Consider the following 61,000-nt stretch of genomic DNA (forward strand, 5'->3'; position numbering starts at 1 on the left):
GTGGAGAAGCAATGGTGGAAGCACAGGTGAACAATCAATGGCTTCTTGATATGAATTTGTTACACTGCACAAGGAGCAAATCGATTACCAGTGAAGCATTTGGTAGATATGTAAAGCCACAATGTCGAAGTTTTGATCAATGTTTGGAAAAACATTGAGACAGTAAGGGCTCTGTCAGGCCTTTTTGCTGTCCCATACACCTGTTTTAATGTCTAAGAGGTCCATCCCAATATCCCATACACGGAACGGGACGGCCAGGGTAATCGTCAAGTCCCATGCAAACGCTGATTTTGACCTAGCACATGTACCCTGAAGTTCAAAACCTGTCACAGATGATAGGGAGTTGCTTCAAGGTGAATATAGGATGCAGAAGACGATGATTCAAGAGAATTCAAGATCACCACATAGCAAGTCATTGACCTGAATCACTCAATAAATGTCCATTTGAAATAGGAATTTTGTCCTTCACTTGATAAGTAGTATAGGTTCACGTTCCAACTATGAACCAGATAATGAAAGCAGACCAAGAGGTAAGCCTTTCTAGTACAGAATGTGGGTGATTGTTAGGACAGGTAGGAATGCGGAATCAGTCAGCCACAAGCTCACCTTGGTCTGCTAGCAGCTACCCTGCATCTGTTGAATGATACATCTACTTCTACCATAGCCTGCTTATGCAACTACGGTTAAGAACAAATACTCCCTTCAGTCCAATCAGAATAATGAACCATAACAGATGCCGATTGACACCACAGGCAACCAAATATGTTTCCATTCCAATCGAGGAACCTCTACAGAAATTATGACAATCCCCATCCAAAAATATGTAGGCCTGCCTTAACCATAAGCGAGTGTTGAACTCTATATTTGTATGGAAGGAAATTATGAAGAATGTGCCATAGTGAATGTCCTATTAGAACTAAATGGTCCAAAGTTTTAATCGTAGGATGATATACAGGTAGAGTTTGGCATCTGAATCTGATCCACTTCCTTCAATTTCTATTAGTCTGTAGTTCCTGTAGTTGTTGGTCAAACAATGAGGAAACTGATCTATATAAGCTATGGTGTTCTAAATCGGATGACATTGACTAGGTTAATGGTGAATTTGGTAACTCAGCTTGTCCCCTGGATGAGATATCTGCTTGGACCTGTCAGGATTTAAAATGGTCAAAACCAAAATTCTAGCCTCATTTTTGGCAAGAGTGTAGGATTAGGATTTTCCAGGCACAATGCATACTCTAGAATACCATTATCCAACCAACAAAGCTAGTCAAGTGTTGTCATGAAATCAAGAATCACTTCAAGGCAGGTAGCTGGGTAAGACTTCAGTGCATGTCTTGGGGCTTCTTCAGCTCTCATGCCTTTTTGGTTTTAATGGATAATTTCGTCTTGATTTCCCTTGAGCAGTAGAAATAGCTCTATTTGCCAGATATGCCTTCCCAATTTCAGTGATTCTCAGGTTATGAAGGATCTAGTTTTTCAGCTTAATTTATTCTTTTCTATTGACTGGTTCCTCTCTAATTGTCTAACTGTAACATGAAAGTTCAGCGGAGGAAATCCTATAGGCGATCATAACATGGAATTTCCAACAGAAGAGAATGGAAAGAATAAAATACATTGTTGTTTGGGGGGGGGGTATATACCTACTCATGTAAGTTGCCAGAACAAAGAAAACCAAATATGTCAGCACCCAAACACATCATACCCAACTGAAATGCTGAAACAAACATGGAGATAGATAACTAGTTCAAAGAATCTATGATGAAACTTTTTGAATCAGCCGAAATGAAATACTTAATACAGAAAAGAACCTCATTTGCTGAACTTACATGCTCTTAAATACAGAAATCAAGATTAAGAGTAACAATCTCTATTTTTCTGATAACAGAACCAGGGTGGGGAGGGGGAAGGGAAGAGAAAAAAAGTAACCCAATTCCTGAGATTTCCACTATATCAGCATACAACAAGAATTTATAACTTTCCCCCTGTTGGATGTTGTTGTCTTGTAGAATAGAAATCTATAAAATTTGATTCGAGCTGAAATGAGAAACAAATAAAATGGGAGTTCACGGGACTTGCCTCTCAGCGGCTTCTGCCACAATGGGTAGCCTCGGAAGCTGACCCAACAAGCAAGAAGTCGACCCATAAATCAAACACACCAGTAGATACAAGAACACAGTACTGTCCAAGCTCATCAGCAAATCCAACCCAAAACCCTCTCTTGGATTAAAGCTCCTTTCCAAAAGATCGGGGAAGATCAACAGCACATCAAGCACTATAGCTTGCATGGTATTAAACCTAACATATCTACTAAAGCTGGGGTTTCTCACCACCACAAAGTAAAGTGTCAAAAACACCAAAAACCCATTAAAGGGGAAGCTCTTGAAGACTCGAATTGCAGGAAACAAAGGTTGTATGAGGACCTGAATGGGAGAAAACTGGGTAATCACATACTTCCCGTATTGGATTCCATCAAAGAACGGGTAGAAGTAGCAGACTGCAGAGATTATGCGATCCTGGCCATCAGCGGAGTTGTCGCCATTGGATTGGGCCGAGATAGGCCTCCTGTATCCATTAGAGGATCTGGGTTTCTTCTTAGTGTTGAAGAGAGTGAGCATGCAAGAGTGTTTGAGAGAAGATGTAGCAGACGGCAGGTGGGTTTTGGGAGAGAAGGTGTGACGGCCAACTGAGAAGGATAGAAGAGTGGCGATGGCCATTTTTCGCACACCACAGTCCCTGGAATGAAATTGTAACTCTATAGATGAGGTCGGTTTGGTATATTGGTTGGTTGATAAATGGGGTGTCAAAACTTAGCCGGCTGAGCCGATCGAAAAAACCTGAATCAAATCAAACCGATCCTTATCGACTGGTTTTGGACTAGGTTACAATGGGACCGGCTGAAAACTGGATCGCATAAAACCAACTGATATTCAGCCCAAAAACCAAATTGAATGAAACCAATAAAAAAAATCATGGAGTATGAGGTTATTATCCATTGATTGCCATATTAGTGAGAAGATTCATTGGTTGTTAGGGGAATTGTTATAAATCAATTAGTACGAGGTTATGAATGGAGAAATTGATTTGTAACAATGTTTTCATTGGTCTCTTTGTTCACTATAGAAAATTAGTAAGACAATTAAATGAATGATTTGTTAGTAGCATTCATTTTATTTTTGTGGTGCATCAGGTTGACAGTCGATACTCATTATAATTAGTTATATCCAGTTAATCTTTTTCCATGGATCCTTACGCTCATCCTTACTTCGAATCTCCATATAACCGATCTTATTAAGTTGGGATAATGCTTTAGATATTGCTGTTCGTTTTTTTTTTTTGTGACCATGAATTATAAAGTGTGAAAATTAATGATGAACCCAAAGTTCTATCATAAGGTCACATCTGGAGAAGGAATTTTTTTATTTTTGGATTTATATTTTGAATACAATTATAGGACCACTTATGTACTGAAAACATTCACCTTTTATTTTGGATTTTTTTGGGTTAAAGTAAACCTCAGGTTTTCATTTAATTTTCATGGGTTAGGGATCTCTACTTTGTAGGGAGTAGATAATTATCTACTTGGGACAAAAATTTCCTACCAGGTGGTAGGGCAGATGCAGCTAAAATTTAGTTGACAAGTAGAGCTTGAGATCTGCTACTCACTTGTCCAATTTTAGTCCAAATGATTACACAAAAAATACAAGAATGCATGAATATAAATGAGAATAGAGTATACAATTGAATTTGATATGTAACCAATCTAAAACCTTATTTACAAATCAAACGGTTAAAGTTGCTATATATCACCACCCCACATGGCACAAGTAGGTATGCAAAGAAAACAATTTTAGATTAAAAGACATTTGCAAAGTTCTTAAAATTTTATTTTACCATTGGTTAATTTACCCACACACCTAGGTTGTAGTAGAAAGACCATTTTCTTGGGTCTTATGAAGAGAGTGTATGCAAAGCTTATTGACTCGGGCGACAATTTTCTTTCCATTCTAGGGAAATTTTTTTTTGTTAGAACATTCTAGGGAGATTAAGAAATTTTTATCAAGGCAATCATATTTGTTTTCCCTCATATGTCATGTCAATGTTTGCCATTCTTCTTATATTCTTAATCAACTTTTTCACAGGTTTTCATGTAACTAATATGCAACAAAATGGTATTTTTGGATTAAATGGGAAAGTCTTTGCCGTACCAAAAGGGCTGAAGGGTTAAGTTGAGTTTTGGAAATTTTAAACTTACTCCATTCTTCTTATGTTTTTAATTCAATTGTTTAGTTTGCCCCAAATTCTTGATCCATTTTGAATGACGACTAATTTTGACATATTTTGGTGACGATTTGAATGAGATTTTTTTGAGATCTATGATGATAGCAAATAAGTTGGATCGATTATGGAAATGCCGGAAATAGCCCTGTGGTACGGTACGACTTGATCGATTGTAACCCAATAGATTGACCCAACTTGGAGTAGCATGTAATGTACTATCGTCTGTTGAGCAAGTATTGTAAGATTTGAGGGTTTTTTCGAGTTAGGTTTTTTGGCGAGTTTTCTTATCACAGTTTGGGTGTATTTAAGCGATCTTCATTATAATCTCTCTTCTGCAGTAATGAATCATCTTCTTCTTCATCTGAGGACATAGCACATTACATCGATGTATAAACCTCGTTAAATCTATTTCATTTTGTGTGGATCTGTGTTTATTTTTCTTCATAACTATTTATTGATGTTTATTATAACACCAGTTAAGTATTAAATCAAGAGTCCCATCCGGGTTCCTAAGTAGAGAGAACCCAGCTTATAGCTAGCCTGGTACACCCTCATCAAAATAAAATAAAATAAAATAAAATAATTAAAAAACAAACTTGAAGCGAAACCAAAATTTTCAAGCAGTAGTACCTATATTTATCATGTTTCTACCCCAAATAATTAACAGACTAGGCCCACTAGAAATGTAGTAGACGTACTTGTTTTTTACGGCACTTCTTTAATGTCCCTCTCGGTGAACAGTGTTCAACCATTTCCATTATCATGAAAGCTCTATAAAACCACTGCTATCCTATTGCAACCTCTGCAACACAAGTCTATTTTTCCATGTGTTAAAATCATAAGAAAATGCCACCCTTCACCTTCTTCTTTGTTCTCTCCTTCTTCTTATGTACCACCTCCTCCTCCTTCTCCACCTTCACTTACTCTGCAAACTTTGAAGCCCCAAGTGCAAGTGCAAGTGCAAGTGCAAGTGCAAGTGCAAGTCCTGAATCAAACGAATGGTATGAGCTTATATAGTTATGGAAGAAATTTTTTGTAAAATGATTTTTCCAACATCAATGGCATTCTAGCAACGGATCAGGTTCCTCTCCAACGCCCCTCTGACGACCATCCAAGGGCTTGGTCATATATCCCAACACATGGGGATATGTGTCCAAGCCTTCAGAGCCCTTGGATGAGTCGTTGGAGGATCGTTGGTGTTGGAGAGGATCCCAATCCTCCAACAACTTATCTACAGTTTGAAGGAGTTGGACACACATTCTCATGTGTTGTCAGGTGTTAGCATGCGTGTCTAAGCTTTCCCAATCATTGGATGGTGGTTGAAGGGAAGTTGAACGCAAAAGTAGTTGAGAAGAGTCCGATAAAATAAAAAAATTGCCGTTAGGTTGCTGGAACCTTTCTTATTCAGTATTTTGTCAAAATACTTTTAGAGATTCTATTTATTTGACTCCAAACCTGGGTAGCTGAAAAGTTCCTGCAACTTGGGTAGCAGCAAAATTTCATCTACCTATAGCTAGCTTTGAGTATGAGGCCACTAAGTTGGCATTGTGAGTCTTCTCCTCTTTACTTTTCCTTCTCTTAATTTCATACTCTCATAAGCTTCTTCTGTTATTGTTCTAAAACCCAGGAGCTCACCAAGAGGACAACCAAAGAACGCAGACCCATCATGTAGGACTGGCAACCCCATTGACGACTGTTGGAGGTGTGACACTGACTGGCACAACTACACCAACCGGAAAATACTAGCAGATTGTGCTGTAGGGTTTGGCCGAGACGCCACCGGCGGCCGGGACGGCGAGTTCTACGTTGTTACTGACCCAAAAAATGACGACCCGGTCAACCCAATTCCCGGTACGTTACGATATGCAGTCATCCAGGAAGAACCCTTATGGATCATCTTCAAAGGTGACATGGTCATAAAACTGAAGGATGAGCTTCTTGTTAACTCATTCAAGACCATAGATGGAAGAGGAGCTAATGTGGAAATATCAAATGGGCCTTGCATTACACTATCTTATGTGACTAACATTATCATCCATGGCATCCACATCCATCATTGTAAGCAAGGAGGGAATGCCAAGATTAGAGACTCACCCACTCACTATGGTTGGAGAAACATTTCTGATGGAGATGGGATTTCCATCTTCAGCTCTGCCCATGTCTGGATTGATCACTGTACTCTCTCTAACTGCCATGATGGACTCATTGATGTCACCTATGGATCCACATCCATCACCATCTCCAACAATCGCATGTCTTACCATGATGAAGTTATGCTTATGGGTCATAGTGATGACTTTCTTCCTGATAAGGATATGCAGGTTACCATTGCCTTCAATTACTTTGGAGAAGGCCTAGTTCAAAGAATTCCAAGGTATAAATATAGTGAATTGACAAAGTACACCCAGATGGGCACTGCATTATTCCATAGGTTCATTGTGTGCCTTGACCCAGATATGCATTATTAAATGAGAACCCCTGGTTTAAGAGATGGACCCAGTTTATTTCAAAAGTGTTGAACCAAGAATATCTTCACCATTTGGGTTTTAAGAATCGGGTTTGAATAAATCGATCCCAATTCTCCCCGACCTGGTTCAGGTCAATCCTACTTGAAAAACCCTAATGCCTGGAATATGTTGATTTCGAGGTCTAGATCCCAATTCTGGGTTTTTTTTAACCCTATTCATTATAAGAAGTTGAACCCTTTTATTGAACCAGGAAAGGTATCTATGACCATGAACAATAGAGTGTAGGATTTGATGAACCCAAAGTCTAATCATAGGATCATATCACTGACTACACTTGAAGAAAAACTCAAGAGACATTAAGAGATTCTCTCTTCTCGGTGGGTGAAGGAAATTGGATCAGTATAATTAATCCTCCTATATGTACATTGTCTTAGACTCGGGAAATAAGAAATAGGAACCCTAGCTCCTCTTTTGATACCCATTAAGGCAGGAATTGATCTCAAGGCCTCATTACAACCAGTTTAAAAGCTCACTAATTGTGGTAGCTAGCAGGCACCTTTCTCATAATTTTTATTCTTTGAGCTAAAAACACCAAGGCAGTTCTTTATTAATTAATGAATATCCTGGTGTGGTTGCAGGTGTAGACATGGATATTTTCATATTGTGAATAATTTATATAGTGGTTGGGAGATGTATGCAATCGGTGGAAGTGCCAATCCAACGATCAACAGTCAAGGGAATGTCTTCATTGCACCTCATAGCAATTCCCTCAAGGAAGTCAGTCTCTCTCTCTCTCTCTGTGAAACTAAACTTTCATTATAAAAAAAAATCCCATATCGGTATCGGTCTAATATCGATAACAGATACGGGCAATCCGATACATTGGTGAACTAGTGAATGGATGCGTATTGTGTGCAACATCATATAGATGTGACCATGGAATTAAAATGGACTATGGGGTTGGAGGATGCCATACAGATTCCCATCCAACGATTAACACTGGACATTTTTGCTTCTTACTTGACAGGTAACTAAAAGAATAGACTCATTAGAGGATGAGTGGAAGAAATGGAACTGGAGATCAGTTGGGGATCTAATGCTGAATGGAGCATTCTTTACTTCTTCTGGCAACAACAATTCACAGAACTATGTAAAGGCTTCAAGCATGTTTGCAAGGCCAGCTTCACTTCTAACCACTGATCTTAATGCAACTGCAGGGGCTCTCAGTTGCCAAATAGGATATATTTGCTAAGTTCCCATCAGCAGAGATGTCTTTCCAGTTTCCCCTCTTGAGTGTATCTACAGGAGCTCTCAATGCCCAGATAGGCTGTATCTGCAGTTCCTTCAACAGTTGCTTTCTTTCTTATATATTGCAGCAAAACAATAGTCTCCACCAATTTGATTTCACATAAGTATTCATTTTACTTCCTAATTGTACATTTCTATCACCCTCGCCTGCTTCTGCTTGCAAGGAAAATAAAGGGAAAGGAAGTGAAATGGATAAATTTCATAATTATTACCTCACATCATATTGCAACCAACTCAAAAAAAATCCCAAATCTGGTTTAAATTTTATTTTACTTTGCAACAAATCTGTTTAGTTCTAAATAAAGATTACATCTGAAGTATAATTATCAAATATAATATGAATTTTAGACAACTTACAGAGTCATGATAACAAAACTTTTTTTTCTTTTCCATACTAATTTCACTTCATTTCCCTTCATTTTCCTCGCAACCAAATACAGCCATCACAAGAAAAGCTCTGCATATCAAGGATCATAGATGTTCCTCGCCAAAATCTATCTACATTCAACCCACACATCTGATGCTAAGTTCAATATGCAACATAAAAATTCGAGGATACATCTCTCAGTATGTAAGACAGACGAACTACTGAAATTACCAACCATCTTCATTTAAAAATAATGGAGGAAAAAGCAGCAAAAATTTAATTAGTTCTTGAAATCTACCAGCCAAAGAACCCTCATACAAATACCTGGGGCCTAGGCGGTCTGGCCACATGAATCCCATTCCATTGAATCTTGGACCATGTCTTCCTTCAACTTGCTCCTTGGCTCCTCCCCAGACTCCACAGTGGCAGGAGCCTCATGCACTGGGGACGCCTTCTTCTTCCTTCCAACTCATAACCACTCGCTTCTTTTCTGATCACGTCAAGTCTCTTGGCCTTCCCAATGTCTTGTTACCACTTACTCTTTCCTAGTTTAATAGTCCTATGACTGCATCAAATTTTGCACGACACTGCAAATTTTTTATTATTGAAAAAATAGGGTATAAATATTAAATTGATTTTTACTGTACTTTACATTGCTGTATTCATTCTTCTCACAAAAGGGACAAAGTTGTTCCAATTCTCGACCCTGAAAATTTTATCATTCATTCGGAAATAAGTGAATGACCGTACAGCCTCTGCCTGTGGATGGTAACAGTTTGCAATTATTTGCAAGAGTCCAGCCTGCAAGAAGAATGCGATTGGAATAAGTGGGAAAAAAAACGACAGAAAACAAAATTTTAAGTTTCCATAGGTTTTATATGGTTCAGGTTGAAAGCAATGGATAGTGAAAGCTCTTTCAATAAAGAGTTCGCATTAAATTACCATTATCAACCATAAAAATGGAGGTTCTATTACTACTAAAATATCAGGGTTCTAGATTTATTAAGCCATTATAAAGCTTCAACTGTTGTGTTTATATCCATATTTCAATGCTCTAGACTTCCAATCAATTAATCCACATGAGCAGGTAAAAAGAAAAATTATGCCTTACCTGCTTTCAGGAGAAAAGGAAACTGAAAATAGTGGATGGAAACGAAACAATGGTACCTTATCAAATCTTTCATTAGCATTTCTCCCAGTGAGTTGTATTACCCTTTCCTTTGATAATGAACGAATCTGTAGGAAAATTCCATTGTGAAGGTTGAAGAAATACAAGAAATAGAAGAAGCACATGATTGTTATAATTTGAGAAAAAAATCCAAAAAAAAAAGAAAGAAATCTATATATGGGAGTTTGTATGCAAAAACATTGCTTGCGAAATAGATTGCTACTATTTCATTTATCACAGGAAGTTAAAATTTTGAAGAATACAATGTGGTGTAATTGCAATGAGGTATCGCTAAAGGTGTCAAGATGATGATGGTGCAAAGTAGAGAAGCAGCACAGGATTCTCTTCCCACAATCCCCCCCCCCCAAAAAAAAAAAAAACCAAAAATAAGAAAGAAAGAAAAAGAATGTCCTCAAAGATGCTTCTTGTTTTTGTTAAACTATCACCTCTTTGAAAATTCTTCCATATATATTTAAGGAAAAAAGTCCTTAGCAGCCCACCAATAGAGGATTCCCTTGACGGCAGACCATATTATGCCACATGAAAGTGATGTAGCAATTCTGTTGGATACCTAGGTAATGGACTGGTTTTCGCCACGTCACAAATTTCATACCCAAATTCACCTTCCATGTATGTCCATGCAACCTTTATTTTTCAGCAATCCCCATATGATGTATTGGAATGTACACTCATAGTGATCACAGATAATTGAATGCTTTATTTTGCCACATGGAAAACTCAGATTGGGCTGAAACTTAACAGGTGGGCAGGGGACCTCGGGTTCTACCTGTCCACAAAATTTGGGTCAACCCTAGCTGCCACATCACAGATATTTGGGCTACCTAGAAAATCCTTCTAAGTTATTAAATTATAATTCTGGTCTATAGGGGTGTCGTACGTATTGAACCTAGTCTTTTGTGGTGATAGATGTATTGGACCTTCAGATAGATAGGGGGAGTGTCCCTATCGTGAGCAAAGCTTAGTTAGTGATTAGTTTGGTTAGTAGTTGCTGTAAGTAGGTAGTTTCCTATTCTATTTGTGTTTCCTAATTCATGATTGTAACTTTGGTTATTATAAATGTGTCTAGCGAGAGGATTACACTCCGAGTCTCTCTCTGGCTCAGTTATCTATCTTCTCTCCTCTTCTCTCTCACTTTCTCTGTGTTCTCTCCTTCTTTGTTCCGATTGACAGTAACGTGCTGGGTTCTCTGAAGTTACATAGGTGAACCTCCGGAAAGAGCCACTTAAGACCAATTTCACACCAAGAAGATAGTGACTAAAGAGCTCCTCAAAGCAACAAGGTCAACTGAAACCATAACAGGGGAGTAGGTACATGAATCATCAAAAGATTATAAATTGATTACAATCAAAATATAAAATTTCAGTAAGAATGAAAATCTTACCTGCTGGAGTAGACCTTCAGGGCTGCATAGATAGGTAGGTGGAATCTCACTGTCAATCATTTCTAAGCACCTACAAGAAAAAATCCAACAAAAAATCAGCATCTTTACAAAAAAAAGGGTTTGGAGATTTATTGGCATCTAAAAAATCATATGAATTATTGGTATCCCAGGGATAGCATGGGAAGAAACGCAATGATAAATTCAACCAATCAGATGATTTTACACAAAAATAAGGTCAGGAGGGTGGATGGGCAACAATCTCAAACCTAAATGGAACTTGGTACATGATTTACACACACAACAGATCCTGGTTATGTCAATGTTTTTAGAACCAGACCAGGGTGCCAATCCAACGAGTATGGTAAATGGTGTACCATTAGCTGGAAAGCAAAAACTGAAATTTCATTTCCTGTTCAGCATGCCCTGGTAACCTGGCCAGCTGGTTCAGCTGTCTAATACAGCTATAGAAATAATTCATAAGATTCAGTTGGATAACCATCTGATCCATCTGGTGTTATAACTGGAAATTGTAACCTTTTCCTCTGAAGACAACCACCCTTTTGAAGCTAAGGGGAGGGATGGCATGGCCAATCCAGAAAATCTAATTGGGCCCCCAGGATTGGCCAAATGTCCAATGTCATTGTCAAATCAGCTTCATAGTCCCTTGTGTATTTCATATTTCAAGGCACAGCATAACATCACTTTCCCAAGCCCCTTCACAAATAAGGATATTAAAATCACAGGCTTATACCTAGAGAACTGAAAGTCTAAAACTTACCACATAGCACATTGGAAGAGGGCGAGGTAATATTAGAGGCCTTTCAGAGCACCTCCCAAGCTGCATAACTATAATTTTCAGCATACAAAATCACTGAGTTACAACTTATAAGGAAGACGTAAGAATCCGATCTATTACATGGTCACATATATGAGTATCACAGTCTACCTAAACTTTATATGGCCCCACTATGTGTTAGGCTCCCCCCACCCTCTTTGCAATTCCAGCTGTCAAGAGTTCATACTTTATAAGCCAAAAATGGACAGAAAAATAAGACCAGTTTAGCACATTGCATTGTGCTTTTGGCTGAAATTTACCACCTCAGTGGAAATGCCAAGTAGAGCCCTACTTGGCTACCAACTAAGCTGCCACACGGATTTTCTGCCATCATCTTGATTTCTTTGCAAAGTGACTCACCTAGAAAACACATCCCCCATTAATTATTGCTATATTACTATGTCACATACAGCACACAAGAACAAAATAAAAAGAAAAAAGCAATTTTAGTTCCCTTTATGATCTTGGCAGGGCCACTGCCATTCCTACGTCACAATTACCTCTATATCCTTACTATCAACCGTATGCCTCCTAAACCACAATTATTACTAGCTTGGGGTTGGACAATTCAGAATCAATTAAACAAGATCCAACCTTGGTGTTGAAACCCAGATCCTCCTAATGGACCTAAATGTAAGAACTAATCCTCACAGTACAAGTCGGCTACACACACATACCCACAAAGTATTGGCTTTAGGGTTATAGAATTTATGCCACATATAGAGAGATTGGGATGAAATATTGAATGGATCCAATCTTGAACATTGGCAGATTGCCCAGGCTTAAAAGGTAAAAATCAGCTGGGCTCAGATGATCCTAACCATAAGAATGCATTTTTTGTTGGAGCATACTAAACCTTTTTTAATTTTCCCAGTGTTGTCAAATGTGAAGCTTGTGCAAGCCTCGACACTGGGCAAGGCAAGGCACTGTCTTGGCACCTTATGTGCATAGGTTGGCAACTTCAATCAAACGCTTATATTGTTGCTCACTTAGCTTCAAGCAATAGGTGTCCCAAGTGGGTGCCTGATTGAAGAATGAATATACAAAGTTACATTTCCTTTTTTGTTCACATCTATAGTCCTTTTTAATAGAATATGACCAAAGATGAAGAACATCAATCAGGAGCTCATGTCATTGATTGCTTGGGTTTAGCTAATAAGTGTCCCAAGTAAGGGCCTGATTGAAGATGGTCACAATATAATGTTAAATTTCTTTCTATTCATATTATTGTTGCTATCCTTAGTTACAAAGGTGAGAATTAGCTCATTTATAGCATTTTACGTCCATCATATGGTTATATAAATACTTAAGAAAAATTACATTGTCTCAAACTCTCAATGGTTTTTTAACTGGACAGCATCAGAACATTCAGGGGAAATGATCTGTGGTCTATAATCCGAATGATCCTATAATTCAATAAAAAAAATATTGTAAACGTAGCACTGTTTTGTACTTTTAAGACTTGAAAACAAAACAAGGACCCACTGTTTCTTGTATGAATAAATTTCATAGCATCCAAGTCAAAGAAGCAATCTGGCATGTGATTTCAGGTCTTCTATGTTCCAAAAAAGATCCAGGCATCGAGTCCCCTCAACTTCTAAAGAGAAAAGTTTCTCTGGAATGCGTAATCCAGAGGGTATCTCTGGACTGAAAATATCTACCACATGGCAGGTCGGATTGTGCTGCAATTTTTGAACAGGTAGACCCAATATCCCCTTGCTCACATGTCAAGTTTCATCCCATAAGAAGTTCAAGTGGCAAAATAAAGCATCAAAAAATCCAGGACAACGAAATGGCGCATAAAGACATGGATGGCTGAAACAATGCAGGGGAACATGCCAATTAATTTTTTTTTTTTGGGGGGGGGGGGGTGTGGAGTATATGATTGATTTTAACTCTGAAAGATGATACATGGCCAATGCATGGCATTCTTTAGATATCCAATGATTGGATTAGTGACATCATGTTTCCATGTGGCACAACTAGGTATGCAGTCCTGAGATACATTCTCGACCATACAGTCAGAGGAACCTTTGCCATAAGGAAATAAATAACAAAAGGGGGGCACAACTAGGCAATGCAGTCCTGGGATACATTCTTGACCACACAGTTGAGAGGAACTTTTGCCATAATGAAACAAATAATATACATGTCAATTATACAACAGTTATTCGATGGTCCAAGCAATCCTAAGGGCCTGACCATCAAAACCAGACAATCTGCTGACAATTTAATGAATATTAGGACTCCAGTTAGACTATAAGAACCATTATCCCGGAAAGGGCAATAGTCCTACTGTGGTTCAACCATCCGACCGACAGTCCTTCAGAAAATTGGTCTCAATAACCCAACCAAGCTGATCATTTCATAGGTAGGAAACATTCAGTGGTCAGACCTGATGCTCTTTCTACGTCATACAAGAAATACATCAAAACAGTCTACTTGTCCCAGATCATTCCAGAAACACAAGTTATTTGTATATCAATAGATACTCGTCAGGTCATGCAGATCAAAAACATATAAAGATAATTGGATCACAGTAAAAAAGTTTAAAGTCCCTTCAGACAAATAAATCAATCGCGGACACTATATCAGAATGGGTCATCAGTTCGACCCAATCCATCAAGTCTCAAAACACGAGGAAAAAGAAGTCTAGTTAATTCTGGAACTTACGAGATATGCAAAGCAGCTCCATGACGAGAAACCACAGAAACCAATGGATCATAGCCATCCCTTAGAGCTGTGTTGTAGTAACCAGCTGTTAGTTCTGCCGGGTGCGAATCTGTCTGGTACCACCAATAGATTCCTCCAATTTTGGCCACTAATAAAACTGGATTTGCCCCAGTTTCTTCATATGTCTTCAACAATTGTGCAGCCTTTTCTAGAATGGCATCTGCATGACAAATCAGCTTCCCACTGTACCATTCCTATAAGAAAGATAATAACACTATTACAAAGTTTTATATACCTTTTTTCCTTTTAATCACAAGACACAAGTTCATAAAAAATGATCCTATCAGCATTGTTTAAAGTATCGATGATTATCATATCGTATTGGCTGATACATATCAGTATCGATCGGTATCAATACCATACATGCACTAGTAAAAAAAATTTTTATATCGATTTGTACCAATACAGTACGAAATAGATCAATACATGTTGATATGTACAGATACCCAAACATTGAAAAATCCAACTAACGGTATGTATTGTACCATATCGAGCCGTATCAGCTGATACGGTAGATACAGTTTTGATACAACTCAATACGTCTCTTTATAGGAGCAGAATGTATTTTATGGAACCAGAATCGTGAACAAAAGCTCTGAGGCAAGGTTTTGTGCATTTTTCTCTTCAAAATTACCCCCAGTAAAGTTCCTTGAAAATTTTGGGCATGTAACAATAGACTATTGCTACATGTAAGAAATTTCATCATTTACAACAATTTCAACTGAATGCACTTGTCGATCAATACGGTGTTGTTCTCCATTTTAGTGTTTATGCATGATACATCTTCTATATTGTTAATCTATACTTCTTTATTGTGCAAAAGTCTGCTTCAATGCAAATCTTGTCCAATTCTATGTGTATGTTTAGCATATCTTGCGTATCTCTGATATGATACGATACACTCTAATACTTCTCTTAGGTGGGCTTCAATGACGTTCTCCCATAATTTCATAGTATGACTATTAGTTTTATACCTCTATAGTTATTGCAACTCTGAGTATCACCTTTATTTTTGTAGATTGAAACTACAATGCTTCTCCTCCATTCATCTGGCATTTTCCTTGTGCACATAATCTTGTTAAACAGCTTGGTTAGCCAAGATAACCCACATGGTTTTAAGCTCTTCCACACTTCAATTGGGACCTCATCTGGCCCTGGCATCTTAGCTACATTCATCTTTCTTAAGGCTTCTTTAACCTTGCCACTTCTACCATTCGTACATATTTATAGCGCGTGACGACTTGATGGATAATGCAATCTTCTGGGCCATTCCAACTCGAACTTTCCATTTATATGTCACAATCCCATCCCTTCATAATGTCTTCATCCTTTACGAGCACTCTACCATCATCACTTTTAATACATCTAACATTATCGAAATCTCAACTCTTCCTTTCTCTCATTTTAGCTATCTATTTTTCCCCTTCCCTTGTGTTCAAATTGTTATACAAATCATCATATATCTTCACTCTTGCTTTCCCCACAATCTTCCTAGCTTCGTTTATGGTAGCATTACACTTCTTTTTATCTTCTACCTCTTTATTCCTTTGCCAAGTCTTAAAACTATCTTTCTTAATCTTAATGGCTGCCTAGACTTCCTCATCCCACCACAAAGTCTCTCTAGGGGGCAGCCAAATACCCCTTGACATCCCTAGAACTTCTTTAGCAACCTTTTAATACAATTCGTGTTGGCGCCTCCCTCAAAATCCCACTTCCCTTGCTTGACCACTTTATCAGTAAATGAATCCAAGGAATATCTTTTTAATCTCCACCACCTTATCTTAGGGCAAACAAGTTTTCCTAACTTATGCTTCGATATACTAAGGCACATATCCAAGACCAGCAATCTATGTTGAAAGGGTAAGCTCTCCCCAAGTATAAGTGTATTACCTTACAATCCTTACACAACAATCAGTCGGACCTCTTTTTTGGGTAAATAAATAATTCATTACCAAAGAGAAGAAAATACATACAGACCCCTGAAAGGGAGGGAGAAGAAAAAAACCCCAGCCCTCAAGAGGAGGCCAGAGTCCTAATAACAGAGCTGGGAAGTTCCCAAGAGTCTACAATGTGGCAATTTCTAGGGGGTGGGAGACAAGTGGTAGCAACTTTAGAGATCTTAGTTTTTACATCAAAAAATATGGAGCTCCAAATCTTTTCAAGAGGCCGAGAGTTGGAGGTCCATCTCCTATGATTATGCTCCATCCAGATTTGGTTGATTGAAGCACAAAAAGCAAGCTTGGCTACCAGGTCACATATACTCTTCCCTTAGAAGGTCATGTCCATCCAAACCCACTCCCTAGGGATAGGAAGGATTCTTCTTCTCACCGGCCAACATTTGGAGAAGGCAAAGTTCCAAATGGAGGAGAAATGGCAGGAAAAAAAGAGATGGTCAATGTCTTCAGGCTCAGAACCGCAAAGATAGCATGCTGGGGAAACAGAGATCCTTCTTTGAATGAGGAAAGCTTGCGTAGGGAGGCATTCCATGAAGACTCTTAGTCTAGGGATATAATACTTCAACCAAATAAGCCTGTGCCAGGGGCCGGATTCCCATGCAATCTGATATGGTCCCAGACAGCCTTGACATTGAAGAGCCCATTTGAGGAGTCAAGAGTGGAGCCAAAGGATTGTATCATTACTTGATTGACCTCCAAAAGGGAGAGCAGGTAAACTATTCTAAATCTCGGCAAACTTGAGAGAGGAAGGAGCTAGGGGGTCCAGACTCCAGAGGATAACCCTAGCTTGCCTAAGAAGCCCAGAACTGCAGATGCTTCGAGCACTGAGCATCTAGTTAGTACATCTATGATACCATGTTTGCTACCATTTCACCTAAAATCTCAAACTGATAGGTAAGGACAACATCAATGTATACATCAACATTTTTACCTATGCTTCGCAAAAACCTATGTTGCTCTTTTATTTGTGGTTCGCAGCAACCTATGATGCACTTTTATCTGTCTTCTTTTTGAATATTACTACTACGCTACACTTTTATGTCTTCTTTGTGAAGATTACTACTTTCCTTCCTTGAGAAAGGCTTATGATGTTGTTATTGCTGCTATTATATTTTGGGTTGCGGTCAATATTCTTTGCTGCTTATTTTCGTTGTTGTTTGGATTTATTCAACATGAAGATTTTTCTCTGCTGATGCTGCTGATGATTGGTTTGTTTTGTATTGATATTGCTACCGGACTGAAGCTCTCTCAGTGGACACTATCATCTACGACTGCTATGTATGTTCAAGACAGGTTCTGGTTCTGCTATTAATATCTATTCTTCTTGTTCCAAGCTGGAGCCTTTGTTATATATACTCCAGCTTGAGTGGGAGTGTTAAATATTTTACCGTGAGTGGGAGTCTTTAGTTAGTACTTAGCAGTCATTGTTTATATCAAGTTATTTTAGTCATTGTTATTTACTTGGTTAGTCTTTCGTTGTAATTGTAATTTGACTATAAGTAGGACTCTTTAATACATTACTTAGTCCTTTTTTTTCTTTTTTTCTTTATATATATATATATATATATTTAGGCCCCAAAGAGGGTTGAACTCATGACCTCTTAATTGTGAGGTGTTGGTCTTTGCCAACTGAGCAACTCCATTGAGGTGCAAAATATAAGATATTGGACCTAGAACACTAGGGCACTTGAACAGAAGACCAAGGTTATTATAAGTGACACCTTAACCACTAGGTTATTAAGCCCATAAATGCAAGCAAGGACGCTTGAACCCTAAACTGCCCACTCATTGAAGTCACAACCACTAAGTCAACTGTTGTAATTTTAATTTGACTACTATTTTATCTGACTTGTTAAGTGTGTTACTTAGTTTATATATATATATATATATATATTGTTAAAAATGTTGCTTATTATATACTTTTATGACAAACATATATCGTTAGTACTTTTTGGTACTGTCACAAAATCAAAGTTAATATCTTCTGGACCAAAGAAGGAAACAATAAGAAGAAAGGAAGAAAAAGGATAAGAGAAGAGAACCGAGAGAGAGAATTCGAGGGAGTTAATATCTTCAGGACCAGAGAAGGAAACAAGAACGGATGAAAAAGCAGAAGACAAGAAAACCGAGATTGAATGAACTCGGGGGAAATTCTAGTGCCAAAGTTCTTTCAATCTCAGTTTTCTTCTCTTCTCCTTTTTCTTCCCTTTTTTTCTTGTTTCCTTCTCTTTTCCTTCTCACACTAATGCTAACCAAATATATAATAAGTAGCATGCCCACTTAAACTATCACTAGACAAACCAGACTCTACCCAGTCAACTCTAGCCGGTGAAGGCCTTAGATGTTGATCTGTAAATATTTTACCAGATGATACAAGGAAATTTCTGGAGTGGCCGAGTGCGTAGTCAATGCTCTGATGCTTCAGTACCAAAAGGGGAGAAGTATATTTTGCACCATATCTCTGTGGTTTTGATTAAGGAGCTGATATTGAAAAGACAAAAGAGAAAAGTTTAACAAATACATACAAGAAAAAAGCGACCATAATCGGAAAGAAAGCTTTCTCCTCCCTCTTCAAAGAACGGTATTCCAGACGGAAAACTGTTGTAACGGCCAGCATTCTGCGGGCCCTTATCTCCCCACTGAGGTCTTCCCGCCTCACATGCAGCCCTCTTCAAGTCCTCCATCCTGACAAAGAAAACTTGTTTTGGCAAAAATGAAAATTCAAAAATGACCTTTTTTTTTTTTTGGTTGAAGCAAAAATGACCATGTAGATACTGCTGAAAGATCACTAGGACTTACATGTACTTATCGTAACACTGGAACTCACCAATTCCAGGAAATCTCCATCTACCATCATCAAAAGGATGGGCCGGGTACCTACAGGCTACATTGTCAGAGAATTTTGTGAAGGCTTCAAATTTGATAAAAAAATTAGACAAGAAAAACAATCACCTCAGTTCCCCAGAAGGGCCAAGTCCAACGCTTACTTCTTCAATTACGTTTCCCATAAGTGATTGAAATGTTTTTACAAAACTAAGCATAAAATCTTCATAGCACTGGAGCGCAGTTCGACCACAAAATAAAGGTAGATGGTCCACTCCTAATGTAAGATAATCATCATTCGAAGACCCCGTTTGGTCTCGATAATAGATATCCCTATTCAGATAGCCAATCTGAAAAAAGAAATGCAACATATTAGTTCTTGTGGCTTCACTTCAGTTCATATTATTGAAGATTTCAAAAAAAAAAACTGTTTTTTTCCCTCTTTGATAAAGGCACCAGGCACATGTCAAAAGCATAGGTGAAATCTAAGCTACTACTTAAGAATACCATAAGCTCAGGTTACAAATCGCGCAGTGGCATGTGGTGCATATCAAGGGGTTGAGTCCCATCATTCTATAAGACCCCCCCTACAAAAGCCACACCGAAAATTTTGATCTCTTGGTTTATTCTATCCAATCTAGCATTTTTTGTAATGGAGAAAGTCTTAGAGTTTATGCAATAGGGGTACTTTTGGAACTGTTTTACATTATGTTATCCTAAGATGTATTTTCCTTTTTTTCTTTTTACCTCCATAGGTATGACTGTAATTTCCCCTAATTAGTCTGAACATAATATAGGTGGGAAGAGCTCATTGCTCTCCCACGATTTGCGCTCTTCTCTCTCTCTTTCTTCTCTCAACTTCCCTCCCTCTTCTTCCTTCCTCTCTTCTCTCTTTCTCCCTCATCTAACTTCCAACTGAAAGATGCTGAAACTTTCGCTAAAAAAGAAAGACGGGATTGATGCAGAATCCAAGTATAATCGTAGGAAGAAGAAGACCAGGTCAGCCAATGGTTCAAGTATGGCCTAGTTTTCCAGCGTTTTTTCTGGACCTGCGGTTTTCAGTTACTGGTTCTCCTTGGAACAAGAACCGTGGGGTTTTTGGAGTCTTATTTTCATTGTTTCAGTATTATTCAAATTCCAATTGTTATTACTCAGGCTGGATTAGGTTACTATAAATCCAAACCTGTTTCCGGTCTATTTCCTTTATTTTCTCAATGTCTTAGTTTAGGACACCCAATCACAGCCATATAATGGGAGGTTTTACAGTCTATTTTGAATTGTTTTCTTCTCCTGATCAGGAACGGCTTAGCCTTTCCGCTATTGAGTCTGAGAGGGTTTTACCCAACTCCATAAATAAAGTGTAAGGGCTACATCCTAACCCCACGATTTAATGAATGAAGAAGCTTTTTCTGCTGGTTTTGTGGATTTCAGACCAAGTACTGCTTGGACTCAGTAGTGAAGGCCTGGTGGATTCCAGGTTAGGCTCTGTCAGGATTCCAAGCCTGCAATCAAGTTGATTCATGATCAGTATCTCTTTCTATTTTCCCCCCTATCTTCTCATCAATTTCCATGTTAGTTTCTGAATTTCTCCTACCCTTCAGCTACTAGTTTTCTTACAACAACTCAGCCTTATCCCAACTAATTAGTCGGCTACATGGATCCTTGCACTCCAATCAGATCTATTCAACATCATACCAGATACAAGACCTAAGCTATGCATGTCTTTCATCACCACTTCTACTAAGGTCATTTTAGGTCTACCCCTAGCTTTTTTAGTTTCTTCAATTTGAATCAAACAAATCACTCCTCCGTACTAGAGCATCCAAAGGCCTCCATTAAACATGCCCTTGCCACCTCAAACGACTTTCTCGTAGCTTATTATGTATTGAAGCTACTCCCAAATCAGCTCTAATATAATCATTCCGTACTTTATCCTTCCTAGTTTTACCACTTATCCATTTCAACATCTTCATCTCTGCTACACTAAGTTTAACTACATGATGCTTCTTAATTTCCTAACATTCTGCACCACACATCATCATAGCTGATCGTATGATTGCCCTAGAAAATTTTTCTTTAAGTTTTAAAGGAATACGTCAATCACACAACACTCCGGATGCAATTCTCCACTCCATCCATCATATTTTAATTCTTTGTGAAACATCATCTTCTATATCACCTTCTTTATTTATGATTGAGATCAGTTACTTAAAACAATCACTTTGTGGAACCTCCCTCTCATCAATTTTCACCACCTCATTATCCATCCTCGTGTAACTAAGTTTACATCATATACTCTATATTCGTTCTACTTATCTTAAAACATTTTGATTCCAAGGTTGATCTCCATAACTCCAACTTGGTGTTAATCCCTGCTTTTGTCTCATCCACCAAAACAATGTCATCAAAAAAATGCACACACCAAGGAACTTCATCTTGAAAAGAAAAAAAAATCCATACCTGGTGCACGAGGCTCCCACATGTGCAAAGTCTAGGGGACGAGAACTACGCAGCCTTACCCCAAAAATGTTGAGAGGTTGTTTCGACCGCTTGACCACCAAGTCGCAACATTTGTACTTTTACCGTTGGACCAAGCGCGCCTCATCTTGAATGTCTGTTTAATTCATCCATGATAAGTGCAAAAAAATAGGGGCTTAAAGTTGATCCTTGATATAACCCAATTGTAGATGGGAATTCACTACCTTGACCCTTCACAGTTATTACACTAGTCATCACATCATCATACATATCTTAATTATATCCACATATCTACTCGAAACACTTCTCTTCTGTAATACTTAGTAGATTAAGGCACCGTTTGATAACATTTTTGCTGTTTCTGTGTCTAGAAACAGCAGAAACGGCTTTTCACATTTTTAGGAACAAAAACGGATTTTTTTATATTTGATAAACCTATTTCTCGAAACGTTTTTTTGTAGAAATAATGCCACTACAAAATCCAATAGTATCATCGGATGCCCAAAAGGGAGTGAGGGTTTGGTTGCCTCTTTTTAGGTTTAAATAGTTGAAAGATTTATCGGGCACAACAGCCTTTTTTTCTCTCAAATTCGTTTCTAAAAACGGCAAAATAAGTCCAACTTGTTTCGTCAAAGTCGTTTCTAGAATTGTAAATAAGCATAAATTTTGATTTATGTTTCTAGAAATGGGTGAAACGGAACAACTTTATCAAATGCTTTTTAGGTTGTTTCTCCGTTCCTGGGATAAGAAAACGCAAAAACGACAGAAACAGAATGTTGTCAAACGGTGCCTAAATTTCTATGGACTTTGTCATAAGCTATTTCTAGGTCAATAAAGACCATATGGAGATCCTTCTTACAATCTCTAAATCTTTCTATGAGTCTCCTGAGTAAATAGCCTCTGTCGTGGATCTTCCTGGTATAAATCCAAATTGGTTCCCGTAATAATAGTTTCTTTCCCTAGGTGGGTTTCAATAAGCTTCTCCCATAATTTTATAGTATGACTCATTAGTTTTACGCCTCTATAGTTATTGCAGCTCTGAATATCACCTTCTATTTTTGTAAATCGAAACCACAATGCTTCTCCTCCATTCATCTACATTTTCCTTGGGCTCATAATCTTATTAAACAGCTTGCTTAGCCAAGATAAACCACAGATTCCTAAGCTCCTCCACACTTTTATTAGGACCTCATCTGGGTCTTGTGGCTTACCTAGTTTCATCTTCCTTAAAGCTTTTTTTACCTTAGACATGCCAATTTTTTGCACATATCAACGACATGTGTGTCTTGATGAGTAACGCAGTCTTCTAAGGCACTATTACTCAAAGTGTCTTCATTTAGTAGGCTGTAGAAACAAACTTCCTATCTCTCCTTAATGTTATCATACCTTATTGGTACTTTACCATCTTCACTTTTAATACATCTAACATGGTAGAGATCTCTACTCTTCCTTTCCCTCATTTTAACTACCTTATTAATTCCCTTTTCTTTGTGCTCAGATTGTTATAAAGATCTTCATATTTCTTCGCCCTTGCTTTTCCCACAATCTTCTTAGCTTCATTTCTAGCAAATTTAGACCTTTGTAGATCCTTTAAATCTTTAGTCATTTGTCATGTCTTAAAATTAGCTTTCTTAGTCTTAATGGTTGCTCGAACCTCATCATTCCACCACCAAGTCTACCTGAAGGAATGACGTATTCCTTCTGATTCACCTAGGACATCATTAGCAACCTTTTTAAAACAAGTCGCATCTCATTCTACATTGTATCAGTGTCTCCCTCAAAGTCCCATTTTATTTGTTTTGACCACTTTATCAGTGAATGATTTCAAAGTATCTCCTTTAAAGCTCCACCAACTGTGACAAATAAGCTCACCTTTTCTTACACTTTTGAATAGGGAGGCACATATCCATGACCACTAATATATGTTGTGTGGTTAGGCACTCCCTTAGTATAACCTTACAATCCTAACATAACAATCTATCAAAACTTCTAGTTAGGAAGAAATTTATTTGACTACTATGATGCCCACTTTTAAAGGTAACAAAATGCTCCTCTCTCTTTTCAAAGTAAGTATTTACAATATATAGCTCATAAAAAAAAAAAATCTAAAACCGAGATCCCCTCCTCATTACTCTCTCCAATACCATATCCTCCATATACACCTTCATAGCCTCTATGATCTTTCCCAACATGTCCATTCAGATCAACCCCTATTATAATATTTTCTCCTTAACTAAAACCTTGCACTAATCCATCCACGTGTTCCCAAAATTGTAACCTACTTTCATCCAATCCTACTTAAGGTTCATAAGCACTAATTATATTGACAATCTCTTTCTCCAACACAAGCTTGATAGCCATAATCGTATCTCCAAATTTTTTAACATCCACCACATCATTTTTTTTAAATCTTTATCCACTATTATGCCCACTCCACTTCTATTACTTCTATCCCTTGTATACCAAAGTTTAAACACGTCCAACTCCTTAGCTATTTTACCCTTCCATTTAGTCTCTTGAATACATGCTAATCTTTCTTCTCCTCATAACATCTATCAATTCAACTCTTACCCGTTAAAGATCCATTGTTCCAAGATGTTAATCTAATCCTACACTTTTGGACTAGCTACTTTACCCGAACTCGTTCACGGTGCGAGAACCCTTGCCCACTTGTCACTGCATCCAGGCAACGACCCAGAGCTTCACTTCGCTTACAAGGAATGCCCTAGCTAACCCTTGCTCACTTTTCACTAGACCCGGGTCATAGTATAGCACATCGCTTATTCTGGTGTGGAATGCCCTAGCATAACGTTTACAATATGAGGTTGTAGAATCCGTGTTAAAGGGTTTGGATAGGGTTTTCTTTCATGCGCCGGCTGCCAACCTGACGCACCAACCCTCCTCCTTTATCCGGGCTTGGGACTGGCATATAACACTGGCCAACCTGTGGCTACTAGTTTTCTTACTTCCTTTAATTCTGTTATGCTTTGCTGATACACTATTCTGCTAGAGAGACATCTGCCCTTCTCAACTTTTATCTACTATTCTTATTTCTTGTTTCTAGTTATAAGTTCAGTTCTTGTTTTCAAAAACCATTAAACTTTAATCAAAATTTCAGAACTCCTACATTGTCTACTCAAATTCTGGATTTTCTGTTTCTGATTTCTGCTTCTATTTAATGATCAATCCTTGATATCAATAGATTCATTGATTTCTGATTTAGAACCCTAAAGACAGCCATCAATTTTGCAGTTCTGGATTTCTACTCAAGAATCCTAGTTCCAGTAGGTTTCCTCAATAACTTGGAATCTGACCATCAGAGCTCTTTCAAACTTTTCAGGTCTGCCTACCTCTCAAAACTGAATACTCAACCAGAATTTCAGGCCTCTCGGAACTGTCTCGACGAATCTATTAAGTTTTTATTAAATATGGTCATTGTCTTCACCTGCAATTCTGGGTATTAGGTGGTTAGAATCACATTAAGTATGGTAAGAAAGATTTAACTGGATAGGATTTTATCCTAGGAGATCTCCTAAGCAGATCAGTCCTGTAATGAATTTCAGCCCATTCATATCCCTAACATCCTAGAATACTGTCTTGAAGTCACAGGGTTCAAGTAAGTGGAATTGGTCTCTACGGATTCTGATTCCGTTTAAGCTGGAATTGGCCTGAACCCTAGAAATCAAGCACAAATCAGCCAATTCCAATCCTAATCAACTGAATAGATAATCCTATTCCGATTCCTCAAGCCATGTGTGTAATGCTTCCAAAATGAATAAACTTAAATATGCTTACCTCCATAATCCACAGTGGAAGACTGACACCCCCTTTTCCCTTAGAAGATGAATGCACATTAGAATGAAAACACAATGCAACCTGTAACTTCAGCCCAGACTGAGATACAAGATTGAAGAGCTCTTCATATAGAGACCAATTATAAGAAAAAGGAGAATGTCGCTCCACAATGCCCCACCAAACCTCTACTGCGATTCCATGAACACCTGCCAACTTGAGCGCTTTTAGAGACATAGTTAACGCCTTGATTCTGAAACAACAAAGAAGGAACATATTCAAGGTCTTGGTCACCAGTAAAGAAAATAACAGGCCGAAAAGAAAAAAGGAAATAGAGAATGCCATTTATATAACCAAATGTGATCCAATACTTGTAAATGGTGCCATCCCAAATGTTCTGAATGGATTTTACAGAAACAGAGAGAGATTCTAACAATGGTTCAAATTTTCAGCAGAAATTCAAATTTTTACCTATATTTTGTTATTTTCACTCGTACGATGTGAATTGCCTGGGAATTGTAAAAATCCAAACCACCAGCAAAGTTTGGGAAAATTCACTGATTTGATACAATGAATGAGAATTTGGTGGCCGGCTTAAACCCATCCCAAAACCATTTTTTAGAGTAACTTGTAGTTCCATTTGTGCTATAGCAAAAACAACTCCCTTCAATCAAATTTATCAAAGATATGTGATGTTTAAACCTTCTTTTTTTTTGGATGAATAAATAAATTCATTACCAAGCAGGAGGAGGATATACAAAGGGGAGCAAGAGGGAAGACAAAACCAAAAGGGGACAAACCCAAAGGGGGGGGGGGACAAGCCATTAACAACTAACCAACCAGAGGAACATCATGGGGGAGATTGGGGAGACAAAATGGTAGAGGGGAGGCCCCAGGATACAAAATAAGCCTGTTCCTTGGGGAGTTTCTAATAGTGCAGGGGTGAAGAGAAGCTAGAGTTTTGAGCAAATGTCAAAATAAATGGTAAAAAAAAACCACTATCTTTTTTTTTTTTTAAATTCAATTTAAACTCTAAATAACTAGAAGTTAGATTAACTTGCATTATTGCATAAAACATAACGTGAAAAGTAGTAGCAGACAATGCAATTTGAGAAATTTGGTAGCTAATTATCAGTGTAAATAATTAAGCTTATGAAATTAGTTAATTTCATAGGTAGGTTAAAGCAGTATTAACTAAATATCATTATATTTTGAAGTGGATTATGTTATGGATACAGCCATAAAAAGATCCTCAAACAACGTCTAACAAGTACCCACTGATGGGTATAATGACCCAGCTTTAGAAGAATGAAGGGCAGCATTATGTGTAACAATATAGGCTGATATGCAATATTGTAACTTGTAAGTGGTAAACAAGTGTAGTTTTGTACTGCCATGTTTAGAACTGAAACAATGAGTTGAGCTGGCTAGGAACTACATGTGTGTTGAGGACCATGATGTAGGAATTTTATCATTTTTATGTATTTGTTTCCCATAACCTATGGAATGAGAGCAAAATACTTAAGTTTGATGTTAATGAATCACATATTCAAGAAAGTACTTTATATCTTGAACTCTTTTTTTTTTTTTTTTTTTTTTTTTTTTTTTTTTACCATTGATGTCAAATTTGAAACTTGGACCAAGTAAATTTAATATTTAGCAACAACAATTAAGCATGAATCAATCCAAGGCAAAATAACATACTTTCTAATCCTTGGAACCCCAGAAGTATCAACACAAAATGCATCAACAGGCATCATGACAAAGATAGGAACCCTTTTATGTTTCGTTGACTCCAAAATTGTGGATCTGGATTTCTCTCTGTAAGCCATTCTGCATATTATAGAAAAACAAACATATAGTTAAGGTCCCGACAATGATAATAACTTGAGAAAATTGCAAACCTTGGAAAGAAACAGCATGTGCACCTCAAAGAAGATCCACAATTCCACCCAAATTCATAGGTGTAAAATTTTCATATAATTAATATTTCCAAAACACAACATTAACTGATTATTTTATGGCAGCAATGAAAATCTCAATGAATGAATTTCTATAAATATGATAACATAGATTTTGGATGGGGAAGGGAGTTTATATAAGTAAGTCCGCCAGTGTTTATGCTGCCAGTCCCAAGCTCAGACAAAGAAGGAGGGTTGGTGAGTCAGGTTGGCAGTCGGTATTGCAAATACTTTAGTCAAAACCCTTTTGCATGGACTCTAGAGGTATATATTTTCGACATTATGCTAGGGTGTTCCATGGAAGCGACGCACTGCAATATGACCTGGGTTAGCAAATGTGTCCCCTGTAAGTGACACACCGCTTCAGCGCCCAATTGCAATGGAAAGTATTGTTCTCGCATCACGGACGAGTGCAAGTAAAGAAGCTTGTCCAAAAGAGTAAGATTAGATTAGCATCGTGGAAAATAGAAAGTTTGATGGGAAAGAATTTGGAGTTGATAGATGCAATGAGGAGAAGAAGAAGAAGACGAAGAAGAATTAACATAACTTGTATACAGGAGAATAGATGGAAGGGTAAAAAGGCTAAAGAATTAGACAACTATGACCCTTTGGTATACTGGGGACAATAGTAATAAAAGTGAGGTGGAAGTAGTAGTAGTAATAGATAAAGATTTAAAACTGATGTTGTAGATGTTAAAAGATTTGGTGATTGGACAATATCCATCAAATTTGTGTCAGGAAAAGAGGAAATTAATATAATTAGTGCATAAGCACCTCCAAATCAGATTAGATGAAAATACTAAGCAATTTTGAGAACACATATATAGAGTAGTTTAAGCAACTAATCAAGAAGAAAAGGCTATTAAAGAGGGAGATCTAAATGGAGATATTGGAAGAGATATAGAGGTCGTGAAGAATTCATGGAGGATATGGTTTTGGAGATGGTTTTGGAGATGGGAACGAGGAGAGTTCAGTTTTAGATTTTGTTGTAGCTTATGATTTATCAATAGTAAACACATGCTTTTGAAAAGAAAGAAAAATGTTTAATAAACTTCAAGACTGGGCAAAATAGTAGCCAAATAGATTTCTTTCTGACTAAATATGTTATTATGTAAATATTGTAAGGCTGAATTATAGGAACCATGAGTTTATTTGACCTAGGATAAGATGGTGGACTTAAAAGAAAATTTAAAAACATTTACAAATAATTTAATAACACAAAGAAGGTGGAACCATGATGAAGACACTAATATGAAGTGGAAGGAGATGTCAGCTTATATTAAACTAAAGATATTTTACGTGAATCTAAAGTAAAGAAACATTCAATTAGGGTAACTTAGTGGTGGGATGAGGAAGTTCAAGCAGCCATTAAAGCTATGAAATCTAATCTTAAAACTTGGCAAATAGCTAAAAACGAGGAGGATTTAAAAAAAGTAATAAATTGCTCGAAATGAAGCTAAGAAGATAGTATGGAAAGAACGAACCAAGAAAAATGAGAACCTTTATAAAAATTTGGGCATAAAGGAGGGAGAAATATCTATAAACTAGAAAAAATGAGGGGAAAAAAGAGTAGATATTTCAATCATATTAGATGCATTAAAAGTGAAGATGGTAATGTATTAATATGTGATGAGGAGATTAAAGAGAGATGGAAAAACTATTTCTACAACTTACTAAATGAAAACAATACAAGTAATAGTGTTTTAAAAGGTTGAAATAATTAATAACCATTAAGAAACCACAAAATCTTAGATATATACGGAGAATAAGACATCTGAAGTAAAGAAATCTTTAAAGCAAATGAAAATAGGTAAAGCGGTTGGTCTAAATGGTATCCCAGTATAGATGCGTAAGAGCTTAGGATTATGTGGAATAACTCGGCTAACTAAATTGTTCAATAAGATTATGAGGCACAAGAAATGTCAAATGAATGGAGGGAAAGCATTGTGATTTCAATTTATACAAAGGTGATATTCAAAGTTCTAATAACTATCATAGTTGTCAAAGTGCCAAGGCTAACCAAGGCGTTGGAGGGCTAGCTAAGTGCTTAGGCAACAAGTCAAGGCGCCTAAGGTGACAAAATGTTACTTCTTATTTTCCCTCTTTTCTAACATTATTTAGTATGCTACATATACCTTGTATCATTAAAAATCAACATTAAGCCACATCAAGTCATAAAAAATCAACATTAAGCCACATCAAATCATAAAAAATCAACATTAAGTCAAATTAAGTCATAAAAAATTGACATTTAGAGAAATGTTCTTGTTCTATAATAAGTTTGATTGGTCAAATGATTTCATTTTTATATAAGACTTGTGCATTAGGAATAACACAAAACCAGCTTTCCAACAAATCTAAGATTACTTAAATCTGAGTTGTAACAACAAAATTATATTCACGTCAAGCTTATTTTAAAAAGTGCTCGAATACTATTAAAATTGCCTGAATGAATATAATTTTATGGACATCAAAACAAAATATTATTTTACCGGACTTTTTTTGTTTTTAGCAATGTTTTACCATGATAAGATTTATAAAATTTTCAGGATTGTGAAAAATCCAAGCACTTGAAAGTTGAAAATCACCCCTACAATAAAACTTATGAGCCAAACAATGAAATTATGGGAGAGAGTAACTGAAACCCGCCTAAAACAAGAAACTAATATATTGGATAATCAATTTGGTTTTATGCTAGGAATATCAACTGCATAAGCTATTCATTTTCTTAGGAGAGTTATGGAAAGATTAAAAGAAAGTAAGAAAGATATCCATATGGTATTTATTGACCTAAAAAAAAAATGTGATAGTACGATACAGTCCCTAGAGAGTTCATCTAGCAAGTGTTAGATAAGAAGAGTATTTCAAGTAAATATGTGGACATAGTTAAAGATAAGTATGTGGAGTAGTAACTAGTGTAAAAACGGTGGGGGGGAGAGGGTAGTGAATTCTCAATTACAATTGGATTATATGAAAAGCCAATTTTAAGCCCCTATTTGTTTGCACTAGTCATAGATGAGCTTACTGGAGACATTCAAGAAAATACAAAATTGGACTTATAGAGATCAACCTTGGAATCAAAAGGTTTTAAGATAAATAGAACAAAAACAGAGTATATGGTGTGTAACTTTAGTAACAATAGGATTGAAAGCAAAGTGGTGAAAATTTTAGGGACTTAGGTTCAATCATAAATAAGGTAGGAGAAATAGAGAACTATGTTGCACAAAGAATTAAAGTAGGGTGAATGAAGTGGAGGGGTGCATCCGGAGTGTTGTAACGGACATATTCCTTAAAACTTAAAGGAAATTTTTATCAGATAGTTATATGGCTAGCAATGATGCATGGAGCTAAACGTTGAACAATGAAGAAACAACATATAAACAAACTAACAAACTTAGCATAGTTGAACGAGGATGTTGAGATGGATGAGTGGTAAAACAAGAAATGATAAAATAAGGATGAATCAGAGAAAATCTAGGAATAGCAGCAATACATGATAAGTTGCGAAAAAGTCATTTGAGGTGGCATGTACATGGGCAATGGAGGCATTTGAGTGCACCAGTACAGAGGGGGGATTTGATTCAAGTTGAAGGAGCTAAAAAATCCTAGGGTAAGCCTAAAATAACTCTAGGAGAAGTAGTGAGGGAAGACATGTGTAGCTTAGGACTGGTAACAAGTATGGCTCTGAATAGAGCTGCTTGGAGAAAAAGGATCCATGTAACCAACCTATTTAGTTCGAATAAGGCTGAGTTGTTGTAGTTGAAGGGAGTTTATATAAGTATGCCTCAAACCTCAAATTGGCTATAAAAATCAATTAGAATGGCAGTATACATGATAGGCTCCTATACAAATACAAAACCTAAAATTTGCTAACATTAAAATACATGAGAATGGATAATCTGAGAGGTGGAGCAGAGGGAGGAGACCCCCCCCCCCAAAAAAAAAAGAAGAAAAAAAGAAGCAACCAATTTGCTCTGCAACTTTGGCAATTTTCCCTTAAAGATGCGACCGCTTCTTCCCTTCCAAATGCAACGAAAGCTAGAGGAATGCCAGAGTAGTCATGATTAGTTGGCGAAATTGTGAAAGCAGCACAATCTGTTAATCCAAAATTGGTTGCAATGGGGAGGGTGGGAATCCCTGTTGGAAGTACTTTGAAAACTTCAGAAGCATTCTACGTATACACCGTCTCTTCATTGCATAGCACTCTGTTCTATAAAGCATGATTAGCTTAGAATCATCTTGTCTTGTATATCCATCAACTATTGAAAAGTACTACTGATCACCTAGCAGTTTAGCACTGCAGAAGCCTTTCTCTGCATTTTCCACCCCAGTTTAATTCCACATCCACCCTCTTCAATTTGACGTACAATAGCTAATAGAACAAAATTAACTTAATACATCTCGGAGGGTTCAATAGTTCAGACACTGCATAACAATCTACAAAAGAAAAGTGCTAGTATCACATTTATGCCTAATTCTTCTTTCTCTACTTCTGTTTTTTCTGGTTAATTTTATAATTGCACAGTACATAATGATTTGATAATTTTCATCTGACAGATCCTCTACCACGAATATCTCAATAAATAAATAGAAATTCAATAAAAACAAGTCAAGAAAAAAAAATTTTAAAGCCACCCCTAACCTACCCAAATAAGAGAGGCGAATGAAAGATAAAGAAAGAGCTAGGAAGTTCGAACTCACCCCAGGATGAAGCAATTACCGACAGCAGATCCACATTTGTGGAGACCCTTCTTGAAAAGAGGTATCACAGAAATAGTTTTGAGATTTTTCCTAGTTTTTCTCTTATCAAATAGAACTTTTCTGAAACTGTATATTCTCCTCTCAGAGCATTTGTAAGCGATTGCCGCGACACCACCATTCTGAGCCATCTTGATCGGTTGATCGTTTTGTCGCATAAGCTCGAGCATCGAAACAACCAGCGAGACAGGTTTCCGTCTCAGAGCCGCCACCACAAGGATATTTCTGCAATTTTCATTTTGAAGTTCAAGCTCGATTTAGGTTTCCTTCTCCTTCTCTCTCTCTCTCTCTCTCTGTGTCTGATATAACGAGATTAACCTCGAAGCTCGAAGCAACGTTTGCAGGTGTACAACCGCCAGAGAATGATTAGCAATTTGCCCCTAACGAGGCCACCAGACCGGTGGACCATCCGGTCCGACCGTAGTGGGTAGTTCAAATCGGATGCAGCGATCTCCTCCTACCACTATGGGGTATGGGGAGGGTCATAATATACGTAGTGTTTTTTTTTATTTTTTTTTATTTAATATTTAAATTTATTATCCTATTTAGTGCTGCTAGCCAATGGTCAGCCTTCTGGACACTAATACCTTTTTCCTTGAGCTCTTGCTTTTTAAGTCGAAACTATTACCATTAAATTAGTGTTCGTTTACCCTTGCTTCTTAAAGAGGTGGTTTTTCGACTCAAACCTTGACCAAGCACCGTTTGATATCAAATTTTTTGATATTTGATAAACCAATTTCTCGAAACGTTTTTTACAGACATAATACCACTAAAAAACCCAATAGTATCATCGGATGCCCAAAAAGAGAGAGGGTTCAATTGCCTCTTTTTAGATTTAAATGGTTGAGAGATTTATCGGGCACAATAGCCTTCTTTTCTCTCTAATTTGTTTGTATAAACAATGAAACAAGTCATTTGTTTCATCAAAGTCTTTTTTATAATTGTAAATAAACATAAATTTTGATTTATGTTTCTAAAAACGGGTGAAATAGAACAATTTTATCAAATGCGTTTTAGGATGTTTCTCCGTTTCTATGAACAAGAAAATGTAAAAATAGAACATTGTCAAATGGTCAATAAGTCGCAATAAAGTAACCTTATCATTGCCCTAAGATCTCCCCTCTAAATCAAAATTATTCATGAAAATTGAATGAATCATTTAGAATACCCAAAATTAAAATTTTTTATTTTTATTTCTTAAGTCACAAATTGGGCTTAAATGCCATACATCAAGCCCAAGTTGGGCTGCTCAACAACATATGATCGATTTGTTTATTGGACTTAAAAAAAATTGATTTCTTCCCAATTGAACCCAAAACTATTAATTCAGACCAGTAAACAGAATCGATAAAAACGATTTAACAAAAATCTAGTTAAAACTATTTATCGAGAATCGATTATTGACTGTTTTTTATTTAAGATATTAGAACCATTTATTAAATGGTTTTATTTTGGTTTCTACCATTCATAATTTGAACCAAATCCATTGACACCTGCAAATAGACCGTAACAGTCCTTCATGAAGATTATCCGGGGCATTTCGGTAAACTAAGAAAATCAAGAAATTCGGTAATGTCGGTACATAATTCCGTATGGCTGGGAAAAAATTCCACACTTCTGTATATATTCTCTGCTCGTGTCTCCATCGATTCAATTGGTGTACGGTCACTAATGTTCTTATCCGACGGTCGCTAGAGCTTTCTCACACATCACCTCACAATAAGCTATTCCAATTGGATCTCATTTCTTCTCCATTTATAAGAACCAACAAAAAAAACTAAAAAGAATGAAACAAAATATTCCTACGTGGAAGAACTTATCCGCAATGGATATTAACAACTTGATAGTGCTAAGTTGGACCCCAAAGCCCAACTGAGATAAGGGTGTCCTTTGTAATCGAGCCGAACAGTCCCAAAAGTGTTACTTTTACAAGAGAGAGAGAGAGAGAGAGGGGGAGGGGGGAAGGCAGCATGGCCCACACCAACATAGGGACTAATAGAAGTATCAATATGGATGAGATTTATAACTTTCATGAGGGGTGAGATGGTCATTTCATGCTTCACCATATATTTGTGTGTTGGGTCATACTATATTTTAAGCTTCTTTTTTCCCTTTTAAGGGCATTAAATTTATTATCTGACTACATAGTATACGTTAGCACATCTTTGTGTCTCACTTTCTTCTCACAATAGAGGGCAAAAATATGTTATTTCATCTGAGGGTAGGAGAGAGAGAGACATAGGGAGGTACCAATATATGCTATGCAGCATTGCAGTATTCTTTCTCCCTAATTTTAGTCCGTCACAAAAAAATGAGGTTTTTCAAGAATTTCAATCGAATTGCATCAGTCAATTCCAAGTTTAATTACCTAGTTTTGACCCTTCTGATAGACAATGATCACTTGGGGTTTCCCACAATCATTTGAATTTTGATTCTTTTTTACCATTTTAACCTTATACGTATATCCTTATACTCTTGTGATAAACTTACCTCACTTACCTTTCTTCAGAGCTTTGAGCAGCGAGTGTGGGTGAACCTCTTCTCTATATTCTCTCCCTCTCCTCTCATCTGGCGACCTCTTTGTTCAAATTTTTACCCTAAAGTTTGAAAATAAACCCTCATGGTCACTTAAAATTTGTGTTATAGACTTGAGCGGGACATTATACACATAATATTTAAACAATCCAATAACTAAAACCTGGCAGTAACCTAACATGAGCCACCATATTGAAACAATACAAAAACTGAAACCTTAACAACCTTAGATATGTAGGAAATACTCCCTCTATCCTTGTTAGGTATGATATTCATGATCAATAGTTGCATTGTGTTTCATAGACGAGTAATTATAAATGGTTAAAATCCATCTCATCAAATCCGATACAAACATGTACAAACCCAATTATGTGGATTATTGTAAAATAAAAAATATAAAAACCCAATATTTTTTGTTATGTGGACCACAGTTTAAAAGAAATAATTTCAACTACCCCGTTTTCTTCAAATCAATACCTAAATGTTATACTATCTGATAGTATTCAAAACATTTTCAATGATACGTGATTCATGGATGGAAAGATATGAATTTTCAAAGATTTAAGAGAAAAAAAAAAAAAGTTGACCTTTTGCTGCCGTTATTATACGACATCACAAGTTGGATCAAGTGTTTAATCCTATGAGTTGATTGGGTACTAGGCCACTAACCCATGGGTAGGTGCATGATACCTACATGAGCGCATGAGAGCATGTCATAATCTTTTTTTTTTTTTTTAAATATGCTTTTAAATGTTTAAAAAACCTTAAAAAATTCTAAAAAATTACAAAATACCATGAAATTAGTGATCCCCCAAGTTCAAAATAAAGTTTTGGACTCTAAATAACTTTTGTGGAACCTCTAAAATAGGTCACACATCCTGAGCTCACGACAATAATGTGTATATCATAATATTAGGAGTTTTGACTTGATAATATCTCATGATTTTTCATTTACAAATATTGAATGGAGAATATTAACATACTCAATGATTTAAGCTATCTTGTGCACTTAGCTGAAATATCATACCCCCGTAAATTTTTGCATATTATAAATGATATTCTAATGATATAACTAAGTCAAAACAATATTAGCATACATAGGCCTTGGCCTTGGCGATTTGATAAGGGTTGTTTTAAGAGCCTGTCCAAGGGTTGGTCAATAGATCAACTCCTCTAAATGTGCACTGGTGCTTAGCATATGCACCACTTTGTTGATAAAGGTATATTTTACTATTTTTCAATTAGTATGATCTTTATATACCCCTATTGGTCCCCTTTGTGGGCCTTGTGTTGGCCCCTATGGTGGGTCATTCTGTATGGTTTTTTGGACCCTTTAACTTATGCTAATTTTTTTATATTAAATTATCAGTAAAAAGATTGCCATTGAATGAATAAGCATCGTTTAATATGTCACTCCACCTATAAGAGGATCAAATATGAAGGGACGTAGAACTGCATATTACTAATTATATTAATATCTTCTTGTTAAATCCGAAATTTCAATTTTCTTCCACATTCTAATAAATGCTACTTGCTTTGTAAACAACTAAACATAGAGAGTACTAAGATTATCAAGCGAAGATCATCCATCAACAATCATTTAATAGAGAATAATCTATTTTAATCATATTCTATGTGTTTAAACCATCAGTGTGTGTGTGTGTGAACTCGGTTGAAATATTATGGTACTCTCAGAGTTTTCCATATAATATACAATGACTGATGTAATAGTCACATGTGGTTGGCACCATGCACTAGACTATGGAGTTTTATTGTGCAGAAGAGAAGAAAAAATTATGGAATTTGTAAACTATTGATTTGAAAGAAGGTTCATTTGAAAACACAACAGAAAAATATCATATTAACCCTAGGAAAAGGTATTCAAAAAAATTCTAGCACTTGAAAATGGAGAATAGTTAATTTGAATATAAGGCAGTGAGTAGGCTCTATGGCTAAGAATATGAGGGGAGTTTAGCCTCACATTTGTGGGTAAATGTGTGGTAACTAGCTCATGATCTTAGGATGGACCTCCCACCCTAAAACTCAAGCTTTAGTGTTAGATGCCGTCAATGATGTCACAGTGGGTTGGCCGTGCACTAGTCATGTAGGGCCCATGTCCCAGAGCTGGAGAATTGATGTAGTGTGTGTGCTTCATGTAAAAAAAAATGGGAGGGAGGTAAGTCCCATATCAATTGGGTTATGTGCACTTGATAGACTTATGACCTTGAGAAGGGCCTCTTCACCTTGAAACTCAGACTTTTGAGTTGGACATCGTTAGACACCATATGCATATTTTTAGGTTTTATGAATGATTTACGAAAATGGTGGGGGAAGGGGTATATAAAATTTAAGTTGATACTTCTTAAATGTTTATGGATTTGTTTGTCTTGATATCTTCTTCCGTTGGACATTAAATTATTCTTCCATCTTATAATTGTTATAAAATTAATCATGTTATGATTTTTATATGATTGATATGCAATTTGGTTCATTTAAACAAACTTGTTAGAGAAACATTGTCTTTTAAACGATCAACTTAAAACCTGATATTAGATTGGAGAGTTTATGAACCATTGATTTATTTTATATTATGGAATTCCACATTGGTCCAGTAAGGAATTAAGTGGAGGTTGATATGTGTAACGCCCCTGCCCCATTAATTTTGTACAATATTGTCTTATTTGACTCATGGGACTCAATACTTTGAAACTCGTTTTGCCATATTAAGGAAACTAGAGGTTTTTAACTAGCCTAGTAATCTCTTCCTAGACAATGTGGGACTAAAGTTTGTACACCCTCACCGATCTCCCCAGGAAGGTTTGGTACTTATCGTATTCTTGGGTAGTCACACTTCTCATTTTCGGCACAACGTTCTCGTTGTGGCCTCACACGCTATCAAGGTTGGCTCTGATACATTTGTAATGCCCCGGTCCCATTAATCTTGCACAATATTGTCCTCTTTGGCCCATGGGCCTCAAGGCTTTAAAACGTATTTTGCTATATTAAAGAGACTAGTGGTTATTAACTAGCCCAATAATCTCTCTCTAGGCGATATAGGACTAAAGTTTGTACACTCTCACCGATCTCCCAAACCCCTTGGTACTTGCCGTATTCTTGGTGGGGACACCTCACCGATCTCCTAGGCGGGTCTGATACTTGCTGTATTCTTGGATCGTCACAATATGACCTTGAGTTCTACTACCTTATAAGTTAATTTTTAGGGGCGAGTTTTCATCAGGTTAGTATCATATTTTTAACTTTCATTTAGTGTAAAACTCATGAGAAATAATAAGCAAAACAATGTATAGCTAAATCTTTTTTTCTTTTAAATGTATGGCTAAATCATTATAATCAAATCATTGCAATTATAATACATCCAAATAATATAACTTGTAGTTTATATATATATATATATATATATATACATAGATACACAATATGTGTATAATTTCATGTGTTCACAATCAAAGACTTTCAAATCGGCACATCAATGTAGCTCGAGATATAATAACAATTTATTTTATCTTTATTCGATTTTCTTTTGCTATGAGAGACTTTGATAATAAATCATCATCATTGCTCGGAAAGTTTTTTGTTGTAATATTTTCTCTATTTGAATTAACAACCCCTCCCCCTGGCCTCTATTCTTCAGTTATCTTAACTACCCTACTCTCAAACCTTCAATAGTGTAATGCAATACCTAGGTGTAGACACCCCATTTTATTATATTGAGAATGTTTACAAGATGATGAAATGGATATTATGGACCAAGTGGAATGATTTATCTTTTATAGTTTCAAAATTATAAAAAAAAAAAAACTATAATGAGGACATTTGAACAAAAATAGTAAAAATCTTTTGAAAAATTTCTAAAATTCATGAATTTGGTGTATTTTATAATAAAATATCCATGATTTGAAGATGACGTACAAATGATTTTATCTAACCATTATTTTATATTTATACTATGTGGGACCACACTCTATTTTTGCCGAATGAGTGGCCAAAATTTATACCATGTGATAGCACTTGAGATAAACTTTTGAATGATGCTTGATTTGAGAAGATTCAACTCACAAAACAAAATATATGAATTTTCTAAGATTTAAGGTAAAAAAATAAAAAATAAAAATGAATCGCTTGATGGTATAGGCATGACATCACGAATTTTATCTCGTGTCAACCCATGAGTTGATTAGGAGGCAAGCCTCGGCCTGTGTGTGAGCACCTAGCAATCACATAAGCATGTGAGAGGGTGTTCAATGAGAGGAAGAAAATAGAAAATTCAAAAAAGAAAATTAAACAAAAGGAAAAAATACTGCCACCCTTTCCATTAAAAATAAAATTTTTGACTCTACGAAACTTTATGGAGCAAGGTTTAAGGGGTGGATAGTTGTACGAACTATTCCACCCCATCGGATTTGGGGTTGTTTGATAATATGGGGTGAGATTTTGAATCGACAGCATAAGAAACTTTTTCTCTGTCAACTAATGTGGCTGACAATTTCTTCCATCCGACCCCCATTGGAAAGTCCTACCAAATTAGCAGGACTTTGCTGAAAATCCTAGGAAATTTCATTGAGGATGGTGTGAGCTCTCACAACCACACCTTCATTGCGATGGCCGCCCCTACAACCCTCACACCACAATCCTTTTGTGCAAAGTCCGCCCTTGCTGCAATCTTCCATCATCCTTGCAACCCATCTTAAAAAATTGTTTTATGGGCCATCAGAAGATGGGAAAGTCCTTGGTCCCTGCAACTCATCTAAAAAAAGTGATTTTGCCCATGAGAAGATGGAAGAGGGTATCAAGAGGGAGAGAAAGGGGTTTCAAAAATTGAGAAAGGATGAGTAAATTAGGAGGAGTTGAAAGGGGTTTCAGAATTAAAAAAGGTTTCGAAATTAAAAAGGGTTTCATAATTAAAGAGAGAAAGGGGTTCCAGAAATTGATAAGGGTTTTATAAATCATTGATTGCAGATAGGGTTAGGATGGGTTTCAGGCTTTCAGCTGCTCAAGAAGGTGGGAGAGGATAACATAGAAGAAGAAGAGATGAAGGCAGTGATCGGAGGGGGAAGAAAGAAGAAGAAGCTCGATCATGCAATCGGACCCCATCTGTAGAGCCTTGCTCTTTAAACCCGATTTATTGATCGATTGGTTCGGTTAGGTCTTGCAGGGTTTGAACCGGAGCGGGTTGCCGCTGGTGCCTTATGGTACATGGCGGCAAGGATGACGCCGGGTGGTCGGACAAGATTGAGCCAATACCCGAAGTGATTCACACGCCAAAGTCATGCCCTTGCACGTATCACAAGGCAATGTATGAATAGGGAAGGTACGTTATCATATTTGAATGATAAGAACTTAATCCACATCATGTGATGAGAGTAAGATACGTGTTAAGATCCCATTTTCCTCCAAAATACAGCAAAGTTGGCTTGTTTGGTCAACTGGTGGGTGTCACTGGTAGGTGCGAGAGCCACCAGTGGGACCCACCTGTATGTGTAGCATGTGCCCTAGCAAGCACAGCTTGGGAGAGCACGTGTATTTTGGATTTCTCATCATAATGAGGTCTTGTATGCTGATGATGTTGGCTACTTCGCCCATAAACTCAAATTAATGTGTTTTGGTCAATATATGGGCAAAACCAAGCAGGCCTTACAAGATATTTATGAACCAAAGTATAAATAACACTTAAATCCTTATCTCTCTCCTATTTATGATTTTAGCAAAGTTTGGTGAGGAGAGTAAAGAGGAGGGATAAAAGAGGAAGAAGAAGAAGAAGAGTGGGAACAAGGCTTTCCCCTTTGGATTCCGGAGCCACACTTACCTTTTCACCGACGGTATTGACATCGGTCTCTTGAGATCTACATTTTGAGGTAAGTAACGCCCTAAACCCTTGAGATATGATGAAACCCTTTTGTGTGTAGTTGGATATAAAAGATAATGGAACCCTTGTGTGATTTCCTTGAATGATTTAAGAAGGAAAACAAAGATTTGGGAGTTATTGAAGTGGCATTTAAGTTTGGGAAGAGGATCCCAAGATTTGGGGTTTTTCAAGTTAAGATATGATTTCTTTTTTCAAATCTTATTAATGGCTTAGATCCATGGAACAACCAAGTAGATGAGGCTTAGAATATGTGAGAAATGAAGTGGGAACCACCCTATTGGGTTACTAAGAGTTAGAATGGAAGAAAGAAGAAAAACAACAAAACCTGAGGAATACCGGCAGGTGCCACACCTACCAGTGTGACCCGCCTGTCTTCTTTGTGTATACAGGAGGGTAGGACCGGTAGGTGCTACACCCACTAGTGTGACCCCCTGTCTTCTCTGTTCTATTGGCGGTTATTGCCGACAGGTGCTAGACCTACTAGTATGACCCTTCGGTCTAAATAGTTTGCACAAGTGGGTTCTCCTACCCACCTGTAGCTCAAATGAACTCTGATAGAACTCAAACTCGTCGACAACCTTCTTTACGTTATTATACGCATCGTGACCCTATCCTATGTTAATTATAGTTCCGAATTGGACATATTTCTAAACTCCTTATCTGTGTTAGATTTCGAGAAATTCATCTTCTCACTCCGGATCATAGTCGTACCGCAAGTACTAATTCTTCTACAAAAATAGGTAAGTGGGGAGAGGACTTTGACCTTATTTTTCAGAGTATTTTTTGCATCCTATGCATTTATAGACTATATTGACATTTTGATTGTCATTCCCATGTATATGCTTGATGTATGAATGATACATTTAGAATTGAACATGTTACATCTTAAATTTCTAAATGCTTACTACTTTCTTGGAATCATGATTTTTTCAAACATATGTGGAATTTTTAGATTAGATGTCATAGTCGACTTTGAAACAAATGCATTGGTACACCGTGGAATGAGACAATAAAATATTATGTAGTTGTACTATCTTATGTAGGAGCACATAGTTAGGATTTCATATTCCCTCGTGCTACGACCCTTTTCAACAGCGGTTTACGTGTTGGGTTATCATTGGGGAAAAGCGTCGGTCGCAGACCGTCGTGATGGTTAAAAGTACTCCTGGTTGATCATTAGGACAATTGAAGACCTTGGTGATATATTCAGAGGGCCAATCGTACTGCTTTTAATTTATGTTGTGGTTCGACCACAATTTACTTTTTCGAGTGTTCACGATGGGTCATATCCAACAACCCTATGGATGTCTCGTGGGATGGAGAACGCATCTCGAACCTGGGGCATACGCGCACTGTGGTTGTGAGTAGCACGTTACCTATGACCTAGTAATGATTGTTTAGGTGAAATATGTTTAAAATGAATCTTATGCATATAACATCATTTGAAATACATTTGCTTGTGTGCATCTTTCTTTCCATTTACTGAGCTAGTGAGCTTACCCTTCGTGTAATTTACTGAGCTAGTGAGCTCACCCCTCGTGTAGACACATTTTTAGATGATTTTGCAGACTATTCAGTATAGGAACCCATGCTGGGTCCTACCGACGAAACCCCAGTGGGGGATTAGTGGGTCCCCGAATAATTCAAAAACGGTGACGGTTGCCCGTGTGAGGGTTGTGTTGCAGGGCAATAGTGACAGATTCTATTTACTGTACTCTTTTTTATTCTTTTGATATATTTCCCTTTTGTGCTCTTGATAGTTAAATTACTATTTATTGTGTAAATATCATACCTATGGGCCAACATGTAAATACTTTATGTATAACAATTTGGGTATGAAGAGTACATGGGAAATCACAAGTAATCATTTATGACAAAACTTTCGTCGAACTAGAATATTATATTTCATGATTACTTGCGACTTGCTGTACTGTGGTTACTGTATCAGATGATCCTGGTGGTTTTGGGTTACCCAGAGGGAACCTAGTCACCAGTCCGGTTCTATGTGAACGGGGCATGACACCATTTATTGGGGAAAAATAAGAAAGAAGAAGATCTGCAATTCCTCGCTCCAACCCCCTTTCTGTAACTCATCATTTGCAAGCCTTGCACCATGCCTTTTGCACTAGTCGCCCTCTCTTTCTCTCCTTGTTTTTCTCCCATGGTCAACCAAACAACATACGGGGCAAAAGAGTTTAACTTTGCCCCAATTTTACTTTTCTGATCTTGACCCCAACCACATTTTGGTCCTAAAATAACAACTATCTTACCCCAAGAACCCCTCTAAACAAATAGAGCCTAATAGAAAATATCCCCACTTTGCTAGGCCCAACTCTAAGTGGATGTCATGATTTATATCACATTGATGCATTATGTGCTAAGATCTATACATCTTATCGGTATAAACTACTAATGACAATCTAAGAAAAAACTTAAGTAAAACTTTCGAAAGTTCACTAATCCTTGAAAACTTGGAATATCAACTAGTGTATAAACTATTGATTTTGCATTGTGATATCTTTATAACTCGGTGGCCACACATTTTGAGCCTAAAAACATTTTTCCTAATAGTTCTTTAAGGGCTTTTAGAGCTATATGAGTCCACTTTATTTTGCATTTTATTTGGTTTAGTGCCTTAGTAATAATTGTCAAATGAACACCAAAGGGACAATTTTGCCCTAATTTTGTGACTGTAATTTTTTTTTCTTAATTAATTTGGACTTGTTTTAATATTTTCTTGTTTTTTTAGATAGTGGCATACATCCCCATGTATATTCATGTATGCTTTTAGTGCTCAAGCTACTATTGTGCATTAACTATAGTTTTGAATTTTTTAACCTCAAAATTTGTCACATGACACATTTAGTTTGATTTGCAAATTTATATGTAAGCAAGTGAATTTGGAGTCTACCTTGTCCATAAAATTTGGGCTCTATTTGATTTTCCACATGGCATATTTTGGGTCTCATTGATTAATTTATTGTGGTTCATCATTCTAGAGCATTTTGTCCACATAAAAGCTTGATGAAAAAGTGGACATAAATATGGAGAATTGTTGTAGTGCATTAAATCATAGTCACTATTATGCGTTCTAATCCCACTTTTAGGCCATACTCACTTTTGTACATGTAGCTTTGCTCTTAAAATTTGGTTGAAGAAAGGTTGTTTGAATGATATGGAACTTGAAAAAATGCAAATGAATATCCTATTATGGTGGTCCATAAGATTGAGATGGATCATCAGATTTTTTACTTACAAAGGGATTTCATATACATTTGATAGTCAAAATTCCAACTCATGTTATCCTTGCTACTCAAAAGGAAGAGGGAAGGATGGGAAGCAATGGGCCTAAAGGTTGGTGTCCATTTATCTCCTTTGTAGTTTTTGAAATCCAAATTCTAGATAAGTCAAGGAAAATATCAAATATTCAAGACAAAAGATTCTAATCCATGGGTAGTTAAGTAGGGCCTACATTATCAATAGAAAATCATGGTCTATTGCAAGGAAATAATGTCAATCAAGATGGTTTTGGGTATGGGTGAAACATGGCTGGGTTTCTTAAAACTCAACCTAACCCTAGGTCCCTAAAAAGCAACCCAGGCTGAACCCAACCCTGCCGGATTCATGTTTAGGCCCAACCCTATCAAGCTCAAGGTTGAGCCGGATTGACCCGGGTTATTTTTTTCGACAAAAGATCACAAATGTTAAGCCTATACTTACCAGGGGAGAGAGATAATAATAAGACTATTGCCGGCCCTTGTCCACCCCTAATCCAAAAATTTACAGCGAGCAAGGTTGTCAATTTGGTTATGAGATAGACATTTTAATCGCATAGCATCACCACATCTCCCAAAAACTGGACAAACCAAAATTTGGCCAAATTCTTCATGATTGCTACTCTATCTAAATTTCATATCAATACATGACATGAGACACAAATAGAGCCTATGTAAATAAAATGGGGGAAATAGTTTAGCCATTTGGTCGTCTTAGCTCGATAGTAAGAATATGTGATTTGTGTAACACATGATATGTGTTGAAGTCATACAGACAACTTGTGTAATGCTTGTGTAACACATGATGTAGGCCTAGGGGAAGGGGAACCCTATTACTAAACACAATAATAGATCACAGTTGAAATTGGGCTGCATTGTGCCGGACGAGGCTGGACCTAGGTCTCAACCTAGGCCTAGCCCAACATTGGTCAGGGTTGGGCCAAGTTGACCCTCATAATTGGGTTAGACAGGGTTTGGGCTCAGGACAGGTTCGGGCCGTCAAGGCCAAACTTACACCCCTAGTTTTGGGTAAGCACATAACCATCCATTTTATTAAAACGTTTTAGAACTGAGATCGAAAACTAATTATTAATGGGGCAATTTGGTTCTATTCCTAAACGGTTTTGGGCACTACTACAATGCAAAAATTCCAAAATACCTTCGCATGCAATTAATCAAATGTCAAATTCCTGAACAAACAAACATTCAAATATCCATTTATAAACCATACAAATAAATCTTAAATATACTAAATTAACAACAACAACTCAACCTTATTCCAACAAAATGGGGTCGGCCAACACCAATACTAAATTAAATCATAATATATTTATGAAAAAAAGTTATCCAAGCCATTGGGACAAATTACACTAACACCTTTATATCTATCTCTCTCATCTTCACATGAAATAATTTTATTACCTTTCAATTTATGAGACTATAATATTATTTTGTCGCACGTTATTGATGCGCTCCTGTTTTTTTTCATATTCTTTTCAAAGTAGCCGGCTCATATGCCCAATAGGGTTTGGTTTCTGGAAAAAGACAGCCCATCGAAGGTGAGGATCGAAAGTCCCAAGTAGATAATTTAGGAAAAGGTGTACCCTAATTGTAGAGCATCGTACTTACGGTATTTTACTCATTACTGAATAAAATGTGATTTAAGCTTTCAAAGAAAAAGCAGACACGTGCCTCTCTCTAGTTTTGTCTTTCAGACTCGAGCTTCAAATCTCTCTCTCTCTCTCTCCAAGTTTCCAGATTAGGGTTTGCTTCACGGTTCTATCTCGTTATCTCTCGGGTGGAAAAATCTCGACAATCAGGTATGTCTTCTAACTTAATCTAATCTTTGACTAGGACATAGTCGGATGCTTTTATATGTATACCTGTCAAACCCTAAAACGAAACATATTTGCAAACAGTTGGAAAGAAAGACATGGATGAGGGTGACGGAGGAGATCGTAACGAAGCGATCTCCGCCGTAGCAGACGAGGGTTTCTTGGGGGAAGAAGATGATGACTACGAAGATCTTTATAACGATGTTAACGTAGGTGAAGGGTTTCTTCAGTCTCTCCGAAGAAACGAAGATGTGGTTTTCAGAAATGGGGAAGAGGACAAGAAGATCGAGTCGGCTGCTGAGTCCAGAGGGGTTTCAATCCCTGGGTTTGAGGGTGCCACTGGTGGTGGCGGTGGCGGTGGCGGTGGCGGTGGCGGTGGCGGTGGAGGGGCGGCTGTTGGCGTTGGAGAAGTTAAGTTCGAGCAGGACGCGGGTGCTTCTGCAATTGTTTCTAGGGGCTCTGCTAGTGCTAGATTAGAGGGCTTTCAAGATCCAGTGTTTAGAGGCAATGAGTTGGCCTTGAAAGGGCCTGGCCCTGTGTTGGCTGGCGGTGGTGGAATGAGGGTTGATTTGGGTCCTTCATCCACTAAAATGAGTGAGACTGAGGGGCAGCAAGTTAACAATCCTATGCCTTCTATGGGAATGAATCAACAATCTCAGATTGGCTTTGGAAACGTAGCAAATGACAGTTATGCAAGGCAGCAAGGAGGTGGAGGGGGAGTGGGGGTGGGAGGAAATGCAAATGCTAATGGTGGGTCTGGGAGTGGTGGTGGCGGTGGTGGTGGGACCATTCTTTTTGTGGGTGATCTGCACTGGTGGACGACGGACGCTGAACTTGAGGCAGAGCTCAGCAAGTATGGGTCTGTGAAGGAGGTGAAATTCTTTGATGAGAAGGCCAGTGGTAAATCGAAAGGCTATTGCCAGGTTGAATTCTATGATCCTGGTGCCGCAACAGCGTGCAAGGAAGGGATGAATGGACATATCTTTAACGGAAGGCCATGCGTTGTGGCATTTGCTTCGCCTTATAGTGTTAGGAGAATGGGAGAGGCCCAGGTGAACAAGAACCAACAGGTGACCCAAGGAGCTGTTGCTCCAGGGAGGAGGGGAGTAGGTGATGCTGGAGGTAGAAGTGGCGGTAATGCCATCGCAACAGGTGGGAATTATCAAGGTGGGAATTATCAAGGCGGAGAAGGGAATAGAAACTATGGTAGGGGCAATTGGGGAAGAGGTGGTGCCCAAGGAATGGGAAATAGAGGGCAAGTTGGCCCAATGCGAAACAGAATTGGTGGGATGGGTGGGCGTGGTATAATGGGCAATGCCGGCAATGGATTTGGACAGGGGTTAGGAACAAACCCTCCTTTGTTACATCCCCAAACAATGATGAATCAGGGGTTTGATCCAGGTTATGGGGCACACATGGGCAGGATGGCTGGTTATGGAGGTTTTCCAGCTGCCCCAACTGCTCCGTTTTCAGGAATATTGTCATCGTTTCCTCCGGTTGGTAATGTGGGTTTGGCTGGAGTGGCTCCTCATGTTAATCCAGCATTTTTTGGGAGGGGAATGCCAGCAAATGGGATGGGGATGATGCCTGCTACTGGTGTTGAGGGACATGGGATGGGAATGTGGTCAGATCCTAATGCAGCTGGATGGGTTGGTGATGAGCATGGTGGGAGGGCAGGAGAGTCTAGTTACGGGGATGATGCTGCATCAGACCATCAGTATGGAGATGCAAGCCACGATAGAGGGGGATGGCCTAATGCAATGAAGGAGAAAGAGAGGGTCTCTGAGCGCGATTGGTCTGGAGCTTCTGACAGAAGGTATCGAGATGATAGGGAAATGGGATCAGATAGAGATATACCAAGGGAGAAAGATATGGGTCATGATGATTGGTCAGAAAGAAGGCAACGTGAGGATAGAGAAACTGTTCGAGACCGAGACCGAGACCGAGACCGGGATAGGGACAGGGAAAGGGAACATGATCGTGAACGTGAACGGTCACGTGACCGTGGCCGAGAGCGAGACCGGGATAGAGAGCGGGATCGTAGAGATGGCCGAGACAGATACTTGGATCATCACAGATACAGGGACCGTGAATCTGAGCATGATGATGAGTGGGACAGAGGAAGATCTTCAATGACCCACAGCAAGTCACGGCTGTCTCAAGAGGAAGATCAACGATCAAGGTCAAGGGATGCTGAATATGGAAAGAGGCGGCGGCTACCCTCAGAGTGACTGAATGCTCTGAATCTGGAGCCAGCTAATGAAATCTGAATTATGTGGGATCTTCATGCTCATTCATTTTTTTTTTTAAATACATTATTTTGCAGAGGTTTGGGATTTGCTTAGGATGCTGTACCTGTTGCTATCTGTACGGAATTCATTGCCCAAGATCTCTTGCTGAAGCATATTCTTGCAGGAGTCTGAGCTCATTCTTATAGTCATGACAAGTAAGTTCTATACCTGGATATGTTGGTGCTTCAAATATTTTTTCCTTATGGTAGTCCTGTTTCATAGTCTATACAGTGGTCGTGACACAGTTCTTTTTCATCAAGCTTCCTTGAAAAAAAAAAAAAATTAGAAAAGATTTGCTATGTTTGCGTGTGTTTTTATTAATTTTGGCTTCTGTGTCTGTTAAATTTTGAAGTGATTATCTCTTAATGCATGCACCATAGTCACAGCAGCAGTTTCTATTTAGAGGTTTCGATGTTTCTTGTGCCTATGAACCAACAATATAATTGCCTTCGTCCTCTGCCATTTGTGGGGATTTTTGGAGAACTAGGGAATAGTATTTGACATGGGGTGGGGGGGGGGGGATAGAAGTGATATATGCAAATGAAGGCTTAAACATTCAGTTTCAGTTAGTCTATTACTTTCTTGTTTAATTGTAGAAACATTCTTACTAAGCTGAATTTAGCTTCATTGATGGGAATAAATTGAATGACCAAACCATGTCTTCTCTTTTCTCCTGAAAGACCATGTTGCTGGTATACAGATGCAAGGCAATGTAAATTCTGATTATTCCTTATGAGTAATGGATCTGTATGGTGAACTCTAGTGATTATCTGTGACGAATTAGAAAATTTTGGTGAGAGCCAAAATTAAATTTTCTTATGCTGTGTAACATTGCTCCAGTTGTAATCACTGTCTGTTTATTTGGGGATGAATGGACTTGTCTGGCTTGTTTGAAGGACCAAAGCTACTTCACAAGTTGAAGCTTTTGATAAATAAGGAAGATTCTGTGCGTTATTGATTCCTTTGCTGTATGATGGAATGCTTTGGAAGAAGAGGAACAACTGCATGCCTGGAGTAAAGGTGCTATCAGTTGATGCAGTGGAGAGCGATTCCAACCTTGTAATTTTGGGTTTCCAGTTTTCAGTTTCCAATGTTAAAAGAATTTATGAGGGGTGAGCTATACATCTAATTGTGAAAATCAGAATGTATACCTCTACGGAGAATGTTAGGATTTTTTTGTTCATCATTGTATTTTTAGGATTTTTTGTCCATCATTGTAAAACCTGGATGGAGTTCTTTTGCTCTTCCTTATGTGTAGTTTGAGCCTTTGTATAAGGGGTTTGCCCCTGCCTAGCTCTATACAATTGTACTGTCAATGGGTTTGCTGTATGATGGAATGCTTTGGAAGAAGATGAGCAACTGCAAGCCTGAAGTAAAGGTGTTATCAGTTGATGCACAGTGGAGAGCGATGGCAACCTTGTAATTTGGGGTTTGCAGTGTCCGCTGTTAAAAATAATTTGTGGGGGGTTAGCGATACATCTAATTGTGGAAATCGGAATGTATACCTAGATGGAGAATGTTAGGATCTTTTTGTCCATCATTGTAATGCTAGGAATTTTATTTTAGGTCCATCATTGTATTGTTAGGATTTTTTAGTCCATGATTGTAAAGCCCGGATGTAGTTCTTTTGCTGTTCTTTTGAGCCTTTGTATAAGGGGTTTGCCTCTTCCTAGATCTATACAATTGTATTCGTCAATGGGAAAAAGGAATATGTTCTATCATCTTTTTGTAGCATAGATGGAGTTCTTTTGCAGTTCATATGTATAATTCCAACTTTTGTATATGGGCTTTGCCCTTTCGACATCTATTATAAATTTATTGTTAATAAATAAAAGAAGAAAATTTGGCTTGATGCTGTTTTCTGTTTTCCCCCCTGCCTCTCTGTATCATTGGCTCTCTGAGATCCTACATGCTATCCAGGAAGCCCTAAGTTCTTCTTTTTGCATATTTGGATTTTTTTTTTTTAAACTTATTTTCCATGGTGACTTGGTGGTTTTCTGTACTGGGGGCAACTAAAACCAGAGTCTGCCTATTTCATATCTGCATTTCATCCCAAACTGATCAAATCCTGTTCAAAAGGAGGTATTGAAGTACTGTATAGGGGTTTAGGGTTTTGGTGTAGGAAGTTATTAGCTCCGAATCTAAATAAAATTTGCATTAGCTATGGAAGCTGATCAATTGCATTTCAAATCAAGGTATTATTGGAAGTACTGTCTACGCTTTCAATGTAGGCCGTTATTTGATGGAGTAAGTAGAAGAGGAACTGGAGTGAGATTGTTCAGCATCTGGGGAACGGAATTAAAAAATGAATTGAAACCTGAGAGATATAAGGAAATCAGTCAAAGGGCGGAATTTAATGGCCAAAAGTGTTCGTCTGGGTTCAATCATACAGACTGAAGCTGAGAAGGTCGGACCTCTTATCAACGAAGGATGACTTCAGATAGGATTAACACGTGCTCACTGAGCAGCGTGTTATCCGAATAAGCAGGATAGGTACTCTCAAAAGTGCCAAGGAAGAAGAAACAAGCTGACTCAGTTGCAACTCAACTCAATTCAGCCCTGCGTTTTTGAGTTAAACTCATTTTAGTTTGGTTCAGTTTCTGGTTCACTGAAACAACCAGAACTGTGGGGCACCTTTTAGGTGTTTTGTTTACTTCTATTTAGTTACCTGTATTAGTTGTTTTAGAGTTCAATTTGGGTGGAAGTGGAACTCTTATCTTATCCATTGTATAAGTAGTCAAGTAGAATTGGGACTACTCTTCACAGCATAAGTGGGAGACTATCCGTTTCTTATTTTGACTATTTTAAATTCCTGTTATTACTAGACTTGTGCTCCTTATTGGATGGAACTTATTCCTAGGACTTTTATGGTATGTTCTTTGGTTTTTCTATTTAAGAGCATGTAAGGCCGGCGCCAATGATTTTTGAATGAAGTTCTTTATGGCCTATTCCTTGGTTTATGAGATTCAGCAGCAACAGCTAAGGGATTCTAAGGTTTAGTTGGTGGGACTTGAACAAGTTCTCACTGCATATCTTTTTCTTCATCTTTTCTTCTCCATTATTCTTCAAGTACAGTTCTACTGCAGGCCAATCTAAGCTTACATAAGGTTTTAGTTTTCAGATCAGAAGTCAGTTGAGTAGAGTCCCGTAAATCTGAAACTCTGTAGTTTTTGAACTTTCACAATTGAGAATGCAATTCTGATTTCGGATTTAGGAACCTCTAAGGCTATTCTAAGCAGTGCCACGGTTTCAGATCTTGAATTGGAGTTCGTCTAAACGGAGTCCTATCAAGTTGGAAACCCTATTGCTTGAGTTTTAGTCGACTGATTTTTTTGCTGCGATTAAAGAGTTTCAGTGGACATAAATCAGATCTGTGAAATAATCTTTTGCTGTTTTCTTATCGTACCCAATTTCTGAACTGTTTAAGCTTACTGTAATGCCCATACGAAGCTTCCATCGGTCTCACGGTTTTTGGGAATCCTATCTCAAGTAGGATACTGCCATAACTCCAAATTGAGGATTGACATCTCGATGTCTTGGCTGGCTTCAATGAAGCCCAAAACCGAGATATGGGTCAAAACAGTTGAAACCTTGTATTTTCTGGGCAAAACTTGACATGTCATGTGCTGGTCAAAACTGGGCAAAGCCACTGAAATGTGCCAAGTACGGTCGAAAGACTTGAAACCAGTCAAAACTTGTTACGAGTCAGTATCTTCTCAAGGTTTCGTCTTGGTTTCTGTATGGGGAATCATGCTCCTAATTTTGAGGAGTTGTTTCTGCCTTGTATGTTATTAACTTCCTATCAAAATATTAAATCCATTTGAGTTATTGATTCACTGTTGTCAAAATTTTCTTCAAATCTGGTTGTTGTTACATTACTGTGATCCTGGTTAATCTGACATTCTGAAACCTAATCCTTTAGGCTTCTAGTAATCCATTATTTGCTTCATAATTTTTCATTTAATGAATCTGTGGATTTGCCTGAGGAAAATTCTTGTTGGCTTGGGGGCCATTGCTTGGTGCAACGGTAAAAGCTTAGCTGTCATGAGGATGTGGGCTAGAGTAGGAGGATGTGATGCAGATTCGTGGCTGAACCAGCTTGACTCTTCACTATCCAGACCAAGTAGAACTGTGTCATATTGGTTTTTTGGGTTTCGTAGGCTTGTAGGAATTTATTTTATTTGGGCGGATAATATATTTTACTTTATTCTGTTTATTTTAGAAAGTTGGATACGTAGGAAGAGCTTAACTAAGTTTTAGAGTTGTTTTTGGGTAGGAATCTCAGTAGAGTTCCCCCCTCCCCCTCTTTCTCTCTTATTAGTCTTTTTTCCTTTTCTTATTCATATGATTGTAATCCAAGGGTTTGATGGAATGAAAGTTTGAGTAGTTACGTACCGATTGTGGAAGGTGATCCCTTTCCCCTTCTTCCGTTTTCCTTATTCTTCTATTTCTTTGTTATTATACTGGTTCTATCTCCTTCCCTGCTGCTATTCCTTAACTTCATCAATTTGCTGCTACTAGTGGTAAAACAGAACCAAACTTTAGTGTCTATCAATTTGAAATCCCCTCACTAGTGTGGTCCGAGACTTGGGTTGTGAACTACTGAACTCTTCCTACCTTATCGATTAAAACCCCAATGCCTATTTTACGAAACCATTTTGTCAAGGGCTAAACCCAGAATTTAGGACTGTTATTCATCTCTACTGTTAAACTCTATTGCAGGTTTAATTGTTACTTTGTTCTTTCTTCGTAGAATTGGCAGTTACGAACTACCGTTGGAATCCCAAGTTGTCCATGGCTAAATGGGAGTTTTTCCATTTGTCGACTTTCTCACCTCCGCTGTTGTGTTCTGGTTTTTGAAGGTTGAAGACAACCTTCAAACCCCACCCACAATATTTCCCTTTCAAAGTCATTTTCCCATATTGCCCTCACACTCTTTCCTTTATTATGCTTTGTCCTTTTTTTTCTTTCCTTTCCACATTTTTGGTGTACAATGTCTTGTATTCCGTCACAGTTTAATCTAGGGAGTATTGGTGTAGGCGCCTCGACAGAAAGAAAGGCAGATGCCTTTCAAAGTCATCCCTTACTACTTTCTTTGTAATGCAAGCAATACTGAGAGGTGTGAGGATGAGCGCTGTAAACCTATTCTCCATTGATAGTGAAGCAGAATCTCATCTCACTGAGGACGTAGGCAATCTTGCTGAACCTCGTAAACCTGTGTGCATTGTTTGTTCTTGTTTTTTCATTACCTTCTGCATCATTTTTAGGGTTGCGTTTCTACACACATTTATTTACTTCCATATAATTACAAGATTGCCATTGTTCCTGTTATTTGAGTTGCTTAATGCTTGGGTGGGCCCATAGCGAACCCGAATCGGGTTTTGTGACCCAGTTTCTGCAACAATGTGTGGCCCGTAACGAACCCAAGTAGGGTTTCTGTGACCTGGGTTCCGCATCAATTGGTATTAGAGCTGAACCTAAGGCTACATGGATATTGATCCCTGCGATTCACTCTTTTTGACTATGGATAAAATCCATACGAGACCTCGTGATCTCCAAACAAGGCTTCTTGATTTCAGATCAGATTGTTGATTATATTGACTGTTTTTTGTGATGAGATGTGAATCGTGATAGAAGATTCAGAAGATGGATCAGAGGTGGCAGAAAAGGTGGACAACAAAATTGGTGGTCAAGAGATTGAACAGTTTGATCAAAGTTGAGGTTGAGGAATTGATCAACAGTCCAATTCTTGTTGTGAAACCCCACAATCAGATTCCAATCAGAGATATCGCTTGCCAATGATCATCAGGAAGATGAACCGGGACCAATTGGTTTTTGGGTCTAGCAGGAAGTAGGATTTTAGGAATTTATTTAATTTTGGAGGATAATTTCGTTTACTTTATTTTATCCTGTTTATTTTAGAAAGTTGGATATGTAGGAAGAGTTTAGTAAGTGTTAAGAGTTGTTTTTGATTCGGAATCTTAGTAGAGTTGTTTCCTTTTTGGAGTCTTTTTTCCTTTCTTATTTATGTGATTGTAATCCAAGGATTTAGACAGATTTGATGGAATGAAAGTATGAGTAGTTATTGGTAAAGTACTACTCACAATAGGGGGTGTGTCCCTATCATTGTGTGGTTGTGAGTCTTTGTTTCCTTATGGTTTATAACTTGAGTTGTACTCTGAGTAGGAGTTCTATTTAGACTCTATTTTTTGTAACTAAACAATATAAATAATGATTGCCTGTCCATGAAAGATACAAGCTGAGCCTATCGTGGTTCTCAGCACATCCTCTCTTTCTTTTTGTTTGCTTCTTCTTCTTCACAGGTTCTGGTTGAGGTTTTGTTACGTGGTATCAAAGCCATGAAGAAGGAAAAAGAGGGTTTGATTTTTTCCCCTTCAATTTGTTTTTCTTCTAGTTAAAAAAAGAAAAAAGAAAAAAAAGAAAAGGTTTTTTACTTGGTATCATTTATTTCTACTGCTACTGCTCTTCTCTAAAGACTCCCCTGGTTGCTGACTTGCTACATGGTTATGCAACTGCCTTCTACTGGTTGCTGAAAACTGCCCTTATTCTTGATTTATTGATTATTGCTACAAAACACTCCCTTTATGCTTCAATTATGGAAACATTTGCTGCGATTTTCTGCTGTGGCGTTGATTCTTCAAATCTCGAACCAAATCTTGTTCAGTTTTTTGAAGCTATACAAATCTTAGAGTGGCATCCTGCTCCACTGCAAAAATTTGCACCAAGTAGCAGCGTCATTCCAATCTTTGAGCTCTTGAGAACCCCTAACAATGGTGGTGATGGCTGTCTGTGATCTGTTCACTCTGATGGAGGAGTCCATTTCTACTCTTGCTGTCGCTGTGTGATGTTGTTGCTGGTTTCATGTTAATAGGTAGGGTATCGAAGTCCTTAAATCGTGGTTGGTGTCCACACACTGGTTTCTGCAGTTGTCGGCCCACCTTTTCCCCTGGTTCTTGATTCTCTTTACCATCTCAGGTTGAAGACAACTGCAGAACATGGTGTCTTTATCCTTGTATGTATATTTCAATCCCAGACTTGCCCCTACTTTTACCTTTAATTACTTCCTAGCCTTTAGTTATTGTCCTTTTACCCTACCAAGTGGTGGCCCCTTAAATTTCTAGTTATTTACCTCAATGACATTCAATGACATTACTCACTTAATTGGGCTATGTCCTTTTATTTTAAGTTTGGGGTTGCCATTGCCATTATACGTTGACCTAGTCAGGCACTTGAGTGGGCCATAGCAAGATCAAATAGGGTTTTTGAACCTGGGCTTACATGAATTAGTTACAAAATTTCCATTGGTCTTGTATGCCATATTATTGCTTTGGTGGGCCCTCGGACACATCAATTTGGGTGTGCAGTATTTTGAAAATTGGTACTTGCATGAAGTGATGGTCCAATTGTTATTATTGGAGGATATTATTAGTGGCTGCTCTTGGTTGGCCATTTTATTTGATGCTCATCCATTGTGATGCTAGTTATTGTTGCCATATGATGGTGGAATATTCTTTATTGTGTCCTCTGCATTATTTGTTTACATGTAAATTTACAACAAGATTTGAATATAATGTATTGAGATCATACCTTTTTGGTAAATAATGTGTGCCATTAAAAATAATGTTGTCTAGCCAACTTGCAATATTATTCATCTCTAGGGTACATCAATGATATTGAAAAAGTAATGACCTAATTTAAGATACAAGTATTGTAGAATCGTCTGGAATAGGTCAGGAATCGGCCTGAACCCTAGAAATTAAGCATGGATCGATCAATCAGGCTACGCTGATTCCGATCCAATTTGGGTTCTTAGAAATGCACAATAAATATAATTTTGACAGGAATTTATAATTGTAACCAATATCATGAAAATGAAATTCCCTCCTGCAAAATTAAGGGGCGTAATGCTACATGTGAGGGGGAGATTGGAGATTCTTATCTGCTAAGCTCAAGTAATCAGTGATTACAGTTATTATATGTTCAAGATTATTTCAGGTGAATATTTATTTTTCTTATATACTTGTGTCCTCAGCAACAATTTGATCTATGAAGATGGTATTCAGCAACAGTGCAATCTATTTGGTCCACAATAACCTTATGTTGTCAGGTTCAAGACAACCTTACGCTGTCTGGTCTATGACAACCTTGTGCTGTTTGCTCAGGAGTGATTCCTATCTTTACTAATCAATCTCTAATTATGTGGTCTTTAGTAATCACTTTTTTTGTTACCCTGTTGTTGGAGTGCTCATGATGTAGCTGTTGGATGCTGCACTTTTTTATCATAATCTTCATTGGGAAAATTAATACTTGCCTTCTTTGAGAAGGGCCTTTGATGCAGTTGTTGGATGCTGCACTTTTATTTGTCTTCATTGTGAAGATGACCACTTAATGCCTGCCTTCCTTGGGAAGACCTTATGATATTGTTGTTGCTGTTCTGATATTTTGGATTGAGGTTCGTGTTATCAACCGCTTATTTTTTCCATTGTTGATGGTTGTGCTGGATTTAATTGACATAAGATTTTTTTATCTACTTTTGCTGCTAATGATTGATGTGCTTGAGCTGATATTGCTACTGAATGAAGGTCTCTCCATGCTCACTAGCGTTTACAACTGCTATTCAAGACTAGTGTTGCATTTAAGTTTATGTTCTTGTTGGTCTAAGCTGGAGCTTTCTTTTGATATATATCATATATGTATATATATACTCTAGTTTGAGGGGGATGGTTTGTTAGTCTTCGTTTCCTTGTTAGAATATATTTAGTTTCCTTAGTTTTATAACTTGAGTTGTACTCCGAGTGGGAGTTCTACTTAGACTCTATTTTTTGTAACTAAACAATATAAATAAAGATTGCATGTCCACGGTAGATACAAGCTGAGCCTATTGTGGTTCTCAGCACATCCTCTCTTCGTTTGCTTCTTCTTCTTCACAGGTTCTGGTTGAGGTTTTGTTACATTTACCTCCTGGTTGTCGAGTGTGAGACCAGGTTGGTTGAAGGTGATCCCTTGTTCCCAAGTTTTTCTCCCTTATTCTTCTTCTATTTCTTTGTTGTTATCTTGGTTCTATCTCCTTCCCTTTTGCTATTCCTGGAACTTCATCATTTTGCTGCTACTAGTTGTAAAACAGAACCAAACATGGGAGTCCATCGATTCGAAATCCCCCACTGGTTTGGTCTGAGACTTGTGGTGTGACTCTTTCATCCCTGATCACTGTTCATCCCTACCATAAAACTTGGTTGCAGGTTTAATTATTACCTTGGTTCTTTTGATCCATGGTTTTGTTGGTACTCCTCATAGGATTGGCAGAACTACTGTAAGAATCCCAAGTTGTTCCATGGCTACGAGAGAGATTTGCCCTTCGTTGATTCCCCCACCTTCACTATTGTGTTCTGGTTTTTGAAGGTTGAAGACAACCTTCGAACCCCACGCACGATGTTGCCCTTTTAAAGTTTGTTTTCCCATATTGCTCCCATCCTCTTTCCTTTATTTATTTATTTATATTTCTTAGTTTTCCCTTCCACTTTAAATTATATTTACTTCTATATCCTGATTTCATCTCTTGCCTAAAAGGGTCCTATACTTTCCATATAATTACAAGATTGCCGTTGTTCTTATTTGAGTTTCCTAATACTTGGGAGGGCCCATAGAGAACCTGAATCAGGTTTTGTGATCCGGATTTTGCACCAATTGTGGGTCCATAGCAAATCCAAATAGGGTTTGAAGCTTTGGAGAGACTTCAGTCCATCTGATGCAGTTACATGTAGGAACATTTAAGTTACTTCTTTAATTGGTTATTATTGTAATTTTCCTTTATCCTTGTATTATGTTGATAGTTGTTGGAGATTGGGTTGTGGAGTTTATTCAAACTAAACTTTAGCCATTGAGTTTGAATATGCTTACTTTTTGTTACAAGTTTGCAAATACTCATTAACCATCGTAGTATATGAATGAAGTTTTTTCAATTTACCTGTGCTGCTGTGAGTAGTGATTGTGCTGGTTGATTCCTCCTTCCCTCTGTTTCCCTCTGTTCTCTCCCTCGAATCGGATCCTTCCTAACAGGTCTGATTTCTTCTTTTATGCACCTGTCACAGTATTTTCTCCTTATGTTCTTCTTTGATTCTTTTCCTTGTTTCTTTCTCGATTATTGCTGTTTGTCCTTTTCTTTTCTGTGACGGTAACACTGGGTTTGGGGAAAGATCGTCAGAAGTCACTTGACTCCTCACGGTTCAGTCTGAGATTTGAAGGGTTACTTCTCTATCCTAGGGCAACTTATATCGCAGAGTTTGAGAGTGAAATGCCACCTGAGATGAAAACTCTATCTCAGGTTTGAAATCTGGTTACTCTACTTGCGCTAAATCCAGTTGCAGATATTTTTTCCCATCATAATCGTTGCTGGTCTATTATTAGATGAAACTAAGAGAGTAAGTGGTTGGGAAACATAATTTAAAGTTTCATGGGATTGGAGTCTTGGGTGGAGTGCTGGACCAATCTCAAGAGGATTTTCTCCATCGCTGGTCTATATTCATTGAGAGGTTGAAGATGAATGGTTAGTTAGATTACGAATAAGTCCAGTTTCTTTTTTTATGCAATTACTCTTAGTTTTGTTCTATATTGTCCCATTCTTGTTTTATACACGATCCCCCCCCCCCCTGCACGCGTGCTTCAAATTAGTAACTTTCAGGCCCAGATCCTGTTCACCTCTTTACACCGGTCATAGACTATCATGTAATTTACGTAATTGCTATTGTTCATACTATTGTGAATTCTTATCACTTTGTTGGGTCCATAGCGATCCAAATTTAAGGGTTTTGTAACCTGGGCTTGCATCATCATCCGTCCCCAAATTCATACTGGTTTATACTTTATAGCCCTTTTAGAATTTTTCTTTGGCTGCATGAGTTAGTAATTAATAAGATTCTTAATGTTGTTTAGATTCTTCTTGAATTTTGTTTGTGTGTTCCTTTAGGGGAAAATTTGTGGAAGAAGAGCCATTCTTGTAGCTTATTCTTCTTATTGTTGAGGTGATACTTTTCTTGAAGATGATTCCTACACAAATACCTCAACCCTAGAGGGAGGCTTAGCTTTCCATTTTTTCACTTTATACCTTTCATCTTTTGTTAGTTCAGTTAATATTCAAAGTATATCTTGACTGAACATTCCTTCACCCCTCCCTTCCAGTCTGTTTTATGCAAATCTCACATCAATCCAGAAGCTGTATGATGACTGACAAATTGGATAGATAGGGTGTTTCTTTGCTCAACATTCATTGCCTGATGGGTAGTTCCTGTCCTACTTTGGACCGATAAAGCAGATACAACTGCAAGCTTTACTAACTTGAGCTTGGTTTTAGGCACCAAAATAATCTCCGGTTTACACTGGATAAACTGATTTCCTACAACTGCAACCTGTAAGATTCCCAAGATAAGTTTTTGTTTTACTTAAGGAATCCTTTCTGGACCTTAATCGAACTTTCCCGCAGTTACTTCATAACCCTTTACTTCAAACTGTTTATCACCACCAACCAGACCTAAATGACCCTTCATCAAATTTCTGTCCTTTATTTTTCCCATCATTTTCTCTATAGATTCCAAAATCCTTACCTCCTGTTAAGTTCTTGTTCTTAATTCTTATGCATGTGTTCATGTCAACCGATGTTTCATGACAGAAAATAGGGCCAAATAGTTGCGTTTATATGGTGTGATTCCTTTTAAAAATATCAATTGCAAGTTATTTACCTGCAGGCACTACCGTAGCAGATTAGACCACAAGCTGGACTCTTACCTGCAAGAGTTAAAACCTTACACTCTATTGTTATCGTTCATGTTTTCAGTAGTTTGCTGTTATTCTTTTGTCTCTTTGTGCCTTATGGGGGGTGGGTGGGTGGGTGGGAGGGAGCTGTTGGAGAATCCAGTAAGTTGGGTTTATTACTGAAGATAAGTAGTCAGGTGGGCCTTGCATTAAATGATGGGTGCATCCTGTTTGTCTAACATGCTTGGGTTCGACTTTACCGTTTTGTTGTGTTGTGTTGTGTTCTTTCCCTTTTACGTCTACCTGTCTTTTGCTATCTTTATTTTGGATTCATGTAGCTGATCCCATTCAGTGGTATGAGGCTGAGTTGTTGTTGCTTGGGTGCCACCCTATATGGTGTTCATCTGTATGATTATCTGCTCCATGGAATAGACTGAAGTTTATATTCTTTTTGTATGCCTGTGCTTGTTCTACTTTTCCGGTTGTTTGGTATGGTTTTTTGATCGAATATGAATCATTTGGTATTGATTTTGAAGCAGCTGCTCTAAGTACTACCTTAGTCATTTTTGTGAGTTACCTTTTTTTGGTGGTGATGGGTGGGGGGTTGTTCATTTTATGTATCATAGAGGGATCTATTTGGTGGTGGTGAAGGAGGATTGGAGATGGACACTTTGGAAACAAATTGATTTCCCGAGTCTCACAGGGAACCACTTAAAACAAATAATCGTTTGGGGATATGACATTGCAGAAGATGGTTTTGGATCCTACCTGATTTCCACCATTTTCCCCAAATAATATTCCAATGTGGGAATTTGAAGTTTGGTATGCTTAGGCATTTTCCCCTCCTTTTTCACATCATTAGCTTCTGAAGACTAGTAATGATCCTTTTGCTTGCTAGAACTAAAATGAGGTGTCTCCCCAGTTCCATTTATTAGGAGTTCAGGGTTTCTTGTTTCAGCAGCATCTTGGTGGTTGCAGTCCCAATAGACAAAGCCATATTGCATAATGCACGTGGAATGCATAATCCACGTGGAATATTATTCAGTTAAACTTTTGGAATCTCTGCCCTCTCCTCCCCCCCCCCCCCC

General features: G+C 37.7%; 4 protein-coding genes across 10 annotated transcripts in view; 2 read left to right on the forward strand and 2 right to left on the reverse strand.

Moving 5' to 3' along the window:
- Positions 1-1,712: 1,712 nt before the first annotated feature.
- LOC122059265 (protein TIC 20-v, chloroplastic) lies at positions 1,713-2,761 on the reverse strand. Its single transcript, XM_042621960.1, has one exon. It carries the CDS (start codon positions 2,712-2,714, stop codon positions 2,064-2,066), a length of 651 nt encoding a protein of 216 aa, XP_042477894.1. The 5' UTR covers positions 2,715-2,761; the 3' UTR covers positions 1,713-2,063.
- A 2,210-nt stretch (positions 2,762-4,971) lies between these two features.
- LOC122059426 (probable pectate lyase 18) lies at positions 4,972-8,178 on the forward strand. The gene is made up of 4 exons (XM_042622205.1): positions 4,972-5,279; positions 5,906-6,652; positions 7,385-7,523; positions 7,774-8,178. The coding sequence occupies exons 1-4, from the start codon at positions 5,125-5,127 to the stop codon at positions 7,996-7,998; spliced, it is 1,266 nt and encodes a 421-aa protein (XP_042478139.1). The 5' UTR covers positions 4,972-5,124; the 3' UTR covers positions 7,999-8,178.
- Positions 8,179-8,290: 112 nt separating this feature from the next.
- Positions 8,291-32,679, reverse strand: LOC122059425 (inactive beta-amylase 4, chloroplastic). 5 transcript variants are annotated; one of them, XR_006134044.1, is made up of 12 exons: positions 32,270-32,679; positions 27,312-27,440; positions 25,611-25,860; positions 19,467-19,687; positions 19,314-19,391; positions 19,040-19,199; positions 14,500-14,753; positions 10,992-11,061; positions 9,589-9,657; positions 9,074-9,222; positions 8,746-8,986; positions 8,291-8,548 (listed from the first exon to the last, which is right to left on the reverse strand). XR_006134044.1 is itself a non-coding variant. In XM_042622203.1 (11 exons), exons 1-11 carry the CDS (start codon positions 32,494-32,496, stop codon positions 8,950-8,952), a joined length of 1,644 nt encoding a protein of 547 aa, XP_042478137.1. In that variant the 5' UTR covers positions 32,497-32,679; the 3' UTR covers positions 8,573-8,949. The 5 variants fall into 5 exon arrangements, 2 of the variants coding, with proteins under 2 accessions (XP_042478137.1, XP_042478138.1); XR_006134043.1 differs by having other exon boundaries at positions 8,291-8,552; XR_006134042.1 differs by having other exon boundaries at positions 8,291-8,577.
- Positions 32,680-45,621: 12,942 nt separating this feature from the next.
- LOC122059424 (cleavage and polyadenylation specificity factor subunit 6) overlaps positions 45,622-61,000 on the forward strand; it is a 26,208-nt gene continuing 10,829 nt past the window's right edge. Inside the window, exons 1-3 of one of the 3 annotated variants that reach the window (XM_042622201.1) lie at positions 45,622-45,840; positions 45,940-48,301; positions 48,987-49,998. In XM_042622201.1, coding sequence (XP_042478135.1) covers positions 45,954-48,086 — 2,133 coding nt within the window. In that variant the 5' untranslated portion in view covers positions 45,622-45,840; positions 45,940-45,953 and the 3' untranslated portion in view covers positions 48,087-48,301; positions 48,987-49,998. Of the gene's footprint in view, positions 45,841-45,939; positions 48,302-48,986; positions 49,999-61,000 lie in introns of those variants that run through there. The other 2 variants (XM_042622200.1, XM_042622199.1) reach the window with 2 other exon arrangements.

Source organism: Macadamia integrifolia, chromosome 13 (assembly GCF_013358625.1).
Source record: "Macadamia integrifolia cultivar HAES 741 chromosome 13, SCU_Mint_v3, whole genome shotgun sequence".
Lineage (NCBI taxonomy): Eukaryota > Viridiplantae > Streptophyta > Magnoliopsida > Proteales > Proteaceae > Macadamia > Macadamia integrifolia.

Bases quoted from the DNA above. Each gene is read 5' to 3' on its own strand.
- LOC122059265 (XM_042621960.1), bottom strand. From the start codon at position 2,714: ATGGCCATCGCCACTCTTCTATCCTTCTCAGTTGGCCGTCACACCTTC.
- LOC122059426 (XM_042622205.1), top strand. From the start codon at position 5,125: ATGCCACCCTTCACCTTCTTCTTTGTTCTCTCCTTCTTCTTATGTACC. The intron at 5,280-5,905 runs GTATGAGCTTAT...TCTAAAACCCAG, and splicing joins AGTCCTGAATCAAACGAATG to GAGCTCACCAAGAGGACAAC. The intron at 7,524-7,773 runs GTCAGTCTCTCT...CTTACTTGACAG, and splicing joins ATAGCAATTCCCTCAAGGAA to GTAACTAAAAGAATAGACTC.
- LOC122059425 (XM_042622203.1), bottom strand. From the start codon at position 32,496: ATGCTCGAGCTTATGCGACAAAACGATCAACCGATCAAGATGGCTCAG. The intron at 25,861-27,311 runs GTATGTTATTTT...TTGTTGTTTCAG, and splicing joins GGGGTTCCAAGGATTAGAAA to AATCAAGGCGTTAACTATGT. The intron at 8,987-9,073 runs GTAAAGTACAGT...AATTTGATGCAG, and splicing joins AGAAGAATGAATACAGCAAT to TCATAGGACTATTAAACTAG.